This window comes from Panthera leo, chromosome B3 (assembly GCF_018350215.1).
Source record: "Panthera leo isolate Ple1 chromosome B3, P.leo_Ple1_pat1.1, whole genome shotgun sequence".
Lineage (NCBI taxonomy): Eukaryota > Metazoa > Chordata > Mammalia > Carnivora > Felidae > Panthera > Panthera leo.
Genome location: NC_056684.1, coordinates 71,504,245 through 71,572,106, shown reverse-complemented (window position 1 = coordinate 71,572,106; position 67,862 = coordinate 71,504,245). Strand labels below are relative to the sequence as shown.

Below are 67,862 nucleotides of genomic sequence, written 5' to 3'. Positions count from 1 at the left end.
ACCCAGGCGCCCCACTTTTTGTGGCCTTTGACTTACTACGAGCCTGTGTGCAGCATTTGGACCTCCCAGGGATGACAAAAACAACAGTGATAAAAATGATCATAGCTAATATTTATTGAGGGGTTTCTATGTTCCAGTCACTGTTCCAAATGCTCTATGTCTGTTTTCTTTTTCTCTTTCTTTCTCTTTTCCTTCCTTCCTTCCTTTTCCTTCCTTCTTTCTTTCTTTCTTTCTTTCTTTCCTTCTTTCTTTCTTTCTTCCTCTTTCTTTTTTCTTTCTTTCACGCGTGAAGGACCTTCCTACTGCCCTTGCCCCATAACTATCTTATCTTCCTCATCTAGTTCTTGAAAAGAAATACTGGTCAGAGACTAAGGCCCACTGAGAGCAAGTTAAGGAAAATCCCATTAAGGCCAGTGTACTCCTACCCTTGACTGAATGCAGATGTATACCAGGTATACAAAGACACAACATAAATGTATTCTTTCCCAATTTTCCTGAAATTATTTTGGGGGGAGAGGAAGTAATTTAAAGCACTATTTTTACATAAAATAAAACTGTATGATGGAGTATGTTGAAAAATTCAAATAAATTACTGATTTTTTTCAATTTAAAATGTTTTTGCTTTGAAATAACTTCAAATTTATATGTAAGTTTCAGAAAGAGTACACAGAACTCCCCTATACGCTCCAACCATATCCCCCAATTATTGACAATCCTGAACTATTGAGAATAGGTTACAGACATGATGCTCCATTACCCCTTCATACGAGAGTAAGTATTTCTCAGTTACAAATACCCTGGCCCACATAAACACAGCACAGCCATCAAAACCAGGAAATTAGCATTGATCTATTACCCACAATGAAATTTTAAGATAACATATAAGACATTTATGCATATGTCTATTCTATGAATATTAGTTAAGTGAAAAAAGGAGGCTTCAGAGAAGGCTCTTGTTGCTAGGCACGACTTCAGGTGTTTTAATTAATTCTCCTCTGTCATTTCTAGCACATTTCTAGCAAAGTCTGAGAAACATTGCTCTGGGGGCTCTAGTTGACCATGAAAACCCAGCCCTGGGTATACCAACTTTGAAGGTAAGGAATGGTGACCCTTACCAAAGATAAAATATTTGGGGATGTCTCAGACCCACCTGGAGGTCCACCAAGTGGCATCTCTGCAATGTTTTCACCCTGGCCCCGAATAGCAGATAGGAAGTGAAGACCTTTGTTCCTGCTGCATGCCCTTACTTATGTGTCCAATAGCCAGTGACATGACCCAAGGACGTGCTTGACTAGTTTATAATCAAGTTCTTGGGTACTGTTTTTCCCCATCTCATTGACACAATATGAACATTCAGCTGAAGGGGATGTGGTCTGCGGGTGAGAGGCAGAAATGTAAACGTGTCAGGATTATGGACACTGAACACTCTTTGGGATGAACGTGCTTTTGTCTCAAGTCCAGGAATCTGCCCATTTGCAGATTCATTTGCCAATCCATGGATAGTGAATTTGACCTTGGAAAATGTCTGAGATCCATTTGGGACAATTAATTAGAATGTCAGTTTGTAAATATCACTGGACTGGTTGAAGATACCTGAGTACTTACTTAAATTAGCCACGTGATCTTGGACAAGGTGTTTAAGTCCTCTGGGTGTTACTTTTCTCATTTGCAAAATGGAGAAGGGTGAACTAGATGATGTCTGAGGTCAGTGGATACAATCTCTTGTAACATTATAATTTTATGAATATCTGCTGAAAGAGTCTAAAGCTATGAAGACATGTAGATCTGTCTTGTGCTAAATGCCATGGCCTGAGCAGGAATTTGTACTAATTTACACCAGGTCAGTTTACGTTTTAAATGTGTAAGCTCAACTAAGTTTCTATGTGAAGACCATAGAAAGTGACAGCTATGATGCTTTCCCACTGGAAGTCCATTGGAAAGCAGTGGAGGACGATGACCCATGGGCACTGGTGGCAGTTTTGAGTAATGGAAGACAAAGTATGAAAGGGAGCTGAATCGGAGAGTGGGAAAAATGTAAGAGGTCTTCCATGATGGAGGTGAGGGCATACCAAACTCACCTGAGGACTGGTTTAAATGTCTCAGGAGGGAAACTTGGAAATGTCACTAGAGTGCTTTCTCCATCAATTGCTGTGATACTTGAATCCTTTGGAGAGGAGCTGACATGGTGAATACCCTCAAAAGTTAGTGGCCCTAAATCCTATGCCTTCTTTTTATATCTTTTGATTCACGGAAGGTAGAGTTGGGGGAAAGAAAAAAAAAACCCTTAAGTAAAGTAGTCTTAACAGAAATACTTGATAGCCACCTCCCCCCCCCCCCCCCCCGGCTTTTTTGGTCCCATTTGAAAGTATTGCTCCCTACCCCACCCCACTCCAAATTACTTTTCCTAGACGGATGAATGCATATTGTCCTTTTTGTCTGACCTTGAGCCTTGCTTTATCCACTCTTGGCTAGGAACTACAGTTGGCAAAGGAAGGGTGAGGAGGAGTTTGGCCTCTGTTGAAATCCTTTGTTCTTCTGTCACGGAAGTCACGCCTGCTCCATCCATCACAGATTTGGCCACCCAACATTTGACACCACAGTAATAAATATGATAACACCTCTTGAACTTTTCCTACATGCCAGCCACTGTACTAAGTACTTTAAACATATTGTCACATTTAATCTACCTGATACTCCCATGAAGTAGGTTACCTTTATATAGATAGGAAATTCCCATCTCCCTAAGTCAGGAGGATTTTCCATCAGAGTGTGTATTTCCTTTAGGGGTAGACATCTTTCCTTACTTCCCCTCTTGTGAACCAAGGGCTTCCTACAAGGCCCCGTTAGTGATGTGTTCTCATGCTCCTGTGGCTTCATGGATGCTCCTAGGCTTACTGGCTTTGGAGTCTTGCACAGGTAAGCATCCTGGCAAGAGCTGTATCTGCTCTTCTTTCTAACTTCCATGGTGGGATGGGGGTAGGAGGACACCTTTAAAAGACTGAGGATCTAAAGTCTTCAAAGTCCTTTTGGAAGCTGCAAGAGCATAAGAATGGGCCAAGGCTCTCTCAAAGGAACATCCCTGGATGTTATTGTCATTGGTGTATTTCTTGCCTTAGCACTAGAGTTATTCTCTTAGAGCCATAGATACTATGAAGAAAGCCATTGACACTATGAATCAGTGTGTGGAGAAGGGCCTCATCTCAAGGGCATTTCCTCTTCCTACATTCTGCCCTTGAGATCAGGACCCTTCTTTTCACATTGACTCAGCTGGCCCTCTTTGTAATGTCTATGGGTCATTTACTTCAGTGTATGGAGACTTTGGGAAACCAGGGTGATGTAGAAAAGTTTCCTACCTAATATACCTCAGTTTTTACTTGTAGGAAAGTGAGTGAGCTCTAGAACCAGTTCTGGGGTTACTTTCTTTTCTTTTTGAGAAAGAGAGAGAGCAAGTAGGGAGAGAGGGGAAGAGGGAGAGAGAGAATCTTCAGTAGGCTCCATGCTCAGCATGGAACCTGATGTAGGGCTTGATCCCATGACCCTGGGATCATGACCTGAGATGAAATCAAGAGTCATACACTCAACCAACTGAGCCACCCAGGTGCCCTTTGGGTTACTTTCTTTTCTGGATTCCATGTCTGCTCCATATTAGGTCTGGGTTGAAACAATTTTCTTTCTCTTTTTCTTTTTTATTTATTTTGAGAGAGAGAAAGAGAGAGAGCAAGCATGAGCAGGGGAGGGACAGAGAGAGAGAGGGAGAGAGAATCCTAAGCAGGCTCTGCTCTGACAGCACAGGGCTCAAACCCACAAACTGTGAGATCCTGACCTAAGCCAAAATCAAGAGCCAGATGCTTAACTGACTGAGCCATGCAGGAACCCTGAAACAATTTCCTTTAAAGCCACCTACACAAGGCTTGACAATGTTCCCCTACACAGTCTCCTACACACTCCCAGAAACAGCAATGTTATAACTAATCAGCCTCCTTTTCTCATCCTTCAGCCATCAGGTAGGACTGCATCAGGCTTCAGCTGGCCTTAGTAATTGGCCCAAACCTGTTATTCACTTTGGACCTCACCTTTGACCTTTGGAAAGTTGAATAGTCAAATGCTTATTTCAATATTATTCTTGGCATCTCTCAACTTGGCTGTGATCAAAGTCATGTGAAGGAATGGGTGACTGTCAAACCTAATCAGTTAAATCATCAGTGATGAGAACAAGCAAGTCATTTGGATTCATCGTTAATATCTGAATCACTTTCAAATATTAGTGGGCATTCTAGATGTAACTTACAGTGAAATTTTCCTTATGAATTTTTAAGTGTTGAAATTCTGTCAGTCAGTAGAAGTATAAATGCACACTTATTATTTTAAGAAAAATGCTGAATAATTAATGATTGTAAAAGATTATATTATATATAAAACAATGAAGAATTTTCACATAAAATAGGAAAATCAGTTGACAGTTAATATATGAGAAGAGATAGTGTATTAGCTGGACAACTTTAACAAGAACCTCATATACTTTTTGAGCCAAAGTATTTATAACAATTTAATAAATAGTATAAGTACTATTCAATTCAAAAAATAGTATAAAGCAGAGCAACAGAAATTCAACTAGATTATAATTCCATCTATGATTCCATTATATCATAATCTTTATAGAATTGATTGGTGTATTAGCATTTATCATGTTAAGTAAAATAATTGTTAAGAACTATACATTCAGAAGGATTTTTTATTGAGGTGTAATTTACATACAGTTAACTGTACAAATCTTAAGTGTACAACTCAATGGGTTTTCACAAAGTAAACATCCAGACCAAGAAAGAACATTTCCAGCTTACCTCTTACCCCTTGCCAGTTAGTATTCCCCAATATACCACTATTTTGAACTCCATCACCACAGATTACTTTTGAATTATGCTTGATTTTTAGTTACTTAGTACTATTTAGGTCATGAATCTTTTAAGAAAAAGTTTTATCTGGAAATTCTTTTCATTTTGAGAGGATGCACTAAAAGCATCATTATAGCCACTTCAAAATTTTGTGAGGAGGATGTCTTCAAAACCGTAATATCCATAAGAAAAAACATCAATACATATAATTTATATTTATATATGATATATATCAACTTATACAATTTATATTTATATGAATATATAAAGAGTTGTGAAAAAAAAGGGAAAAAGTCAATACCCCCAAGTATCTTGCTTTCTATGCACCTCATTGAAACCATCTATTTAAAGTGATAAATGGGGTGCCTGGGTGGCTCAGTTTGTTGAGCATCTGACTTCGGCTCAGGTCATGATCTCGGGGTTTGGTTCATGGTGAGTTCCAGTCCCTCATCTGGTTTGCCTCTGTCAGCACAGAACCTGCTTTGGATCCTCTGTCCCTCTCTCTCTGCTCCTCCCTCGCTTGTGCGTGTGCTCTCTCTCAAAAACAAATAACATTAAAAAAATAAAGTGATAAACGTAGAGTATAATGACCATAGGATATATAGATTTACACTTTGTAATTTGGAATCTGGCCACAATGTGTATTTAGTGCACCTCTACTTCCAAGACTCAGCAACGTAGTGCCCCACGTTCTGCTTGAATTGTTCAAAGTTCCACTCTTTCTTTTGACCGTCCCCTCCCTACCTTCCCTCCACCTCCTCTCCAAACACCAGCCCACCCAGCAGGACTCTGCAGACTTGTCCTCTAGCTACTCATGAACATCACTCTAGCAGAAGAAGGCCCTCAAGGAAAGTTGAGTGGGGCATTTGCCTTCTTCGGCATGTTTGCCACCATGGATTTGACTGGACAACTATTTGTAACTACTAGTGGTCATTATTAATTGCCTACCAGGGCTGAGGGCTGCTTAAGGCATCATAAATATCATTTCTAAATTTTCCTGCAATCCTATTGGGTAGGTGGTATCACTCCCATTTTGCTGTATGGAAGCACAGCTGCAGAGAGGTTCAGTAGTTTGCTCAAGGTCACTTGGCCAGGAACACTGAGCCAACCAAGATTTACACCCAATTTTATCCATCTCCAAAACTGACTCTGACTCTGGTAAGGAGTACAGGAGCATGGGTGGTGTCGGGCAGGGACAGGTAGGGAACAGACTCCCCAGCTGGGAAGGGAAAGTCTAACAAGGTAATTGGACAGTGAAGTAGGGTGGGCATGGGCATAGTCAGTTTAGGACTGAAATAGAGAATGTGCTGGTGATGGTTAGGGCTGCAGGCGATGTGGTGGTGGGGGGTGGGGGGCACTATCAGAACAGAGCCAGTGTAAAGCCACAGCTTCTCCAGTTCTGCTCACTAGAGAGGGAGAAGTGGTGTCTACACCTGGGGGGACAGGGAGATGGCATTTCCACATCTCAAGCCCTCCGGCCTGGGCAGACCGCCAGATTGGAGAGCCAGGGAAGCACCGAGGCAGGAGAGATCATTATCAGAGGAAGGAAGCTCTGGCAGCTCCCACCAGCCTGTTTGTGACCAGCAGGCTCTGGGCCACGGAAGTCCCTTGAGGTCAAGGGAAATGTGATCCTGGAGCAGGGGAATGAAGCTGGGACACTCCCCTGACCCTATGCCTTCAGGCCAAAGGGATCTAGCCACAGCCAGGCCCGGGGTGGGGGGGGGGGTGGGGGGGCTGGGTCGGAAGAACAGTGGGCTGGAGAAGGGGGAGCCCGGTTAGAGAGGCAGAGAGAGAATGGATTAAGATCCCTGCAGCACCTCATAAACAGCTCTTGGCTAGAGACGTAGTGACCTTTATTGCAGCCAGCACAGGACAACTGGCTCTTCGGAGAGCTCTCAGGGGATATGGGTGAACTCTTACCTAGTTCTCTAGTCCCTGTAGAGGTCTCTCCTTTTTTGCACAATGGTCAAGTACAAAGTACACCGTATTTAGAATAAGGAGTCCTAAGTGCAAGTCCAGGTTCTGCCACTAACCAGTTTGACAAGCTTTTTAATGAATTACACTTTCTCAAATCTCAATTTCCTCCCCTAAAGAAGGCACATAATCCCTCTCAAGTCTATCTCACAAGGAACTCATGTGGCTCCACTATGAAAGCCTAAAATGCTACATAAATATGAAGTGGTACTTTGTTTTCTTTCTTCCCAGCTGCCTCTCCACACACAGGCCATGTCACTACCACGTTATCTGGGGAAGATTCCTAGTTTAGGAACTGGAGCAGCTCTGTCCATAAATCCCATACCCTCCTTGTCCATTTATTTCCCCCTCTTGTCATGCTGCCATGAAAAGAGGGGACAGGGGAGAGATGTACAAGGCACAGGCCAGGGAACCCATACTCTTAGCTTGCTCAGCCCCTCTCTTGAGGGTAAGCTTCCGGGAAAACAGCAACAAAAAGATGAAAGACCATCTCTTCTGGAGCTTAGCCCTCCAACCTGTCTACCTCAGCTCACCTTCAGCCTCTCAGAAGAGCTAGGAAGGGCCCTAAGAGAGGAGAGGAAAAGAACCTTCTGGACATATGAAGAGTGGCACAGAGGGGTGCCTGGGTGGCTCGGTCAGTTGAGCATCTGACTTTGGCTCAAGTCATGATTTCAGGGTTTGTGAGTTTGAGCTCTGCATTGGGCTCGCCTCTGTCAATGCAGAGACCACTTTGGATCCTCTGTCCCCCTCTCTCTCTCTGCCCCTCCCCCTCAGTGTCTCTCTCTCTCAAAAATAAATAAACATTAAAAAAAAAAAAAGACTTGCACAGAGGCCTGGAGAGGGAATTAAGGTACAGCCCAACAGGGAGGAAGGCTGCATACCTAAAGGACCTAGTCCAAGTGCACAGGGACCAGCTTGAATTTCCCAGAGCCTCCTGCCTGGGGAGCGTCACAGGCTACAATGTAAGAAGCGACCAGTTGCTTCTTTTTGTACTTGCAGTTTGGATACTTCCCTGAGGTGAGCTTACATGTGCTCAGAGACACAGGCCTTTGGCTCTGGTGGCAGTTTTTACGGCCATTCTTGCAGGCTATGGCGGGGGTCTGACAGGTGGTGGCCACACTGGAGAAGGATTCATGCAGGAAGGTGTTGAAGTCTTTGCAGCGTTTCGTGTATTTGTTGATGTTCATTGCAGTGTCGCATCCCTGGGGTTTGGGCTGCACGTGCTGAGTTGCAAACCACTGAGCTGCGGTCATGTTGCTGGGCTTGGCACTGACTGGGACCTCAGCTAGCCACAGGCCCAGCAGCAGGAGCAGGAGCAGAGGGCTGAATCCTGCTCTGGCTGCTGCCATCTCTCTCAGGGGAACAGTCAGGATGGAGGGCTGGGTTTGCTGGGGACAGAGAACAAGAGGTGAGAAATTAGTCTTCCTGTATGTGCTCCTTCTATCACATCACCATTACCCTCCCCACTGCCTCCTTCTTCCCTCACCCAGGGGTCTCATCCCTTCCTCCCTGCTCTGGGTGCCCTTCTCACCCACTGTGACCCCATCCCCCTCACCTTGTATCCTGTCTTCCCTCATTCTGTCCTCCTACTCTTTGTTCTATCTCCTCTCCCTCAAGCCCCATCCTCTTTGTACCCTTATCCATTGGCTCTGTGTCTCATCTACTCCATGACACCCCCTGGCCCCCGTGTCCCCACTCTGTGCCTCCATCCTGGCATCACTCTCCTCTGTCCTGTGTGTGTGTCCTTATCCCTTCTTCCTTCCTCTATCTCATCCCTCACTCTCATCAGAGCCTGTCCCTTCTCTGTCCTCTCTCCTCACCGAGGTCCCTCCACAGGTCTCACCTCCTCACTGAGTTCTCGTGCTTCTGCAGCTGTAGCTTAGCCCCTGTTTAGGCTGCCCCTACCTGCCACTGGCCTCAGATCACTTGCCTTTTAACTCCTTAAGAGCTGGCCTGAGCTATGTTGCTTCTGTTTGAGGGCGGGCTGGGGAGCCATCCTGGATCAGGAAATGAATCAGGTTCATGCCTTTCCACCTACATGTCCCAAATAAGTGGATACCTATGGAGCTAATGTACCTGCCTAAACAGGTTTGGCAATGAGGAAGCTTCAAACCTCATGCTCAAAGAATAGATTTGGCCCCCAGCCACATGGTTTTAATGACTCTAATAAAGCACCTGACCCAGGTGTCAACCCCAAACGAATTTCAAGAGAGTTGCCATTTATCCCCCATATACACCTTTGGTTCATGATACTGGAAGAGCCAGTCCCTGCAGTGGTAAGGATGGCTTTTTCTCTGACCTGATGAGATGCAGAGAGAACAGCCTAGAATATTTGTATGATTTCTTGTCATCAGGACTTCCTGCTTATCTTTTGGAGGAGATGGAGGAGACAGGGAAGTGGATGATTCATCACAGTCACGATGCCCAGCACCACCCCAACTCAGCTATTCTGTGGTCGCTCACTCCTCTGGGCCCCTCAGTGCCAGGTGCTGAGCAGGGCCACCTGACTTTACCTGGAGAAGGCCCCCAACACCTTTCATCCCTCACTCTTTTCCTCCTTACTTTGTTAAAATTTTCAAAATTTAAACATCATCCAAATTTGAAAATGCCGTTGGGGGTGGCAGTTGCCTCATTCTGCCACAGGCCTTTATCTTGCAGGCCTTGTTCCTTGGGGTAGTTCTAGCTGTGTGGAAAGCCTGAGGTGGACGGGTCTGGGGGCTCTAGTGAGCTTGGCACAGGGCACTCAGGAGAACCGAGACGCTGAGGAATAGAATCATCACCATCTGTGGGTGGGAAGGCCTGGGAAACTGAGATGAACAAGAGTTTTGTTTTCAGGATTCACCTGTAAGTAGTAGTTGATCTCAGAATACTGAGTTCATGTTCATCCATGCAGTAAACACGTATGTATTGAGCGCTATGTGCTGAGGTGCATAGATCAGTGAATAAAAGAGACAAACATCCCTATCTGTGGTGGAGCTTACATTCCACTGGGAGAAAGATAGTAAAAAATAAACATATACTTTGCTTGAAGTGATAATTGCTAAGAAAAAAGGTAGAACAAGAGGGAAGTTGGTAGGCAGTGATTTTTTTTTCTTATTCAGCAAAGTGTATGCATTTCTTTTTAAATATTTAAATAATCCAAGTTAGTTAACATATAGTTTAATAATGATTTCAAGAATAGAATTTAGTGATTCATCACCTAAATAAACACCCAGTGTTCATCCCAACAAGTGTCCTCCTTAATGCGCCTTACCCATTTAGCCCATCCCCACTCCCACAACCCTTCCAGCAACCCTCAGTTTGTTCTCTGTATTTAAGAGTCTCTTATAGTTTGTCTCCCTCTCTGTTTTTTTTTTTTTTTTAATTTTATTTTTGAGAGAGACAGAGATGGCGTGAGTGGGATAGGGGCAGAGAGAGATGGAGAGAGAGAGTCCCAAGCATGCTCCATGCCACCAGCACAGAGCCTGATGTGGGGCTTGAACCCTCAAACCGTAAGATGATGACCTGGGCCAAACCCAAGAGTCGGTCACCTAACCGCCTGAGCCACCCAGTCACCCTTCCCTCTCTGTTTTTATCTTATTTTTGCTTCCCTTCCCCTTTGTTCATCTGTTTTGTTTCTTAAATTCCACATATGAGTGAAATTAGATGTTTGTCATTCTCTGACTAAACTGACTTATTTCACTTAGCATAATACACTCTAGTTCCATCCACGTTATTGCAAATGGCAAGATTTCATTATTTTTGATCGCCAACTAATATTACATTGTATATATACCACATCTTCTTTATCCATTCATCTGTCGATGCACATTTGGGCTCTTTCCATACTTTGGCTATTGTTGATGGTGCTGCTATAAACATTGGGGTGCATGTGTCCCTTTGGCTCAGCATTTTTGTATCTTTGGATAAATATCTAGTAGTGAAATTTCTGGGTCGTAGAGTAGTTCTATTTTTAATTTTTTGAGGAACCTCCATACTGTTGTCTAGAGTAGATGCACCAGTTTGCATTCCCACCAGCAGCGCAAAAGAGATCCTCTTTCTCCACATCCTCGCCAACATCCGTTGTTGCCTGAGCTGTTAATGTTAGCCATTCTGACAGATGTAAGGTGGTATCTCATTGTGGTTTTGATTTGTATTTCCCTGATGATGAGTGATGTTGAGCATTTTTTCATGTGTCTGTTAGCCATCTGGACGTCTCCTTTGAAAAAAATGTCTATTCATGTCTTTTGGTTAGGCAGTGATTTTTAAACAGGGACATTAAGGTAGGCGATGCTGGGACAAAGACCTGAAGATGAGAAAGTGAATTTGTGCTTATGTGGGGAACAGTGGTCCAAACAGAACAGCACTGCAAAGGCCCTAAAGCAGACAGATGCCTGGGTGTTGGAACAGCAAGGAGGCCAGCGTGGCTGGAGCAGGTGAAGGATGATCAGAGCAGGTGAAAGATGCGTCAGAGAGGGACAAGTGGCCAGATCATGGAAAGCCTCAGAGACCAGTAAAGGATTGTGACTTTTACTCTGCACACACTGGGGAGGCCCTGGGGTGGGGGTGTTCTAAGCAGAGGAAGTGAAAGGCCCTTGTTGTAGATTATAACTGTAGCGAAGCCATGTGAACGTTCTTGATTGTAAAGTTTGTGGTCTGGTCTAGAAGTCAGAATTTCAAGTCGAGAAGAGGAGGTTTTTGTTTTGAGGGCGGTGGAACATGATTTTAGTAGATGGAGTGACCTGCTGAGGGTCAGGATGATTTTTGGAAGAAAAGGTGGTGTTGGAGATGGGAAACACCACTAGATGGCGACAGAGAACCAGGAGCAAGTTCACACAGGTCTCTGGCTCCTGTGCTCTGCCCTCAGCGAGACCTTGGCTGTGGAACAGCATTCACTGCTTTGTTAAGGTGCCTGAATCTTTGCAGTTTGAACTTCTGGATAGAGAATTATGCCTCTGCTGCTGTAGAAATGCAAATGTTTGGAAATAAAATTCATGGCTTAAAGCAGACTGTGGACAGAATGTGGATCAGCACAAGCCTGTCCAGCCCTGGACTGGAGGCAGGCTGGGGGGGGGGGGCGGGTAGGTAGGGGGGGTGGGAAAGAGCTCATTTGAATTCCTAGCCAGGACTCCTCACTTCTCATTATTCTAGAGTGAGATGTTTCCAAACCACGACTTGCACTGCCCTGTGCTCTTGTGTTTTCCTGTCATTATAATTATCCTAGTTTGCTCTTCAAATCCATTATGCTGGGTTCTCCAGAAGGCCACCTTAGTGCTGCATGAAAGTAAAACACGGCCCTACTGTGTCTCAGGCCGAAAGGGAGAGACAGTAAAGGTTTAGGTTTGCACCCAAAAATTAAAGGGTTGAAACTACCATCTGTACAATTCAAGCTGAAACCCCTACTTTGCCTCAATTATTTGGAGAAGGCAGGTGATTTTGTTTATTTGCCCAAAGTATCCAGCTTCCAAGATCTGCTTCACTTTGCAGTCAATGGGATAATTTTGCCAGTTCTCCTACACCACATGTAAGGGGCAAGAGAAAAAGATGGAGGAAGGGGGACAAGATTAGGGAGAACAAAAAGGGTCAGGTATCAGGCCAAGGACTGATCAGAGAGTCTGGCAGAAGGGAAAAGAGAAAAATTAGAAAGGGGTGAGCAAGAAGACAAAATAGTGGGAGAAGATGGGAGGGAAGAAAGCCCCTCACACAAGCAACCTCACCCCAGGAATATGAGGTAGCTACCCTCTGCTTTCTCATTCTATCACCGCAGCCACTGCTCTTTGCCCAACCACTCCCAGGCTAATGCCATGCTGCTGCGTGTGTGTGTGTGTGTGTGTGTGTGTGTGTATGTGTGTGTGTGTTTGTGTGTGAGTGTGTGTGTGTGTGTGTGTGTGTTTAAAGTCACTGGGGCGGGTGCTGTGAAAATCCCAGCAGTGCCAGGTGGACCTCTGCCTGTCTTCCCCACAGGACAACAGCTGCCACTTCCTCTCGCCTGGCTGAGAGGGGGTGAGGGGAGCTGGCTGGGAGGAGGGCCGGGTCTGGATTGGTGCCCACCCTTCAGAGCCCGGCCTCTCCCCCTTCCGGAGTTCCACACAGCTTCTGGATACCGATGGAAAGCCTGTGAGAGTTTCCCTACAAGCAGGAGCAGATCCAAGTTCTGTTACCCTAATTTTATTGCTCCTATAGGATAAATAAAGGTAATGGGCTCATTTCTGTAGACAGGGAAAGTGAAACAAACAGCAAGTTAGGGTCAGATGTGGGACTTGCTTTGGGTCTTTGAATTCTCATGACCTTTCCTGGAACAGCTGTGGATCTGGAGGCGGCACAGTACTGACAGAGGTTGGGATCTTTATAGCTCCCAAACCAATGCTTTTAGACAAGCTGGGATGTAGGAGAGGGAGACCTGCTCCGGGGTTGAGAGTCCTCATTAGGTCACTCTATCTCGGGAGCCACTGGCAGTTCCCCCTTTATCTGCAGAATAAGATTCAAATTCTGCAGCCTGATATTCAAGGCCTGCCACAATTTGGCAAACCCATCTTTCGAACTTTGTCTCTGACTTCTCTTCCACCGAGAGCCTCAATTCTAGCCAAGCTGGTTTTGTCTATTTTCTTAAACATACCTTTCATAATCTTCTTTATCTCGGTTTAATTATTGACTGTTCCTTGAGATGCATCCCAAGGTCCCAGGATGACCCTCCTCTCACACAGAAAATTTGCTCTGATCTTCCCAATTCAGAGGGATCTTTCTCACCTCTAAATTCCTACAGTTAGGGGCACCTGGGTGGCTCAGTCAGTTGAGCTTCCAACTTGGGCTCAGGTCACAGGCTCACAGTTTCATGAGTTTGAGCCCCGCATCAGGCTCTGCAATGACAGTACGGGGACTGCTTCGGGTCCTCTGTCTCCATCTCTCTCTGCCCCCCACTCCCGCCCGCCCCACTCTCTCAAAAAATAAGTAAACATTTAAAAATAAATTCCTACAGTTACTGTCTTCGAGATGTGTACTTTTCTGCCTTAAATCATTGGTTATTTCTTCACATTTATCATTTTCCTCCAGTTTAGACTATCAGTCTCCAGAAGACAAGGACCATCTGTTATACTTCTTTTGTACTTCTCACAGGGTGTAGCTTAGTGCCTTGCATATAAGTGATCTTAACTGATTTGATCTCTGGGTTAGAAGGCATTCATTCGGCCCCTGGATGACCCCAGTCATGCGTGGGACCCCCAGCAACCTGCAGCATTGGTTGGCAGATGGAGGAACTGACAAGGCAGCTCCTGGACTTCAACCCTGGGGCTGAGGTGAAGTAATGACAAGAAGGTTGAGATGCATGAAGTGATCCCTTTGGGTTCAAGGACAACCCAGGAAGTGCCCATGACCTGGTCTGCTTGTTGGAGGAATTTGGGTGGACAGGGCAAACAGTGACATTACTGAGATTGTGGTGAGCTCACTTTGGGCAGAATCTTGGGGTTCCTCTCATCCCAGGGAATCACCGTTGCACCTGCCACTCTAGCCAGCTGTTCTAGAAATGCTTACCACTAAGGAGAGGAGGTAGGAGAGAATGTGTAGAAGACTACAGGCAGAGAGTCACCTTGACAGGAAAAATGACTCAAAGTTATTTCAACGGTGAACTCTCAGTGCCCCTTTTGCTGGCAGAAAAACCCAGCACCACTAAAAGCAAAATCTAACAAAAACATTTCCAAGGTCTGCCTATTTACTGACCCTTTTCAATATATGAGGTATAAGTAATTCTGCCATTGTTAGAAAATCGGATTCACTCATTGGACCAGGGTTTTCTTTTCTATTTTTTTAAGTTTATTTTTTGAAAGTAATCTTTACACCCAACGTGGGTCTTGAACTCATGACCCCAAGATCAAGAGTCACATGCTCTTCTGACTGAGCCAGCCAGGTGCCCCAGACAAGGGTTTCTCAACCTCAGCGCTATTTACATTTTGATCTTGATAATTCTTTGTTGTGGGAGCTGTCTTGTGCAACCACGGATGTTTAGAGGCATCCCCTGGCCTCTTACCCACTAGATGCCAGTAGCCCCTTCCGGTTGTGATGATCAAACATGTCCCCAGAAATGACAAAATTGCCTTCCCCTCGTTGAGAACTACTAAATTGGACATATGACTTTGAGCAAACTACTCTTTCTCTCTCAAACTTAGTTTCTTCATCTCTAGGGGAATTCTCGTGGATGTAAAGCCCGGAGTACTGAGGCAATGAATTCCACAAATCTCAGGCTGAGGGAGCAGATGAAACCATGACAAGGATGTCAGTGTGGAAACAGCAGGGCTATGGATCAGCACCTCGAGGACAGGATTTTAAAGACCGGGCCTCTAGAACTACAGTCTGGAACCTGAAGGCCCATCATACATTCACCCCCTTTCCGAGGCCTTTGTAACATATGCTTATATGTGTGTCTTTCCTGCTGCATTATAAATGTAATCTGGGCTGGAGCTGTTTTATTTACCTTTGTATTGCCCCAACGTTTGTCATAGTGCTTTTCAGAGGGTATTTAACAACTAAAAACTAAGTTCAAAAAATCTTAAGGTAATCCACACAGGGCCTGACTAATAATAGAAAGCTTCATGAAGATGAAGCTTAAGTCAGGTGTCAGAGGGGGCTCTACACTGGCAGAGTGGGGATGGGGGAGGTCACTTGGATCATTTGGGGAATATAAGGGGCTTTGCCAATATGGAGTTGGGGGAAAAGTGAGTCGGTGTAGAACCTAGGAGATAATATCCAGTTATAATTGTTTATACACTGTGTAATGGTTGAAAGTCATGTTCATGATGACCATCTCACTTTATTCTTGTAGTCTTATGAGGCAAGAAAGGTATTAGTCTCATTTTATAGATGAGGAGGCAGAAATTCCGTAGGTTATCTATATCAGGTACCGAAGTCTCTCCTCTACAATGTGCTGTTCCATTTCTGTAACTGTGTGTGCAGAGGTGAGTCGTGATAGGTGGGTAATGAATGAAGAAGAAGAAGACCAAGGGCCATGACAAGCCCTTTCCTCTTCTCAGGGAAGCTGCAGCCTTGAGAAAATAGGGAAGAGGAGGCACGCTTTGAGGTGGGGACCACAGCAGCAGACTTCCTCACAACAAAGATATGAGTCAGCCAGTCTCAGGAGCCACCCTGCATGGCTCCCACTTGGTGCTGGCTTGTAGACCCAGACTGAAGGATACAGGCGAGGCACCTGCCTGTGTAGGCTTTTCCTTCACTCGCTTGGCTGTGCACACTTCCCTGGTGAGGTCTTCCAAGCAGAGGCTTCTTAAACAGGAACTCTGGGTTGAGTCTTCACATGAGCTAGCTCAGTGGAGGTGATGGGGGCAAGAGTGGGAGGAGGAGAGGAACAGTATCAGGGGTAAAGGAGGTGGCATGCACAAGGACAAGGAGGTGGAGGGTGACACAAAGGGGGAAACAGATGGGGATGGGTATGCAGTAGGAGACATGGCAGGAGTCAGGTCATGGAGAGACTTCTGTCTGTCCTATGAGATGCAGAGCCTTACTGGAGATGGAGAGCATGTGGTATCCAGGAAAGGGGGGAGCCTGAGGAGGGGCAGAGATAGGGATGGAAGGGACAGGTTCTTAGTGTTAGATAAGACTGTCAGGACTGTGGGATTGATAGACTCATGCTCATATTAAGTACTCACCATGTGCCAAGCACTGAGCTACAAGCTCTTGATATACATCTTAATGAATTCTAATACTGCCGTGAGGTATATAAAGTATTACCCCTATTAATAGATGAAAAATTGAAGCTGATAGTGTTTTAGCAAACTTAGATTGGGGATACACAGCCTGTAAGCAGCAAAGCAAGGATTCAGCCAGGATTTCTGGTCTGTTTTACTCAAAAGCCTTACTCTTACCCACCTTGCAACCACAGGTGGGGTCAGGGAGAATGAGGGGTCTAGGATCACCTGTGACAGAGGAAACAGAGACAGACAATACAGGAGGAGAAGCAAGTTGTGGGGAGGATGGGTTCAGTTTTGGACTTCAATTCATGCTTCCAGGAAGAGCAAGGCTAGGGGGAACATGAACAAACAATGCCAGTACCCCGACACCTCCAGTACTCTGCACCACCCCCAAATTACTCATTGGCCTTGGAACACTCAGGGGTCTGTGTTCTGACTCCTCCATCCCATTCTTCCTACTAGGAGGCCCACAACCCAGACAACATCCTACAGGGAGGCAAGGCTGAGAGGCATGTGGAAGTCAAGGACAGTGGCTGGCAGGCTTTAGAGGGCTCTTTAGTTCTGATGAAGGGGCAGGTATTGACGAAAAGAAGAGTCCGGCCCTTTCCCAGCATGACAAACTACATTGAGAGTCTGATTCTCTGGACTCAGATGGCCCATACTTCCTCAAGTCCAACTCAACCTGTGTAACCCAACTTGACAAGCCTGAGGCTTCAGGGTCAGTGTGCTTCAGTTTCCAGGAGTGCTCTGACTCTGACAGGGCCTGAAGTTACAGGTGAGGGAGCTGGTGTGACAGTGTGATTGTGACTGGTGGGAAGGTGATGATGGGGACTGTGGGGAGTCCACAACGAGGTCTCTGATTCTCAACCCAGCACTCTAGAGGGAGGCCCTTGAGTGCATGTGTGGCCTCCTGGGCCACGGTGAGTGGGATGAGTGGCAGACCCTCTGTTCTCTGAGGGTTAGGAACAAGCAGCACCTTGTTCCTCAGAAACACAACAGTGTTTTCCTCCTTACCTTTCCGCAGAGAGGGATCTATGGACCAGAGAAAACATCAAAGAAAGCCCAAGAACGTAGGGCCTTTTGGCAGGGAGCTGGAACTAAGTGTTCCGATGACAGCAGAAAGGAGGGGACCAGACAGCAATGTCCCTATCCTCCCACCCACCCAACCCCCTCAGTCCAGGGGCTCTTCAAACTCAGGGGACGTGCCCTCCTCCCAGACTGGTCTTTATCTAGAAATTTCTGGCCTCTTCTCACCTTTGGGCTGTCTTTGGCTCCAGGCAAGAATTCCTGCTCCTGTCCCACTGGTCTTCCAGCTCCTGCCCTTTCTCCAGAGCAGTCAGAGAATTGTGCTTCAGCCTGTTCCTTCTGTCCCCTTTGCATTTTTTTTTTACCGGAAAGGTTGACCAGAGCCAGGGATGATTGGGAAGAGTCACTCACCCAAGGACCAGTTGGACCTCTTCTTCTGTAAGTGTTACAGCTCATGGACTGGCTGAGGCTGAGACCCCGAGGTGGACCAAGGGAGTGGGGGGAATGGCTAATATAAGGTGGACAACCAGCAAGTGTCTCCTCTCTCTGGGGCATGAGGACTTGGGCTAGGTGATATCTGAGATACAGTACAGCTCTTAGGGTATAGGGGAAGGCTGCGGGGACACTGGAGACTGTGGGAAAGGGCAGACAGCCACTCTAGGCCCACCTCTGCCTCCAACCACCTTAACTCTACCAGCAGGAGGAATGGCAGTAGCTGTGGCCTGGCTTGTGTTTCTCCAGCTTGCTTTCGGGACAGCTCTGGTTGTGGACATCGAGATGCAGATTGCCATCAAGGACTTCCACATGTTACACGTCGATTACCCCAGGGTGCACTACCCAAAGGGCTTCCAGGGCTACTGTAATGGTCTCATGGCCTATGTACGGGGCAGAAAGCAGAAGAGCTGGTATTGCCCGCAAATCCATTATATGGTGCATGCCCCCTGGAGAGAAGTCCAGAAGTTCTGCAAGTACAGTGAGAGTTTCTGTGAGAATTACAACGAATACTGTACATTCACAGAGGACTCCTTCCCCATCACGATCTGTTCTCTGGCCCCTAATCAGCCGCCCACCAGCTGCCACTACAACAGCACCCTAACCAACCAAAGGCTCTACCTGCTCTGTTCCGGAAAGCGTGATGCGGAACCGATAGATATCATTGGTGTCTACTAGGAAAGGGAGGCTTTCGATTTGAACCACCCCCTACTACCACCATACACCAGCCTGTTCCCATTCCCAAACCTCTGATTTCTGATACAAGGCTTCCTCCCTGACTTCAAAGGCAGGCAGGGCCCCCTCCCAAGAGACCAGGGAAGTAGGACCAATGTCCAGAGCTTCAGTCATCATGCAAATTCATACTGCCTTGTAGACCCTTTCCAACTTGTTTACCTCCTCTTTTCCCCCGTCATCTTCCTTCTCCCACAGACAGCCTTACCCACCCAAGAAGCTGACTGTGTCCAGTTGGCAGTGACGGTCCTTCCACTGGGCCAGATCCTGAATCCTGGATGGAGGCCCAGAGCCTCAGCTCACACCATGACAACAGGCACCCAGCTCCATGTCTCAACTCCCCATCCCCACTACCCTTCTCTCCTCAGCTGTCTCCATCTCCCTTATGATTCTCTCCACTCACTCACCTACATGGTAGGTACCTCTAGCTAGAGGTCCTCCTCAAGACCCTTAGAGTCTTTCTAGCCTCACTTCTCCAGAATGGCCCTCAGTCCCCAGTCTGTTCCTCTCTACGAAATCATTGCTCTTCTCTCCATGTAACCTGTTCTTTCTTCTCTCCTTCTACCACAGAGCCCAGGGTAGTTTCTCCCCTACACTCCCCTCCTTTAGTCTCCCTGTATTCCTCTCTCTGACTTCTTTTCCTTCCATTATTCTCACTGTGGCTCACTGGAGTTTCAAATGATCTTCTCTGACCTGTTACCCCCAAGATGACTGCATCCCTTTCCTTCCCAAAGCTCTTCCTGACAACCCGCCCCCCCTCCAGTTACAGGATCTGCCACTGACAAGACAGGTGTGAGGTGAGCCTCGCTGTGGTCACAGAAGGTTTTAAAACCACACCTTGAGTTATAGAAGATATAACCACTGGATGAAACTGGGTGAAGGGTATGTGGGACCCCTCTGTACTATTTTTGCAAACTTCCTGTGAATCTATAATCATTCCAAAATAAAAATATAAAAATATATCTGAAGCCATTCTGATTTCATTCCTTTTTCTTCGGCACACAAGCACTCCTGCTCTGGGAGTCCTGGAGGCACTCACCTCTGGCCATCTTCCTGGGCTACCCTTAGCAGTCAGTGGGATTTTCTGTTCCATGTCTCCAACACCACCTGGGCTGCAACAGGGGAGGGAGGTGGAGGGACAGGGAGGGGTCTAACAAGTGGTGTCTGGGTCATACTAGGTCCAATCGAGAATTGCTACTTCCCTTTGGGAGATAAGAAGGGTGGATACCAGAAATGTATGAGTGCAAGGAGCAAATGCTTTTGTCTCCACATCTGGTTTATCTCTTATCCCCAAATATATTCCTCAGCTCTGTTCTTAGACGCAGTTGTAGAGGGGAATGCTAACCTAGGGCTGGGAGGCATGAGGTTAACTAGAGAAAGGGTGCAGAACTCAAAACCCTGACTCGTGGGGTCTTCTCTTCTCTCTCTCTGCACCAGTGGGTCTATCTATCCCTCTCCCTGAAGGAAAGACAGAGCTCATTGGCTGATGCACACACAGGTGTTTATTATTCCCTATGCTCCTCCGTGGTGTGTAAGATGCTGGGTCGAGGACTAACTGACCCTAGTTGTTGAGGCTACTTCTCATTTGCTGCTCTTCTTATCATAGGTGCCAGCACCCTTATAGCCACTCACATAGCCTGACTTGTCGGTCATCTCTTCCCGTCCTGCGATGCCTTTGCCTTTGCCACTCTCGTCAAAGCGCTCCTTGTGGGTGCCAGTGTACTTGCTGGTGTCTGTCAGCCGGCTCACTCCACCCACTGTTGTTGCCTTCTGCAAGCCAGAGGATGATGGGTCTGATCCTTCTCTCTTCCCCTTTGCTGTCACACCCCTTCTCTAAAGATGGACTTTGGTTCTGCTAGGACCCAGTGCTCTATTCTACTGTTGGCATGGGGCTGCTTTCTTTAGGGCCCAGATGCAGCCATGGGTAGGAACGTGGCAAGAGCCATCCACTCACGAGGGTGGAGGAGTCTGGTGTCTGGGAATGAATGGGGTGTGTATGGAGTTTTCTGCTTCCAGAGGAGCTATTTTGACCAGACTGCAGCCAGAGGACTTCAACCCCAGACCCAATACGCAAGGTCCCTCCAAGTGGGAGGGCCCTATTTGAAACCTAGAATAGAAGGGGCTTTAAATAGAGAGGGGACAGGGGGCACCTGGGTGGCTCAGTCCATTAAGCGTCCTATTTTGGCTCAGGTCATGATCTCACAGTTTGTGAGTTAGAGCCCTGCATTGGACTCTGTGCTGAGAGCTCAGAGCCTGGAGCCTGCTTTGGATTCTGTATGTCCCTCTCTCTGTGCCCCTCCCCTATCATAGTCTCTCTCTCTCTCTCTCTCTCTCTCTCTCTTTCAAAATCAAATAAACATAAACAGAGAGGGGACAAATAGAGAACAGACGGTGGGTGGGAGGCAGGAGGGCAGATATTACATCTTATACAAGAGTGGGAGGAGGAGTGGGGATCAGATACCAAGTCCTTTGCACTCAGTGTTCCCCCAGAGCCCTCTGGACACTTGGAAACAAGGCTTAACTTTATTATTAAAATAGATGTGGACCCTTCTCTCAGCCACAGTCTCTTCATCCCTGAAATTACTAGATGATCTCTAAAGTCTGTTCCAATCCCAACAGTGCCCCAGAGACTTTCTGCCTTGTCTCCCTACAGTATTACTAACGACAGAGGTTAGGGACATTGGAAGGGGGAAGGGAGATAGGAGCAGCAGGGATTTAGAGAAGTAGAGTCAAGGGTTAGGGATGAAGAATGTCACTCACAGTAACACCAGTGGTAGCTGGATCCTTGCCTTCCATGAGTTTATAAATGTTTTCCAGAGCTTCATCTGGCTTCTTGTCTTTGAATCGTTTCTGGCCCAGCTCCTTCATTGCTTCCTGGAACTGCTGAAATGTGATGGTTCGGACATTCTTGGCTCTGGTCAGTCAGACAGAAATCCAGGAACTCTGGAACATGAATTCATAACCTTCCAAGGCCCAACCCTTCCCTGACTGAGATTTGGTCTCTTGACACTGAGGGTCCTGGGACAGGGAACAGCACAGGACCAGGTACCCAGCAGGTGCTCAGTAGACCCATTATTGTGTCCTCCCATATGAACCTTTCTAGGTCCCACTGCCTTGTGTGCCTGGCCCCCATCTCTGGCCCCTTACTTGACTTTGCTGAATACGATGTCCACATCAGTGGAGGTGACTATCTTGCCATCCATGATGCCACAGTCTTTGCATAGCTTGGAGAAGTTCTTATTGTTCATTTCAGTGCCACTGCTTGATGATTCTCCAAAGACAGCAAACCGCTGGAACGTTTTCTCTGCTTCTGATGCCATGATCAACTGGAGGTGGGGGAGGGCCGCAGGGAGGAAGACTTGGGGGTGAGGGAGGAGGAGAAGGGACGACTGAGGAGTAATGAGGATGGGTGTTAGTCAACAAAATAAGAATCAGCAACAGGAACAAAGTCCCTCCTCCCTGTTCTTCTCTTTCCTTTCCCCCCATCGCTCCCATCCCCCCCTACTGTTCCCAGCACCAGGGATACTAGTATGGATCCTACATACTGAATAATCACCACTACCACCTATGTCTTCACCACTTTTGTGCACCTGAGAGTAGCCGGATGGTGTCTGCCCCTTCTCAGCCTTTGTTTATAAGTGTGTGCAGATATGTGGGAGCCAGCTGGATGGGGAGACTATGTGGCAATGGGGAAACGGGAGGAGAGGGAAGCTTCTATGACCTCAGCAGTGTTTATGTGACATCAGCTTGAAGCTACAGCCTGTCTTGGGAGAGGGGTCCTTCATTTCCCCACTTTGCATTGAGCAAGTTGCCACCCTTCTGATCTTTCCAGCTGATCACACTTCCCTCATCATTCCCCCCAGCCTGACACAGTCCTCTGGGTCCTGGTCAGATTGGTTTATGGTCTGTCGCACAGTGCTGAGAGGAGCCCAGGGAAGGGGTTAATGGAAACAGGTTGGCATCAGTCCAGCAGTGCCCTCCTTTCTAGTCTCAAGTCCAAGTTAGTGACCAACATGGAGAATCCCAGTGGCTTTGACACACCAACCTCAGTAGGAACTTTAATGTTTTTTTTAATGTTTATTTTTTGAGAGGTGGGGAGGGGCGGAGAGAGAGGGAGACACAGAATCTGAAGCAGGCTCCAGAGTCTGAGCTGTCAGCACAGAGCCCGACACGGGACTTGAACTCACAAACTGTGAGATCATGACCTGAACTGAAGTCAGACTCTTAACTGACTGAGCCACCCAGGCGCCCCTACAAAACTATTTTTTATACATTAATCCTGCTCAAGAATGCTCTAAGGATCTTCAGTGACAAGACAAAAAAAAAAAACAACAAAACTGTCAAGGACTTTCACACTTGGCCCATGCTTTTATCAAACATCACCTACCTCTCATCAATATTATTCTTCATCTGGGGGCCATAATGACTTTAGAGGCTAGCTACCTCATGGTTGAAAGAGAATAGCCTTGGAGTGGGATGAATCTGGGTGGGGATTTGAGTCCTAGATTTGTCATTTACAGCACTGGTTGGTTGGCCTTGGGCAAATCACTGAAGCTTCTGTTTCAGAAATGTCTGAGCTGCGGTTCCTCACCTGTACTGTGTAACAATAAAACTTACCTTATAGTATTGTGGGATGATATATGGGAAGTACCTTGCACCTACTAGCTACTATTCAATTCTTCCGAGTAACTTGTGTATTTCTTCTCCCAAGCTTTCCCTCTTGCTCTTTTCTTCCTGGACAGAACGTTCCTTTCTCCCACTCAAATACCCTGTGGTTGTACTCCTCATGGGTGGTACACTCTAGGAAACAACAACAAAAACCCTTTTCCTCTGAATTATAGCAAAATAATGGTTCTTAGTCTGTGGGCTGCAGTCTCCTGGGGAGAGGATTTCTGATTTATTGCAAGGGACCCTGGGATTTATATGTACAGAAAATATTGTCAAGTGAATAAATAGCACACTTTGCACACGTAGATATCACTACATACATAGGTATTAGGAATATCAGAATTCCGTACAAACGGCGGAGCCTGACTGGCTTGGTCTGTGCAGCACGCATGTGACTCTTGATGTTGGGGTTGTAAGTTCTTTGTAGTTTGAGCCCCACATTCGGTGTAGAGGGTACTTAAAAATAAAATCTTAAAAAAACAACCTTATTTAAAAGTATTGTTGAGGGGCGCCTGGGTGGCTCAGTCGGTTGAGCGTCCGACTTCGGCTCAGGTCATGATCTCGTGGTCCGTGAGTTCGAGCCCCGCGTCAGGCTCTGGGCTGATGACTCAGAGCCTGGAGCCTGCTTCTGATTCTGTGTCTCCCTCTCTCTCTGCCCCTCCCCCATTCATGCTCTATCTCTGTCACAAAAATAAATAAATGTTAAAAAAAAATTTATTTAAAAAAATAAAAGTATTGTTGAATTCATGGTTTGTCTCCGTCAAGGGATACTAAAACCATCAAGCGGTAATGGAAATCTCTCATCTCCCAATTGAGAAGAATGGGAAACACTTGGCACAGGATTTTTTGTCTAAACAATTAATCTTCTATAGACATCATTTTTCTTAACTTTCTGTCTTTATTCCTTCTCCCACCTACTTCATCATATGCTTCTAGAACGGATATGACCACCCTTCACACTTCTTTGAATTGCATCTATACAGTGGCTGGCACACAGCAGGCTCGCAAAACTGTTGCTTAACTGAAGGTACAGTTTGAAGCTGCTTCTGGCCCAAGAGAAGGGAGTTAGAGATTACTCTGGTTGGGCGACTTATGGCTGGGCTGGGACCTACCCTGACAAAGGGAACCCTACCTTAGGGCAGAACCAGCCTCATTTCTGCCTGCAGGAGCTGAGACCCCTAGGCCCCGGAAGCAAACAGATCCCAGTGGAAATTTCCCACCTCCTGCCCGCCCCACGCCCCTGCGTAGGCCCCTTATCAGGTTCCCCCTGAGTCATCCTGACCCAGAGACGAATTTAGATGCTGGAACCTCCAGGTCCTTCCCTCCCCCACTCCAAGACAGACTACTTTGTACACATCAGAGAACACTGCAGGCGGAAGCTCTAGGCATTCTTTCTTCCCCAGCTCCTGGGGGGCTGGTAAGACCTCTCTCCTGCCCTACACAGCTCTGTCTATGATCCTAAGGCCAGCAAGCTTTTCCTTGTCCAGGAGAGTGTTAAACTGGCGTTCAGAGGGGAGAGGGGACTAGGCAAGCTGCCAGGGTGCCCAGCCTCTGGGCCAGTTTCTGAGGGAAACAGTTATGAAGAGGGTGGGGGGAGGGAAATGAGGAAAACTTCGATGTTCCAAATTGGGAGAAGGTTCCGGGGTCCTTTAGATACGAGGTTGTTGAGACCCGGGGTTTGATCCTGACCAGTTCTCCTACTCTGGGTCACCTCCTCCCTCTTGGCCCCTCCTTCTTTCCAATAGACCCTGCCAAGTGGGGATGAAAGGGGCATTGATGTTCCTTGGATGGGAGGGGGTTGTGGGTGGTGAGGGGGGTGGGGGGGGGTGGTTCCCAGGCAGGAGGGGGGAGGGCAATTTGGGGGTCTTGGGGGGGGCAGCTTGTGCTGGTGTTGCGGTTGGCAGCTCCAGTTCCATTGGCCATTGTTCCCAACTGGCCTGCCGCCCAGCCCCCGAAATGGTAACTCAGGAACCAGGCTGAAGGAAGATGGGGTGAGAACCCTGGTGGGGTGGGGGTGGGGGCGCTGGAAGGGTGCAGGTGGGGAGGAATTCAATCTGGTTTCCTTTTGTCTAAGACAACTTAGGAACCCCTCGGCCACCCAACTATCCCATTCCAGGTGGCCTTCCTCTAGGGGCACAGGGAGGGTGCATCTAGGGTGGGGCTCGGATGGGGCTAGTGAGCAGTCTAAGACCGCAAACCCACCCCAGGCCCCGAAAGCGACACGCAGCAGTCTCTGAGAAAACACCGCCTGGGCACTGAGATACAGCCGGGCCGAGCCTGTCTCACCCTCCTCCTCTGGGCCGGACTAGGAGGGGTTACCGCCGAAGCCACAGGGTCTCTTGGGTTCCAGCCCGGGACACAGCGTCCTCCCCAAGCCCCTACTCCACCCCCGCAGAGTTAACTCCGCCCCCACGCCTGTTTACCCTAGAGTCAGAGCCCCTGGGGGTCCCTGGCCCCTCCTCCGTCCCCCCTTGGGGCCTTGACCCGGGAGTCCCCGTTGGCCATCCTCGCCCCCCTCCTGCGATCTCCCTCTATTTATAGCGGCCCCCCGCATTCCCCGCCCCCCCTCCCTGCCTTGTTTTCCAACTTCTCAGCAGCCGAGAGCTGGCGTCGGGACGCAGCACAGAGAGGAGGTACCAGGACCCTGGGCACCCCGAAGTTGGAACTCCTGCGCCCTCGACGACCCCCACCCCCACCCGTCGGTGCTAGCACACCTGCCCCTCCCAGCGGGCGAGACCCTCGCCTCCTCCGCGGCGATCCCCGCCCACCTCCTCCTTCCTTAACCTAGCTCTGTTTACGGGCAAGCGGAGTCGAAATCGTGGGGTGTCAGCACCCTGGGTTCGTCTCCCCCCTACCCGTCCTCATACTGGGTCTGGGGGCGAAGGAAGGAACCACAGTGCGATAGGCAGATCCAGGTCACGGGTGGGGGCGGTGTGGAGGGCAGGAGTGAGGATCCCCTGCAGGACTAAGGGATCCCCGCACACCCCACAACCGCTCGGTTGCGGGGGGATGTCGTGGGGAGCGCGAGCAGAACGCGGAAGCACCCAGCAGTTTGCTTCCCTTAGGGTACCCCTCGGGTCCCCAGCCCAGCCCCTCCCTGAGCGGCAGACAGCCTGGGGCGGGATAAAGGGGGGGCGTGTTTACTGGGGGTCTGGGGCGGATCTGCAGGGAGCTGTCGGCCCGTGGGCGGGCTGGGGCGGGCCGGGGGCGGGTCTGTGGGGAGCCCGAGCCGGGCGGGCCGGAGAGTCAAAGGCAAGTGAAGGTGGAAGCGGCCGCGGCGGCAGCAGGTAGGGGGAGGGGCGGGCGAGGGGCCGCAGGGCCTGGATGGCGCCAGTCGGGCCGGTGGGCGGTTTGATCCCTATCCCTCGGAGCCAACCGCTCGGGGGAAGGGGCCCGCAAGGAGGGGGCGCTGCGCTGCGGCGCACAAAGGCGGAGGCTCCGCGAGCGGCAGGGCGTGTTTGGGGCGTGCGCGAGGTTGTGTCCAGGGTCCCGGGCGCTCCGCGCCGGCCGCGCTAGGGTGTCGATCCCCACGCGGACGAGCAGCGTAGGTGCGGACGGGTGCAGGTCCGGGTCAGTCCCATCCTTCCTACCCATCCCTTCCCAGCTGGCGCTCGGCCCTTGCGGGTCGTCGGGGCGGGAGGGGCGGGGGGGGGTGCTGGGAGGAGACTGTGGGGCCGCCCTCCCTTCCCTTCTCCGCTCGGGGCACCCACACCGAGACTGGGTGGAGGAGAGACTCGAAGGCACGAGGCTTTTTGAATTTCATTTTTAAACGTTTAAATGCGAAACAGTCATGCTCAGCTATCCTCATCTCACTTGAGAGCTGTCAAAAACCTTGAGGATCCCCTAGTTCCCCCTTGTAGTTTGCAAATAGGAAATTGAAGCCAAGAGAAGTAACTGAGTGGGCCAAGGTCACACCCTCAGCGACAGAGCCGGGACTAGAATCCAGAGGTTCCGACACAAGCCACGCTCTTTCCTCCACATCAGCACTTCCTTCTCTCCTCCCCCAGCCTGGGCTGATACCTGCTCTCCGTGTTGCCCCGCAGGCCCCTCCAGCCTGTATTGATTCTAGCTGAAGCCTAGAGAAGACATGTTCATTGGACTCAGGGGTACAGATTAGGGAGGGTTAGTGACCTGGGGAGGGTGGGTGACCCAGGTAGTCTAGATCTTGGCTGAGGCTTTCTGTCCCTAAAAGACCCAGCGTCTGTCTCCCGTGTCATTCACCTCATTGCCTTGTTTTCTCAGACCCCTGAGCCAGGAGGGGAGAGAACCCTGACCCCTGACCCCACTGCATCCAGCCAATAGGAGCCCAGTAAGTGACCCCACCCCCAGGCTGCACAGGTGTTCTGCTCCTCACCAGCCCCACTAATGTTGAATGTATGCTAATTTATTCACAATGGGGAGGGAGGGAGAGTCTTGGAAGGAAGGGAAACATTGGGTCAGTTGGATACAGGTGTCCCTTGTTCTTCTTTTCTTTCTTTCCCTCTCACCCTCTTGGTCTTGGTACTTGGGTCATTTTTAACCCCTTTCCCTTTGATCTGCTGACCTTGAGGTTTAGTTGAAGGTCACAGTTAATTATGAACTCTCACTACTCTGTTCCTTAGTATCATTGGCGTACCCAGTCACTGAGCCATGAGGTTCATCCCTATCTAACTCTGGGAGTGTGGGGTGGCCCCTAAATATAGCACGGGAAACCGGAGCTACACTCCTGCCCCACCCTGGTATTTCTATGCATGACAGGAGAGGGGGGTCTGGAGGTGTGGGTGTTGAGGGGTAGCCAGAGGGATGGCCAGTCTGAAGAGAAGTGGTATCCTGAGTCCTCTGTCATTAGCCTGCCTTTCCAGCGGCCTGGACATGGAGCTGGGGGCGAGAAAGGCTTGATGTGTGCTCCCTCTCCTAGGGCCCTCTGCACCCTACACTGTCCTGGGCTGAGAGAGGGAGCCAGGTGTATGAGATGTGCAGGGGTGGAGGCAACCTCCCCAGTTTTGGTGTTTCTTCATCCTACCAGGCCACCATGGCAGAGCTGCAGGAGGTGCAGATCACAGAGGAGAAGCCGCTGTTGCCAGGGCAGACGCCCGAGGTGGCCAAGGTCAATAGAGACCCTCCGACTCCCAGACCCGAAGTCCAGGCCTGCGGGCATCCCCCTCGCCTCCTGCCTTCCCAAATCCATGATCTCTTTCTAACCCACACCCCTGTTTTCTCCACCTGTACCCATGTCTCTCCCCCATACACCACAATGGGAGTCAGGCCTTTGTCCTGTCACTGCACTAACCTTCATCCTCTCCATGTCTCTTTTTGTCATCTCTTTCTGTCTTTCGTCTCGGTTGGTCTCTTTGCCTTTCTTTATCTGTGCCTGTCTCTCCATCTATGACTCTACATGGCTGTGTGTGTCTGCGTGTGTCTGTCTGTGTGTGTCTCTCCAGGAGGCTGAGTTAGCTGCCGGAATCCTCCTGGACCAGGGACAGGTAACAGCTTGGGAGTAGTCCCAGGGTGGGAGGAGGGGTTCTCCTGTCTCCCAGTAGGGAGAGGACTGCTACCTGGCTCTTTCTCCCCTCTCTGCTCCCTTTCCTTCCATTCCAGTCCTTTCCCTTTCCCATCTCTCCCTTTCCTTCCTTTTTCCTCCTCCTCAGAGTTCCTTGGTGCTCTCCCAACTTTTAGGATTCTTTTCCACCCTCTGAATCATCTTCCACTGTTTTATTTACCTGAACCAAAGTCTTGCTGATCCTATTTCTAAATCTTTGTTCCTGTCTCCTCGCTTTGCCCCTCCCATACCTCAACTCCCCGACTTTTGACTTTGACTTTTGTGGGCGTCCTTCTCTTGCCTCTTTTTCCTCTCAGCCTGACTCCTCCTGATGGTGACCTGTTTTTCTGCAGACTCACTCTGTGGAGACACCTTATGGCTCTGTCACTTTTACTGTCTATGGCACCCCCAAACCCAAACGCCCAGCGATACTCACCTACCATGATGTGGGACTCAATTGTAAGGACCTCACCTTCCCCTCCCACTCCTTTCTGGGAAGAGGCTGGTGGGAAGGGTAAAACCCTAAGGGATGGGGAAGGGTCAGCACCCATGTGGCATGTCAAGGGGAGGTTCTGTCCTCTATGGCATAAAAGAAAGAGGGCGGGTTCTGACTTCGGGTTGCTTTTCCCTGGCTGATTCTACCATCGGGGTGATGGGGATTCTCTTTAGATAAATCTTGCTTCCAGCCACTGTTTCAATTCGGAGATATGCAGGAAATCATTCAGAACTTCGTGCGAGTTCATGTGGATGCCCCTGGAATGGAAGAGGGGGCTCCTGTGTTCCCTTTGGGGTGAGAATTAGCTACCTCCCTCCTCACTGGGCTGTGAGGCACAGGGGGTGTGGGGAAGAGTGGACTCGGGAGGAGGAAACAGTGGAGATTCCGGGAAAGGATACATAGGACACCCTGAGGTGCGGGGCAGCGGGGACAGGTTGGTATTTTCCTTAACATTCTTCTTTTCCCCAGATATCAGTACCCATCTCTGGACCAGCTGGCGGATATGATCCCTTGCATCCTGCAGTACTTAAAGTGAGAAGCCTGGGTACCCCTCCAAACCGTAGTTCTCTGTCTGGCATAATGGGGCCCTTAGAACTCCTGTGTCCACCAGGGTTCCTAGACGGGTTGTGGTCTCTATCCTAGATATATCCTTCCTCCTCCATGCCTCCACCTGACTGTTGAGAGGAAGGGGTAGGTTTGGAAATGGACTTGAATCAGCTGAGTAGCCCTAATGGATAGAGGCAGGAAAGGGAGGGATTATGTGTGGCCCTGCCTTAGGCTGAGGAGGGGCTTCTCTGATTCAGAAGGTCGGAGGAAGTGGACGGGTGACATAATCTCAAGGAGCCAGATGGACTTGTCTTTCCCTCCTACTTCCCCTCCTCCACACACACACACCTGTGATCTGGAGCCCTCACACCCTGAGTATGAGGGAGAGAGGGAGAAGGAAGGGAAAGACAGGTGAGCCTCTGTGGTATGTATGCTGAGTGCGGAGGACTCCCGGCTTGGCTTTTCCTGGGCACCCGGGGCCATGGGCAGCTCCGGTTTGCCTTGTTGGCTCTGTTTCCCCCATTGTCCCTGTTGTTCACTGAAGTTGTTTTTTTTTTTTTTTTAACATCTTGCTTCAAGTTCCCTTCTTCCCGGTTTCTCACGAGGAACCAGGAACTAAAACAGAACAAGTTGAACTAGCTCTTGAGAATTGAGAATGGACACAGAGCTATGTAGGAAAACAAGCGTCTGGTTGTTTGGGGGATGGGTGTTTCTTTTCAAGACCCTGGCTTCCCAAGAGAGCTGAAGATAGACTTCAGGGACCTACACTGATTACCAGTGTCAATTGTTAGCTCCCTGGCGCCTTCCCTTTTAGCACCCCTCAAGGGAAGATGGTGTTCTGTCCTTTGTGCATGTGGCCTTGGGAGAGAGGGTGAGGAGTTTGAAAAGCCAAAGTTTTGGACACCAGGGCCCATTAGACATGCATTTCTCTTTCACAGTTTTTCCACAATAATTGGAGTTGGTGTTGGAGCTGGGGCCTACATCCTGTCACGCTATGCTGTAAGAAATAAAAACAAAAACAAAAACACAAAAGCAACCCAGACAAGGTTTAAGGCCCATGGCAGACTGATTAGGAGAGTGTGGTTTAATAGTGTGTGTTTGTGGGGAGGGGGTGGGGGGCAGGCCCCATGGGACCCTAAGACTGGCCGGAGCTCAGTGGGAAGGGATAAGGCCCTGCCCAGCCTCTGATTCCCTATCCGCCTGCTACTCCTCAGCTTACTCACCCGGATACAGTCGAAGGTCTTGTCCTCATCAACATTGATCCCAATGCCAAGGGCTGGATGGATTGGGCAGCCCACAAGGTTTGGAGGAGCCTGTGTGTTGATGTCTGGGGGGGGCGGGGCTTGTGTAGGTCCAGTTAGGCTCTACTAGCATAACTGCTTGGCCTGTGAATGTCAAGAAAGGGGAGTGGAGCAGGGAAGATGTGTGTGTCACTTTGTAGCCTGGGTTTCTTCTCGTGGTATCCTGAGCTTGCTCACCTGCCCTTTTTCCTCATAGCTAACAGGCCTCACCTCTTCCATTCCGGAGATGATCCTTGGACATCTCTTCAGCCAAGTAAGTGGTTGTGGAAGCTGGAGGAAGTAGAGGGGACCTTAGGGTCTTGAATGCTTGGGGTGACTCCCTTAACTGGGATGGGATCTGGGGAGGGAGGAAAGCTTGGCTCTTCTCATCCAGTAACTGTTGACTTCTTTTCTCAATCCTGATTTTTTTTCCTCTTCATTCCTTCAGGAGGAGTTGTCTGGAAATTCTGAGTTGATACAAAAGTACAGAAATATCATTACACATGCACCCAATCTGGAGAACATTGAACTGTACTGGAATAGCTACAACAAGTGAGTGGGTGGTGTGTGTGCGCACACGTGAAGCAAATGTAGAAGCAGCAGCTGGGGGTCGTGGGGAGGTGCAGAGAAGGAGAGCGAAGTCTGGGATGTACACAGTGCGAGGAGGGCAGGATTTGGTGTGCAGCTGGGGCAGCTGCGGGCCAGACCCCGTGGAATGAATTATATGGAGCCGTCCCCCTTTCTCCTGTTTACCTCCCTTGGATTTTTGGATTCCCAGAAGTGAGATAGATGGTCTCTTGTCCATGTGCCCTTCCTCCCCCTTCACTGACCTCTGGCCAGAGACCTGGGGCACAAATGACCATAGGGATTGTGTTTGAGGCCTGCCTGCCACCTTGCCCTTTGGTTCCCACTTTTTTTTTTTAACTTTATTTATTTTGAGAGAGAGAGAAAGAGAGCGAGAGCAAGAGAGAATCCCAAGCAGGCTCTGCGCTGTCAGTGCAGAGCCTAACGTGGGGCTTGAACTCATCAACTGTGACCTGGGCCAAAGTCAAGAGTCAGATGCTTAACCAACTGAGCAACCCAGATGCCCTTGTTTCTCACTTTTAATTATTAATATTTGACTGTAATTTCTGGGAGGAAGAGAGCTTCCTCAGGGAGGAGATGGCTTCCATCCGGATAGACAGCATTGTCTGCCTAACATTCCTGCTCCTCTTTGAACCCCTCTCTAGCCGCCGAGACCTGAACCTTGAGCGTGGAGGTGCTGTCACCCTCAAGTAAGACGTTAAGAGATAAAGCTTTGCCTCTCTCTCTGGATCTTCCCTAGGTGCTTATATTCTTTAGAAGGAGAGTCTTTTAACAGGGAGTTTTCTCATTACCTCCCACCCTGTCCTATGAAGCAAATCTCACTGTCTAGGTCCATCCCCCTTTGAATTGTCTTGGTAGGGTCAGAAGACCGTCTCCTCTTTGGAGTCAAACATTGTCTAACTGCTCTTCTGGGAAAAGGCGGGTGACAGAGCACCAGGGCCTTACCCTCTTCTCCCGACACTATGCCTCTAGGTGCCCTGTGATGCTGGTGGTAGGAGACCAAGCACCCCATGAAGATGCAGTGGTCAGTAGGGAATTTTGGGGTGGGTGAGGGAGGGTTGGAGATCCAGGGTGGTTGTTAGAGGGGTATCTTGCCAAGAGGCCAGCTCTGGAACAGGGAGAGTGACTGTGGGGCATAAGAGGTTGATTCCTGGTAAGAAGGAAATGGGTACGAGGCTAATGGGAAAGAAACTGGGATCTGGGTCCTTGGGTCCCTTCGAAGGGAGGGGCCACAGGGAGTATGACCTCATTCATTCAGCCTCCTGCTTACTCCAGGTGGAATGTAACTCAAAGCTGGACCCCACCCAGACCTCTTTTCTCAAGGTCAGTAACCCTACTCCATACCCCGCCTGACTCCTGGCCCCCTGTGCAGAGCCATAGATCCTCTCTAGATTCAGCTTCTAGGCCTTCCAGGTCCTGCATGGGAGCAAGTGGGGCAGATAAAGAAAGCAAACCCTGAGGGCCTGGAGTGGGGAGGCTAAGGAAAAGAGAACCTTTTCTATCTCTTGGCATGGCTCTGTTTATTTATGTCTTCTGGATGGTTGTCTCTGTCTCCTGCACAGATGGCTGACTCTGGAGGCCAGCCTCAGCTGACTCAGGTGAGTACCCCTGCCGTCCATGGGATGGGATATTAGTGGCTCTGAACCATACACTTTGTTGCTCATCCATTTGCCACTCATTCCACACCTAACCTGCCATGGCTTGGGGTTCCAGCTTGGCTTCTTTTTCTTTTTTAATGTTTATTTATTTATTTTGGGAGAGAGAGAGAGCTAGAGAGCAAGAGAGCAAGATCGTGAGCAGCAGAGGGGCAGAGAGAGAGGGAGAGAGAGAGAATCCCAAGCACTAACAGTGTGGAGCCTGGCGTGGGGCTCGATCTAACGACCCTGGGATTATGACCTGAGCTGAAATCAAGTCAGATGCTCAGTTGAGTCACCCAGGCAACCCTCCATCTCAGCTTCTAACCTCACCTCACTGTCCCCCTCTCCTCTTCTTACTTCCACAGCCAGGCAAGCTGACCGAGGCCTTCAAGTACTTCCTGCAAGGCATGGGCTACAGTGAGTATGGGAGTCAGAAGCTATCATGAGAACAGTGATTGCTGCACAGGAGCGGGGAAGGGATGGGCACTGGGGGGGTGGGGGGGGGGGTGGGAGGGGGTGGGGGGAGGGAACCATTTCAGGCTAGTTCTGGAAGTTACCACCGTCTGCCAAATCACTGACCTCCCGCTCCAGCCCCATTTGTGACTCTCGGCTCACCCAAGCACCCCACTCTTGAGTTGCCAGCCTCTCTGTCTCACCTCCTTTATGCCTACCTGCTCATCCTTCTGTCTCCACAGTGGCCTCATCCTGCATGACTCGCCTGTCACGATCGCGCACAGCCTCCCTGACCAGCGCAGCATCCATTGACGGCAACCGGTCCCGCTCTCGCACCCTGTCCCAGAGCAGCGAGTCTGGAACTCTCCCTTCAGGGCCTCCAGGGCATACCATGGAGGTCTCCTGTTGAGTGACCTTTGTCGCCCTGGTGTAGGACCCAGCCCTCACCTCCCCCAGCACTAACCTGGGAGGTGCATAGGGCACTGGGCCAGAGTAAGGGAAGATGGGCAGATCATGTGGGGAGATGACCTTGATCTTTGATTGCTACCCTAACCTTGACCTCTAACCTGTGATTCCCCTCAGCTCCTGGGAGAGATGTCCCAATATCTCTTAGGGACCCAGACCCCTAAAGTATCCCTCTCCCTCATTGTGGTGTTAAGGTGATGAGGGCACATACCCCTCTCCCTAATCTAGGTGTCTGTTGATAAGGGACAGGAGGTTGTTGTAGTTGCCCATGTGCCTCCACCAGACTCTCCCTACTTATCCCATTGCAAGGGTGGGGGACTTGGGGCCAGGACTCCATTCACCAAATCTGATAGGGCTTCTCATGAACCCTTCAGATCTCTGACGGGTATGGACCTAACTGAATGTGTGTCAGGGGAGGCTTGCTGGTGGGTTAATGGTCCTCAGGATGGTATAGAAACACCCAGTGTGTGAAATGGAAGTTGGAATGGGAGGTGGTGGGCAATGAGCAAGTATGAGGGAAGGATCGGAGCTGGGGCAATAGGAAGGGGCCTGGGGCCATTGGCTGCACTAACTTTGGTAGCTGTCTAGACAGTGTGTGTCTAGAGTGGGAGGGGGAGGGAGCTAAGCTGGGGCAGGGCTGCTTGGGGCTTGTCATAGGGGTGGGAACGGCTATCTTGGGGCTCTGACCACACTGTGTTATGTGTGGAGGGTGCCCTCCTGTGTCCCACAATTTCTGCTGTAACAATAAACTGTAGAGGAACTGAGTGCCATTCTTCCTTGTCTGAGTATGCCCGCATCATGCCCCTGTTCATGACTTCCCCCTGCCCAACCACATTCTCTTCTCAGATATGGCATGGACACTTCACAGAACGTGACTACATGGTCACTGGCCCCTATTCCAATAGGATGGTATTGTCCTTGATATTGATAGTATTTTCAAGTTTTGGGAGAGAGGAGCTACGTAGGTTTTATGGGACTTATTATTAGTTAGTTGATGTCACCAACATCATGATCTGAAGCAGGAAGTACAGAATACTGGCTGAAGTGTCCAAGGACATCTTGTGACCACCTTCCTGCAGGATCCTCCCTAGGGGTCACCTAAATTCTATTTTATTTTATTTTACTTTTAACTTTTAAAACTTCATTTTGAAAGAGAGAGAGAACTTGTGCAGGGAAGGGGCAGAGAGACAGGGAGAGAGAGAATCCCAAGCAGGCTCCACACTGTCAGTGTAGAGCCTGATACAGGGCTCAAACTCACAAACCATGAGGCCATGACCTGAGCCAAAATCAAGAATTGGACGCTTGGCCAACTGAGTCACCCAGGTGCCCCTAGATTCCACTTTAGATGGTTCAATAGAATCAGTAGACCAGGCCTCACGCAGTTACTACAGGGGTTGGGTTGGTCATAGTTGACCCCAATCTGAAGACTCCTTCAGGAGAGCGAGAGCACAAAGGATTTCCTCTCAGGAATCCTCCTCCCCCATGAATCCAAGAATTCAGGGAGTTTTAGACTGGTTCTCTGAGAAGTTTTTCAACAAGTATGAACAATACTCAGCAAAAGGACTTCAGATATTGTGGCTGTTGCAGGCTGATTCTTGGGCTCTTGGGGCACAAAAAGTAAAAAATGGGAAGGTACTTTACAGTGTTATTGTTAAGAGTGCTGTGGATGGACTATTACAAGGTCACTTGCTGGAGTACTTTCTAGAGTACTCCACACACAATTATGTGCTTTCCTCAATGCAACTGAGCTGAGGACTAATGCAGCTTGCTGTCTGGTGCTGACACACTGACATGGAAGGGAGGCATGGAATATGTTACTGACTCTTGAGCATTTCGTCACTCTCTCAGGACTGAGACTGCTATAAATGCATGAGACCAGGACTGGAGGGGGCTGGGGTCTCAGGTGACTCGCAGGGTTATAGAGCTAGCTGTTGATGGCAAGTGTGTTGGGTGACCTCATGCCGGGCAGGTAGCAAAGAGTGCTTTAATGCCACCCTAAAGAAATAGCACAATTGGAATCACTGGACTGACTAGCTCCTAGGTAAACAAAACATGACAGAAAGGCAAAGAACTCCAACCAGCATCAGCCTTGCCTGGCAAAGGCTATTGTGCATTATGGGAAGGAAGGCAGGTCTTCTCACACAGAGAACACCATTAGCAAGGTAATCTTCAGAAGAGGGAGGATACCATGTGTACACGTGTGAATGTGTGTGTATGTATCTGTCACGCAGGTGGTGTGTGACATGGTGGTGACTGTGTGTCCCTCTCCTATAGATGTGTCAGCATGAGAAACCCAAGAGTTAGGAAGAGGGAGAGATGCTCTCTGCTGGGAGCAAGGGAGAGGGGGTTTGCTGTCCTTGTCTGACCTCTTCACTTTGTTGGTCCTAGACATTCCAGGCTAGCCCATGGGGATGCAGTGCCCTCCTGTGGTTGGCATGGTTCTTCCCCCCCCCCCCCCCCCCCCCCCCCCCCCCCCCCCCCGTCACGGTTTCCCTCCCAAATCTCCCAGTGTTCTTTGTGATTCTATGCAGTAGCTACATAGGGAAGCCATGGTCTGTGGCTCCTGCCTGTTCTGAAGGTCAGAGCTCAGGAGAGGTGAGGTGACTTCACAGAAGGCTGAATCACAAATTCCCTACTTTTTGTCTCTGCTTCAGGCTTAGGACTCCTGTTTCTCTCTTCCTCTCATTCTCAAGGGATGTGTTTCCCTGACTTCAGGGATGGAAATCCAAGATAACTAAGAGAGGGTTTACTGGGAAAGAGAATAAAACTAGAAGACTACAGTGATGAGAATCTTGTGGGTCAGCTTGGAAAGTCTGGAACTCATGAAGAGATTTGAAAGAGTGAGTCTCTGAAAGTACACACAAAACTGACCCTGCAGTAGGAGGGAGAGATGTGAAACTTCAGAGAGCACTCCTTTACAGAGTTAGGGCAATGCCAGAGTGGGAGACGCCACCTTTCTAGAGATTTTGGTACTAAATGGAAAGTGAGAATCAGTTGTCACTGGAGGCCAGGGGTGTGGTCAAGGTAAATGGTGCCCAGAGCAATTACGTTGTTTGCACCGTCTCTCCTTGCCAACATCAGAATTTCCCCCAAACTGGGTAAATAGTAAAGGTAGGATGCATTCTATATTTGACATTCAATACATCTAAAGATAGTAATTCTGAACAAAATTCAAATAAAAAGGAAGTAGTCAGCAACTGGCCTCTTTAAGCATCCCTGCAGACTGGGGCCTGGGGGTGTACCACCTGTCTACACACCCCTTTTGCTTCACCTTTGCAAGTGGCCACGGGCTCCTCCCTCAGGTGCGGGGGCGGGGAACATGAGGGTGCCTGACCAGCTGGCGCACATACACTCACACATAACCAACCCATTCTGATTCTGGCAACCATTCTTTGTACTCTAAAGCCGGGAGAAAGGGACCATTTCCTATGGGCACTGTCTCCTGTGAGGGAGGCAAGACACTGGCAAAGGGGTGAAGTGGAACGGACTGTCTCACAGGAGTTAGCCTGGAGCTCTCTGGTTTTGTTCCTGGGGCATCTTGTTCACAGGTGCCCGTCTTTGGCTGACCTCCCATCTTGCCCCAGGATATTCACTAACCTCCATTCTCTTTGATGCTGTGCCCCATCTCCTCTCCTTTTCTTCACCACTGTCAGCTTACAACTGTAAAAACCCAAGCCTTGGCCTGTATGCAAATGAAAGGTGGGGGAGCTCCCAAGGGTTACTTCAGGGAACCATTTATTGTTGCAAAAGTGGAAAGTTGGTTCTAGGTGGGAGGGCAGTTGGAGGTCTCATTCTTCCGGCTTTTTTTGTTTTTTCCTGTTTAAATATATAAAAAATACATGTGTGGGGATGGAAAATAAGGGATGGGGAAAGGGCACAGGGGTTCAGGAGACTTGAAAACACTTCCACATAAATTCTTTGGTGACTATTGCAACTATCTTCTTCTCTATCCTTTTTCCCAACCTGTATCTTTCCTGTATTTTTTAAAAACTCTCATGATTCTAAGGTTTTTCGGTTACAACCTGTCTGTCAAGGCTGAATGAAGTGTGTCAAGGTTTACTCCTGAATCTGGCTTCCAGTTGCCAGGACTCAGCTACCTTGCTCTCCCTCCTTCCCCATGGCTCTCTTACCTGTTCTCACTCCACCCTTCCTCACTGCAAGCTCATTTAAAGTCACCTTCATCTGCTCCTTTATAGCCCTCTCTGACTCCTTGCTGGGGATTCATAGGTTTTGGAAATGATCCGATTGTTCCTTTTTCTGATCCTGATGTTCTCTCTAGGGAACCATCCTAGAGCTTTATTCCAGCTCTTGATACGATATGGTTCCAGCTAAAGATGGTTCCTGTCCTGGTTAGTAGGTCTTGGGAAAGGAAAGGCGATGGTCGTGGGAAGGAAAGAGAGTGCTGATGGCTGAAAGCACAGGTGGCTGAAAGGGAATGTAAGGGCTCCTGGGCTGGGAGGAGGCAAAACGTGCATGACTCACCCTTGCTTGAGATCTCCCAACCTCTGCTCATTTCCCTCAGATGCTGATAGCATCAGTGACCCAGAAACATATGAGGAGCCCAGGGTCCCATGTCCTCAAGTCTCCTTTCTGTAGTCCTGCAAATCCTTTCCACCTGAAGTAGCTACCGTCCATAAAATTGTGTCCCTCCCAATTCAGCCTTGAAAAGGCCTGGCAAGACCACTCAGGTTGAAAGTAGCAGACAGTCGATGGCATGTTGGATATGAGCCTCCAGACTTATGTGCCTCACAAGACTGATATGCCTGCAATGCACCAACAGGCAATTTTGTCCTTTGGCTTCTTCGCTTTGGGCATGAGCAAAAAGAGACCCTGGCAGTAGATCACAGAGTAGAAGTGGAGTGAGGGTGGGAGGGTGCTCCTCTAGTGTCCTCCTGGTCGGATCCCTGCAAGCTGGTTGTATCCCTCCTCTGAGGCCACAGCTCTTACTGGACGCCCCTTTCTCATTTCTGCTAACTGCTCCCTTCTCTTCAGCCGGGGTAGCAACATTGTTTTTGCTCACCCTCCAGCAGACATTTGCGCCACCAAGCACAGCAGTGTTCTTTCTCAGCCCCAGGGGATTGCACCATCCACTCCTTACTCTGTCCAAACCCTGCCCACACCTTCCTATATACTCCCTTTATTAAACTTGCCTCAATTACCCATGTGCTCTCTGCTTTCTTCTGAGACCCTAACACATAGGATGGGAGGTAAAGGGAAGGAAAGAGAAGGAAGAAGAGAATCTATATAGTTGAGTTTTTCTTAAAATCAGAGAAACATGGGTTGGAAGCCCACCTAGCTATGTGATCAGGTATTTAACTGTTCTGCATGTGTCTCCCTCAACTTACAGCGGGGATAATACCTACTTGGCAGGGTCAGGAAGGTGAGATCATACTTGTGAATGCAGTAGCACAGTGCCTGGCACATAGCAGGTGCTCTGTGTGGAGACTCTATTATTATTACTACATCTGAGGCTCTGTTCTGAGTACATATTACATTACCTAATACTGATGGGAAAACAGAATAGGATGGTATTTCAGGGAAATGGTTTCCTGTATCAGACATTTTTATTTAGTTGTACCTGAACCTTGCCTTCTCACTCATCCCTGGGTGTGTAAGCTGGGCTTCTGAGGAGGTTTGTGTATCATAGTTTGTGGGGAGGGGAATGGGATGGACAGGAGACAACTCTGGCAAGAAGGAAACTCAGGAGACCTTGTCAATGTGAAGGTGACTTGGCTTCTGCAACTGTCAACATCAGAAGGGGCAAAGTGGGGAGAGTGAGTTCACAGGGTACACCTTCTCTCTTCCTTTTTTTAAATGTTTATTTATTAACTTTGAGAGAGAGAGAGAGACAGAGACAGAGACAGAGAGAGAATGAATGGGAGAGGGGCATAGTGAGAATCCCAAGCAGGCTCTGCCCTATCAGCCCAGAATCTGATGTGGGGCTCGATTCCACAAACCAGGAGATGAAATCAAGAGTCAGACACTCAACCAACTGAGCCACACAGGCACCCCTCTTCCTCCTTCTCCACTAAGTCTGCAATACTCTTCCAATTCATGGGTGAAGGGGCTGGGTAACAGGCAGATAATCAGCTCCGTATTTGTCCTTGGTAGTTTTTAAGAGATGTAACACAGTGTAGGGGCTACTTGAACTGAAAGACAGACGGCCTAGTTGGGAGGGGCTGGAGGCAGAGGGGCAGGTAGAGCAGGCAGAAGGAAAGCCACTAAGTTGTGGCAAAGCCAAGTAATCACCCTAGGCATTTATCTGGCGCCTCTCTCTCCCTCTCTAAACACTGCTTCTTAATCCCGCAGCTCAAGGCAGCTAGCTGGATGGAGACAGGGGCTCAAAGGAGAGCAATAGCATCCTCGAGGCCACACAGGGCTCAGTGTGAAAAATAAAAGCCAGATGAAAGGAGGCTCTATTTAGCCTGATCTCAAGAGTCTGTTGGACACACTGTAGTTGACTGATAATAGGTACTGGGAGTGACGTGGGTGTGGTTTCTGTTTTTACACCTCTTCTCTCTAAATGCTGGGAACTCTGGCTCAGTTTCTCAACACCTGTGGGGAAGACAGGAGCAGGTTGTTGGAATTTCAGCAATGCTGCCATGTTTGGAGGGCATGGTCTGCAATTGACAGAATGGCTAGGGGCCCGGATTCCAGAAGAAAATACCCCATCCAGTGTTCATTCACCCTTTCCACTCCTCATTCCACCACTTCCTGTACTGGGCAGCTCCTAGGCAACCTACAGAAATGATGTATAGCATGGCTGAAGGGGAAGGGTAAAATGGACATTTTATTGTTCACAGTAGCATAAATGGGACGGGAGTCAAATCTAGAGTGATTGTGTTTATATCAATTCTCCAATTTATAGGCACTCAACTTAAACATCTTTCTCTCAGTCCTGGATGAGAAATGGGATCTCATGTAGGGAAAAGCTGGGGTCCAGTTCATGTGGACGATGCCTAGTGAATGTCACTTAGTCTCAGTAGAGAAATATCTGAGGGCCAAAGCTGTCTGGGAAGTGTCTCCCAGGGGCAGGAAGGCCATTGTAGATAGGTCCATCAGAAGAATCAGGAATCTCTCAGGCCCACAAAGCAATAATGGCCATGAAGGCAAAACCGGCGGCTACACAGCCCCACTTGGCCAGAGGGGCCTCGGGGCCAGCTAGCTCCCGGGGCAGAATTTCTAGGAAGGTGACATACAGAAAGGTGCCGGCTGCCACACCTTCTAACACAGCCTGGGTTAAGCCACGCCCCCCTTTAGAGTCCCCCTGAGTCACAGCCAGTCCCAGGACCAGGCCCAGGGGGGACATGAGAGCCAGTGACAGGATGGACAGCGTGGCCCATCGCGAGCCAGTGCCTATCTGCACCAGCCGCAGTCCTACACCAAACACTATGAGCCCCTTGTGAGCCAGGACTGCAAGACAGAGCTGCACGGTAGCTGCTACTGTTGGCTGCAGCCCCACAGCCAGACCTTCAAACACTGAGTGGAAGGAGAGGGAGAGCAAGAGGACAAGGGCTCGGAGGGGACCCTTTGAGGGGGAGGGGAGAGGTCCATGGCTGTGGAGTCCAAGGACGTGAGCCCCGTCCCACTCCTCCTGCACTGTGACCCCTTCAGGAGCCCCAGGATAGCACTGCAATGCCAGCGACTCCAAAAGGAAGACAAAGAAGAAGCCCAGGGAGATGATGAGCTCTCCATAGGGATACTCCATCTAGGAACAGAAAGAGGGCTGTGAGGTGGGAAGGGAAGACAAGAAAGTACACTGGGTGGCCATGGGAGTGGGAAACCAAGGAGAACGGGAAATGTGGGGCTGTGCCCAATTAGTAAAATCTGGCTGCCTGTTTGCCCGGCCGGCTCTCACTCTGGCCAGTGGCCTTATTACCATCTGCTTCAAATGCTTCCAGATTGATGTGGCCTATGGTGCAGAAAGAAGGGCAGGGGAATGAAGCCAAGAGCAGGTATGGACAGTGACAACCACCACCCTTGAGGGACTAGGGGACACAAAAGTGATAGGGTTAGAAAAATGGGAAAAGAATGTGAGGCATGTGAAAGGGTCCAGAGAAAGAATGAAAGAGTAAAGCAGAGTTTTTTTAGGGCGTCCACAAACCCAAAAGGATTGGGTGGGCTCCTCTTTGGTCTGTGATGTCTGAGCTGAGGAGCAGAGGGGATTTCTGTTTCTCCTCACATACTTCCCTCAAAAGGGTCTGGGTGGGAAAGGAGTTTCGGCTCCCCTCCCGCTCCGGGGAGGGACTGGCGGGAGATACTTACCTGTGCTGAATCGGCATCATCAGAAACACTTCCCTCCCTTCTTGTCCTGTTCTAGGGAGAAAAAAGCAGCAATCAATGGAGAATGGAGCTCAGCTTCCTGTCCTGCCCCTTCAGCTCCACTGCTTTCCTTAAAGTCCAACCTGTTTTCACCATGCCACAGGAGAGCTGTCTTCTTCCCTGTCCCTCCCTGCTGGTCCTCAACTCTGTCACCTTTCTCCCTTCCTCCCTTGGTTCTGCTCATCATTCTGGCCTCCCGGCTCTGCAGCTCAGCATTTCTGCTGCTTACCTGCATCATAAACTTCTGGATCTCTGATTCAATTCCCTCCAGGGCATCAGCAGTCATGTGCATGAACCCCGCTCCCAGGAAAACACCTGCAGAAGTGCAGCCCAGGAGGCTGAGGACCCGGCGGTGACGACCTAAAAATGGGGAAAGTTACAATCTAGTTGGCAGTGAGATAGAAAAGGTGACAAGAGAGAGACAGTGGCACGCAATACCCCAAGCTTGGGGATGATGAGAGAATCAGAGCAAGGCATCAGGACGGGGTGACGGGGTTGTTGTCAGGATTAGGTTATGGGGACATGTGCTGCAGGGCCATACCTGTGGCTGCATCCAGCTGGAACCATTTGAAGCAGATGGGAATAAGGCCGCAGATCAGAGTGAGAACCAGCAGGGCAAACAGGCAGCCAATTTTTACTCCCAGTAGTGGTTCCATCCTTGGGGTGCAGGGTGAGCAGAGGCCTCGGGATGGCAAATGGAGTTACAATCTTCAGAGGAGTGCTGTCTTAGGTGGTCAGAGCTGGAGTAGCTCCTCTCCTGAGTTTCAGGAGGCTGTTGGGATCCTCCTCTTGTCCGGTGTTGCCTCTGCTTGCGCAGCCTTGCATAGCTGACTGGGGCCTTGCCCCAGATTCCCGCCCTCCCCCTACAAGGAGGCCCCTCCCCTGGCTCATGCCTTCCAGAACTTGGAAACCAGAAACTCCAGACTCCCTGCCAGGCACAGCCTGTGCTGTAGGTCCTCTTCTCTTCGCTGCCATGACTAATCCAAATGCTGTGGACAGTCTTAGTTCATGCCTGGGGCTGGTCTAATCCAAAATGGGAGTTTGGGGAGGGCCTTCCCAGCTGTTTTGTACTGGGGACACCTGGTCCTGCCTTATTCAAGACACTTCATCTAAGACTTCCATACCCTCTCCACCCCACCCCACTCCCTGTCTCATGGGTTATGCTGATATCTGAACCCTCCCCTTTCAGAGGGGATTTGGGGCCACTTTCAGGTAAGGAGGTGGGGCTGAGAGGTGGTGCTGCCGCCCACCATTCTGTGGAAACTAGATGAGTGGACTCCCCTTTCCTGTAACCCCAGAAAAATAGCTCTGGACATGATAATGTCTAGTGGGGAAGTTGAGATTTCTAGTATTACAACACTGATGCTGTTCCAGCTTTTGACTGTGCCTATTTTCGGATGTATGCAGATCTTCCTCAATGTACGACGGGGCTACATACTTAAGCCTCCTAAGCTGACAATGCATTTAGTACACCTCAGCTACCAGTCATAGCCTAGCCTACCTAACTGTGCTCAGAACATTTCTATTAGCCCACAGATGGGCAAAATCATCTAACCAAAGTCTATTTTATGACAAAGTGTTGAAATTCCTTATAATTTACCAAATACTGTACTGAGAGCAAAAACCAGAATGGTTCTAAGGGTACCGTTTACAGTCGCTATCGCGTGACTGCCTGGGAGCAGGCAGTTGCCTGCCAGCAACACGAGATGATCATACCACTATCGCTAACCTGAGAGAAGATCCAAATTCAAAATCCAAAGTACAGCTTCTACTGGATGTGCATTGCTTTCATATCATCTTAAAGTTGAAAACTTGAAAATCAAGCCATGGTAAGTAAGTCAGGGATTGTGTGTATCGGGGTAGAGGGGTGAGAATTTTAAGACAAGGAAAGTTGCTCTAGCTCTGAAACAGGAAGGTCTCAGGGAACGCTGAGAAATGAACAAAGCAAACTGAAGGGTCCTGCCTGGATCTGCGGTGGGGGAAGATGGAAAATTCAGTCTTGACGAGGACTGACACTTGAGGAAAATATATCCAGCAAACTGGGGAGCTGATGGACCCTGAGAGAGACACAAGGAAAGGAGGGAGAAAAACACAGAGGTGAGGCAGCTGCTGGCCCCCTGTTCAGGTGGCCACCTAACAACCGTGACATCTGCTGAGCCAGTGCTCAGAGAGCTGAGGGCAGCTCTCCCCATCTCTCTGCCTCGGGTGACTTCCCTGGGCAGCCCTGGTCTCTGGCAGGAGGGAACAGTACTCTTACGGGAGAAGGTGAGCTTGAGATCTGTATGGGAAACAGGCACTGAACATCTGAGGATTCTCTTCGTCCCAGGATAGGCCATGACAACTGACCTCTGTACCTTTTAAGAATCACAAGATCCATTTCTACTTTTTGCAAACTTTTTATTATTAACACCTCAAACGGATACATAGGGCTGTGACCACTCCCATCCTGGATACCAGGTACCTTCACCCTTGGCAGGCCTGTGTAAGCAAATACTTGTTATGCATCCTCGTCAACTTCCAGGGGGATCTTTAGCAGGGGACGGAGGAAGCTCCGACTCTGAAGGTGTGATCACAGGTAAAAGATCTCCCCAAGAGCTGACACGAGCACAGCGATACAAATCCCTATGGAAAAGGGAAGTCAGTGTGGGCTGCAGGGTCTTGCCTCCTCCCCCTAATTCTGGTCACAACCTTTATACCTGCCATGCCGGTGGGCTGTGATCACAGCATGCTGCATATGCCCATCTGGACAGCACAGGTGACAATGCACATGGCGTGGCCGTTTGAGGACAGGCTGAGTGATACGGGGCCAACGATTAGCCTCTTCTGGAGACCCCCGGGCAAGAATTACCATGGAGAACTTTTCCTCTTTTAGATTCTTCTTATTCTAAGATAAGGACATAGAGACTATTTGGAGGAAAAAGAGATGGGAAAAAAACAGCCCCCCCCCCCCCATCCCTGCAGCCTTTTCATAAGCCATGCACATTCAGGCTTGAAAATCTCCAGGCTCTTCTCTGACTTCTCCAACTCTTTCCACCTCTGAGTCTTTTTTATGCTGTTCCCCCAGGCTATTTCACCCTGTTGCAACATTCTCAGGATACATACCCAACTGAAGGGGATGGAGTGGTAAGCCTGAGAAAAGCTACAGGCCAGGGGCTTAGAGGCTGTCAACTGGGGACAAGGAAGTTCATGTGGACACTGTGAACACACACAAAAGACATGAGGTAAGACAAACGAACCACAGAGATCATACAACTGAAAAACTCAGAATGATAGAGTCAAGAAGGGCTAGGGATATGGGAGCACAGGAGCAGGAGGCAGGGAGGGCCAGGGGAACAACTAAGAAAGAAACTGGATAGGGACACAAAATAGCACAGGGTGGCTTAGCTTCACCCTCTCACTTTTCCTGGCCATAGCTGAGTTCAGATCTTTGCATGGTGGGAAAGGCAGAAATAATACTCACTGGAGCAAAGACAAAGCCAGGTCGAGGGTCTGAAGGTGACTTCTCTTTGCCCTAAAACCAAAAAAATTAAGCTGGTGAGGGCGTGCCTGGTGGCTCAGTGGGTTAAGTGTCTGACTCTTGATCTCAGCTTAGGTCTTGATCTCAGGGTTGTGAGTTCAAGCCCCGTGTTGGGCTCCATGCTGGGAGTGGAGCCTACCTAAAAAAAATATTAAGTCTGAGGGGTCTATTCTCATAACTCAATCTCTGCACTCAGTAAATTGAGGACTCCTTTAACGTTCAATTCTGGTAATTATTAACTATGTTCCTTGAGTTAAGCTGGCTGCTTCTCTAATACTCCAAACAAAGAACTTTCTCTTTGTAGCAGGAGAAAGGCAGGAACTTGGCACATAGTGTGGTGCTCTCCCTTGTCAGCAACCTCCACTCTCAAAAAGAACCCACTCCAGGACGATTAAATTTATGATTATACACTGGATCATACTGTCCCCAAAAGATAAGGTTCTTGGCTTAGTGATGCCCTAGATCAGGGGTTGGCACACTTTTTCTTTTTTAAAAGCCCAGAGAACAGGTAAAATCTGTTTTTGTCCCAACTATTTTAATTCTGCTATTTATAGTGTGAAAGCAGCCACAGACAACACACACACCAATAAGCATGGTTCCTATAAAAACAGGTGGCAGGCTGGATTTGATCCACAGGTCCTAATTTGCTAATCCCTATAACATGTCGTAATGACTTCATATGCCTAATATCCTGAGAGTCACCCCTACCATTGTACAACAGAGTCTCTTCAGTTTTTAAGGGAGTAGCAATAACTGGTGACAGATTGGGGGTGGTTATGAAAGAAGGAGAATCTTACCTTAAGGACCAGGTCCCTGGCATCCATGAGAAGGGAGTGCCCAGCTTTTGTTCCATTCTCTACCAATACCTGTTCACAAAAAAGGAAAATAAGCACAAGCCCTGAATTACATGAAAACATAAATGTTAGCAGCTCTGTAAGAACATTCACAGATGGGAGAAGGGGGCCCTAAAAGAAAGGGCCTGCCCCATATAAGATGGGGATGAGACCCTAAAAGAGGGATGAAGGGATCTATGCATGAGAAAATTGGTTAAGAATGAACACAAGTTCCAGCGGAGAGAAGGAAATACGTGAAACCAATGAAGCTGCTTTAAACTTAAAGGGAGGGGTGCCTGGGTGGCTCAGTCAGTTAACATCTGACTCTTGATTTCAGTTCAGGTCATGATCTCACAGTTTGGGAGTTCGAGTCCCCTGTTGGGCTCTGCACTGACAATGTACAGCCTGCTTGGGATTCTCTCTCTCCCTCTCTGTCTGCCCCACCCCTGCTCTCTCTCTCTTTCTCTCAAAATAAATAAACTTAAAAAAAAAAAACAAAAAAAAAAAACAAAAAAAAAAACAACTTGAAGGGAAAAAGCAATTTCAACTCACCAGAAAATGACTTGTCTTGCGCCATAAGGTGTGGATTACCTCAGTGCGGTCAGCCTTGCTGGGCAGTTCACTTAGGGAAAAGGCTGATACCACCACATCGAATTGTACCTGAGAACCAAGATAAGAAACATGAATAGACCTGACATTCCCCCTGGCTCCCCTTCCAAGACTGTAACAAAGTTCTACCCTCTGATATTTCTTCTGTTCTCTTTTATCTTCTATCACTCGGTGCTGGGTAGCAGAGCTGAAGCTACAGTTTTCTGTCTGCCAAATTCCACATTTAACATACTCTAAACGTTGTCACTTGCCTTGGGTGATACAGGTAGAAACTGTCTGAAAAAGACACCTGGAACATAAGGCTCCCCAGATTCTGAGCCACCTATGGAGTAAAACAGAGACGTGGCAACTAGGAGTGTATAGGTATACACTGAAGGGATCTCTCGATAAGAAACATGGTCCTAAGAATAAAGAAAAGCACTAGGTGAGGGTGAGATGCAATAGGGTAAGAAAATATTGGGTCACCTGCCCTGTTAATCTTACCCAAACCATCCACAATCCAGCAAAGGCCTCCACCAGCCTCTGCTTGACCATAACACTGGAAAGAAATCAGACTCATTTTTAACTTTGAGCCCTCCTCTACTCCCCAGTAAAACACTCTTTCTAGTTCTCTGCCTAACTCCTTCAACTTTGAAAAAGTCCTTCCTTATACTTTCTTCTCACCTTTCAGTAGCTTCTCCGCCAAATCCAACATAGCAGCTGAGCTGTCCACACACATATATTCTCGTAGGCTCTGGCCCCAAGTACTGTGAGCAGCCCTAAGATGGCAAAATATAAATGGCCAATTTTCATGATAAAGAGTCATCCCTACAGGACACCCCTCTGCCACCAACCCCACCCCTGGGAAACAGAGTATTATTTTACAACAGTTGGAAAAACTACCAATGTTATTTTCTTATTTCATTTATAACTCTTTAAAAAGGGGGCAGACACATAAAAACTATTTGTAGGCCAAAAAAAAAAAAAAAAAAAAAAATCTTGGTGATATGCCCTAGACTAATTCCTTTCCTTTTTTATCTTTCTAAATATGGGTCTTTTTTCACTTGAAGTTTCTTTAAGTTCTGGCCCTAATCCATATACCTTCTTATGCCATACTGAATCTCAGGGAAGAAACATTCTAGTTCCCAACTTTCCTATTCTCCCTCTGGTTTCCCAGTCTCTTGGAATGTTGTACACATGGCTCTCTAGAGCCAGAATTGACAGAGACAGAAAGATACTTACCAAGTGACAGAACCAGTACCTGAACCAAAGTCCAGTAAGGTTTGGGGCTGGAACTCTGGAACTCGAGCCTGGATCTGAAGAAATATACAACACCCCACAGTAGCGTAAGTGGACACTTATTTAGGGCCTTGGTAAATATGAATTAGGGGATCTCAGCAGTGATGAGATGTGAATGTTTTTTGAGATTCAATGTAAATACTTTATAGAATGGAACCTCCTAAAACAATGATTTTAAACCTTTCTTGGGTCACAAAATCCTTTCAGAGGATAAAGAGAGCCTCTTTAAAAAAAAAAAAAAAAATCACACGCCAAGTCCCAAGAACCCTACCCCGGAAGACTATTTTATGAATAAAGGAACTGATGGTAAAAGGATTCAGGTTGGAAGCTGATGGGCTTTCACCTCACGGAATGCCCTGGAGACTGCTGCGAAGCCACCATCCAGTCTTGCTGCCATATACACCAGGCTCAGTTTCTCATTGTAGCTGTCAAAAAAACAAAAACAAACACAAACCAGAGAGTCATACTGACAGCGAAATAACCTCCATGGCCTCGCTAACCTTTAGATTTTTAGGAAATGAAATCTTTGAAAAGAGCTCTTCCAGTTCAGCACTTTCAGTCCTCAAAGGGAAGAGTCTTGAGCTATGAACCAGGTAGCCTTTTCTAACATGAATTGTATAATTGTACTTCCCCAGTCTCCTTCTAAAGATTTTTTTTCTTCTGTAGCTCTTCTAATCCTCCTTACCTCAGTTCTTGCCAATGGTATGTAGTTTTGCGTAGGGCACGCAGCACCGTTTCACGAAGTTTCTCCTCTGACTGAGATAAATCTGGGGTGAGAACGAGAACTGGGAGTGAGGACCTAGGAAGAACATGGCTCAGATCCAATAGCTGAATATACTGCCTGTCCATTCCTCTGCAACTCCCGTCGGAGGCAAAACCTCAAAGCTTAAGAGAGAAGCCAAACCTAGAGAAAACTTTCAGGTAAGAATAACAGCAACCACCATCATCACCACCAGAATGTACCCGATAGTATTTTGCCTCTAACAGCAGTTTATGCAATTCAACCAGCCCTATCCCACAAGTTTTGTTCTCTTTTAAAGAGAAGTGTTTGGCGCCTGGCTCAGACGGAGGAACATGTGAATCTAGATCTCAGGGTTGTGAGTTCGAGCCCATGTTGGGTGTAGAGGTCACTAAAAAAAATTAATACACTTAAAAATAAACAAAATAAAGGTAAGCGTCAGGAAGAGTGATAGGATAAGGACAATATTTTGTAGATTTTCTTCACTTCTCCAAAACTTAAGATTGTAACATCTCCAATGTTTTTGTAGGTTACAAAGGGGCCTGAAAATCTTAAGTCTCATGATTGTGTTTAGCTCAGTACTGATTTACCTACTGAGCACCTACTGAACCAGGTACTGTGGGGAAGTGCAGGGATACCTAATGAATACATGGCAGGTCGGTAATATTAAGGGACTCACAATCATGAAAATAACCCGAGGAATAATATTCATTCTCTTATCCCCGAAGAAGGCTTTTGTACTGGACAGGGAGCCATACGGGGATTTTATTTCACTTAAATAAAAACTTAGTCCGAATCCAGTGGATTTAGAGGAAAAAACCCAAAGATCTAGATTTTGACAAAATACCGAAGCACCTCACTGACCTTTACCAAAGCCCCAAGACCAACCTCTGAAACAGTCTATCTTCTAGTGAGGCATCATTGTAACAACTGCTCTGGCCAGAAAGTGAAACAAGAAACCACAGTATCAATTTGAGACAGTAAAATTATTTCTTGCTCTTCATTTCCCACCAATATTTCAATTTGGTCTACTCTTTATTCTCAAGCCCTACCTGGGTTTTCCAAGAATTTTTCCTCAAGGTACACAGCCCGTCTTTGCAACTCCTCCGGCCCTACAGGTAAATGCCGGCTCCAGAGATAATTCGTCAGTGCCCGCACCTGCTTCTCCACATTGGGCATCGCGCTCTCTATGGGCCAAAGATGAAAGGCGACATCACTTGCATGCACACCCGCTTTCCGCTACTTCTCGGGCCTCCCCTTCCCACCGACACTCACGGAGCAGGAGGAGCTGCGCGGCGGCAGCCAGTGCTTGCGGCAGCTCTACGCATGGCAGCTGCAGGATGCCGGGGTGCCGGCGATGGGGCCTCTTCCCCAGAAAATCGGAGCTGTTATCCACCTGAGATACGCCGGGCACAAGGGCGGCGAGCGCCTGCAGGCCGGGAAAAACGTGCTGATTGCGGGGCAGAAAGGAAGCTTATGGCGTTTGCTAAGGGAGGAGCTCCCAAGAGCGCTATTCCTCCGAGCGGAGCTATTTTCGAGATCCAGGGTCTCTCCGAGGGCAGGGAAAGTAGGCACTCACGCGGGACTGGGGAACTTCTCTACGGCCGAGACGCCATCTGCTTGAAGACTGCAGAAGTCTCACTGCCCTCGCGGTCGCCATGGCACCGGAGGCGAGCCGGAAACGGAAATGCTGTTGCCTGTGACCCGCACATCCTCCGCGCAGCTTCGGCACGGCGCAGTGTCAGCCAATGAGGAGAGCGAGTGCTTCCAGTAGCCAATAAAAATCGATATGTAAATCACCTCGGAGAGTTGGTGTACGCTGATGGGACCAGGACCTTGGTGCCTGGGTAACGAGCTGGAGGCGAGGTGATCTGGAGGTAGCTTTGAGACTGGTCTCTGCGTCCCGAAGTCGAGGGGCAGGGGTGGGCCATTTCCTAGGGCCTCCAGAAAAGCGCGCTAGACAGGGAACGGTATTTCTGGATGTATTAACTACCTGCGTTCCTTGTTTTTCTCTCTGGAGAACTCTGAAGTTTTGGGATTTTTTTTCCCCTCTGTGTGAGAACGGGAGAATGCAGTAAGGGAAAGATAAGAAAAATCAACTTTAGGCAACCGAAGATAACAAATTAATGGTTAATAGATTTAATGTTTTTTACATATTAGTTTCTCTCCATATTAAGCATTCTTCTTAGATAAATACTAAATTCTAACACTTAAACATTGGGTACCCGACACTGTGGCAAGCACATTGACTCTATTACTGCATTTCGTCCCTGCTAAGAGATAGATTCTGTTAACCCCATTTTGCAGTTGAAGAAAGTGAGTATTTAGATGGTTAACTATCACGCACAAGATCACAAAGCTTGTTAGATGACAGCTAGATATAAAACTGGGCAGCCTAAGTCCCAGCCTCACCTTTAAACATATGCTCTATCGCATATTGTTGGCACTTGGAATGCAAGTTAGCAAGTTACTTAAGAACAATATGCTAAATGTCCTGAAGTGCTAACTTAACATGTAGCATTAAAACGGACTCACTGTGTTGTGTGCCCTCTTGATTGCGTTAGCAAACATTAGTCACCTATGGAATATTTTAACGTTTTGATCTCTGGTGACTGGATGGGTGAAATTCTTGCCTTTGCTGCAACTGCAAGAGTCCAAATATGGTAATTATGGGGTAAAATATGGGAACTAAATCAGTCAGAACTGTCTGGTTTGCATTTAGGTTAAGCTTTGATTCTTTTTTTTTAAATTTTTTTTTTAACGTTTATTTTACTTTTGAGACAGAGACAGAGCATGAACGGGGGAGGGTCAGAGAGAGAGGGAGACACAGAATGGGAAGCAGGCTCCAGGCCATCAGCCCAGAGCCTGACGCAGGGCTCAAACTCACGGACCGTGAGATCGTGACCTGGGCTGAAGTCGGACGCTTAACCGACTGAGCCACCCAGGCGTCCCTTAAGCTTTGATTCTAATAAGGGAGAGTTTGGCTTTATAATCTGAATGCTCTGGAAGGAGACTTGAGAGTTGCTTAAGACATGTGTAAATCCAGCAGTCACTGCTCTCCTTCCTTTTGGGTTCACCTTCTTCCCTCCTCCGTCACTTTGAGTCACAGGGACACACTTTGCCTCATCTCTTGTGACAATTTGCTTTTACTTTATTTTCTTTTTAAAAACTTTTGAGGTTTATTTTTGAGACAGAGTGCACAAGAGAGTGAGCACAAGCGGGCAAGGGGCAGTGAGAAAGAGGGAGATGCAGAGTCTGCAGCAGGTTCCTGGCTCTGAGCTGTCAGCACAGAGCCTGACTTAGGGCTCGAACTCACAAACCACGAGATCATGACCTGAGCTGAAGTTGGATGCTCCACCAACTGAGCCACCCAGGTGGCCCAGTTTGCTTTCACTTTAAATTGTTGGCTCAAGTATTAGCAAAATAAAAATATCCTCATCACTATAGGTTAGATTTAACATAAATTGGCTTTATTATTTTTGTCATAGGAAGGTAACAGAACATAGGGATAAAATGCTTGCCATCTGGAATCTGGCAGTCTGAATTTGAATTATAGAAAAGTGAGATAGTAATGGCTGCTACCTCACAGGGTTATTGGGGTGAGCGTTTAATGACATAATGTCTGGTCCAAGTAAACTCCCAGTATGCTGATGATATTATTATCATATGTGTTACTGTATGTATTTTGGGAACTTGAAGGGACATAATCACATTTTAATTTTTATTATAATTTCATGTTGTATTTCAAAAACAGACTTGAAAGGGGGGATATTTGGGACAAAGTATGACTGAGCTCTAGAGACTTTGAAATAAGGAACAGAACTTGGTGGTACTTCTGAATGTCCCTCCTGTTTTTCCTATTAACTGCCAACATACAGGTCGTTTCCTTTATTTTGACACTGACGTAATTGGGATTGTTCTCTTCCTTCAGTAATACATCTCCAAAGCTGACTTAGACATAAATTTATCTGTCTTTGTTCTTAATCCAAAGTATTGTTCATGAAAACAAAACAAAATGAAAACCTCCACACCACCCTTCTTATGGATTAAGGATGTCCTTAAGACATCTAAAACAGTGAACACAATTCTTTATTCATTGAAAATGCTTAATCAATATTTGTCGATGATGTTGATAATGTGACCACTCTTTGTTTTCATCCTTGGAAACACTTAACAGGGTAGACTGGGTTGAGGATCTGAGTCTAATCATTTGACTGGGTCACAATCCCTCCCAAAGCATAGATGAGCCTGTTTCATAACTAATCTATTAATTCTGCTATATTAATTCTGGTTGCATACCTTGGATGGAGTAGTATTTCCAGTTAGAAAATACTACTCCAGAGTTAGAAACTCTGAATTACCTTTAAAAAGACAGACATACATGTGGAGAAATTAGGCAACATTAAAAAGAAATACCCCCCACCTCCCACTCCCAAAGTAAGTAAAGGGAAAAAAGTTCTCCGAGGAAGGTTTGGATAATTCAGTTAGAGAGGCATGATGTTCAGCTGGTTTTCTTCACAAGTTTATGAAAGAGGGAAATGGCTAACAATTAGGTTGAGAGAAACAATGAAGGTATGAAGCAACTGAAACAAATTTCTTGGTAAATTAAAGAAATTCTGCCATCAAAGATCCCAAATAGTATGATTTTTTTATCTCTTTCATTTCTTTGTATAAAGTTTTCCCTCTAAAAATATTCTTTACTATTCTTTATTATGTTTATTTTCTTTATTATTATGTTTATTTGCATTTGTGTCTTCTAGATTAGTCTTTATCTTTTAAATGATTTTTACTTTTATTATGTAACTTTTCCTGAATTTGTCACCTTTTTTTCCTGAAAATTTTTTCTAATTTTGATGCATGTTGTTTTTTCATGTCTTGGATTTTTTTAAAAAAAATCATAGGTTGCAGTTTTATTTTTTATTTTTTTAAAGTTTATTTATTTATTTTGAGGGGGGGCATGAGTGGGGGAGGGGCATAGAGAGAGGAGAGAGAGAGAGAATCACAAGCAGTCTCTCTGCTGTCAGCTCCGAGCCCAACACGGAGCTTGAACCCACGAACTGTGAGATCAAGATTCGGATGCTTTAACCAACTGAACCACCCAGATGCCCCTTTAAGATTTTAAGTAATCTGTACATCCAACGTGGAGATTGAACTCACAACCCCGAGGTCACACGCTCTACTAACTGAACCAGCTAGGTGCTCCTCGTAACCGCTCTTCTTATCTGCTGGTCCCTGGACCCAACAAATCCAGTGTCCTGGCAGCAGCTGTAGTTTGTAGTTCAGTGGCACCTTTGATGTATCACTTGGCAAAAGAGCATCCACTTTGGGGACCTGAACCTTTGGCCCCACCGAGCCCAGAGTTACAGAGGAAAGTACAAAATTTCTCAATGGGTCAATGGGAGCGGTGATAGGTGGAGCCATTCCTGCTTCTACTCTTTGGTTGCTGGAACCATGTATTCTTCCTGTTAGAGACACAGTATCATTTAGAGGTCTCTGGTTTAACAAATACACTGTATCCTGAAGAATGGTACCCATCCTTTCAGAATGTTGCCTCTGAGTTGTTGCTTTAGCTATGCCTTTAGAAAACCAGTCTCCCTGCTCTTTCTTCCCTTCCTCCTTCTCTCTCTCTGTCTCTCTCCTTCTTTCCTTCTCCCTTCACTCCCCCTCCACCTCTCTCCCTTGGAGCTATAGTGGCCCCTGTCTTTTCTTTTTTTCTGAAGTAAACACCAATCCACTCTTCCCATTAGTCCTCTACTTTCTTCCAAAGTTAAGTGATATTATTGAAGTATCTTCAGCAGAAATTAGGGGAGCTGTTCTGAACTGTGATTAAATAGCATGTCATACTTAATTCTTCTTGGTTATAGTCCTGTATGACTTTGATTTGACTTATTGAGCTGGTAGAGCCATCTGCTGATGACCTGCACTACTTTTCCATCTTTTTAATTTTTTTTGGTAAATGTTTATTTATTTTTGAGAGAGAGAGAGAACACAAGCAAGGGAGGGGCAGAGACAGGACACAAAATCTGAAGCAGGCTCCAGGCTTTGAGCTGTCAGCAGTTCGATCCCTCGAACTGCGAGATCATGACCCGAGCTGAAGTCGGACACTTAACCGACTGAGCCACGAGACGCCCCTACTTTTCCATCTTTGATATTTGCCTTTTATCTTTCCAAGATTTTTAAAAATTTTATTTTTTAGAGAGAGCTGGTTGGTAGAGAGGGAGGGAGGGAGAGAGAGAGAGAGAGAGAGAGAGAATCTTAAACAGGCTCCAGGATCAGCTCGGAGCCTGACCCAGGGCTTGATCCCACAGCCCTGGGGTCATGACCTGAGCCAAAATCAAGAGTCGGCCACTCAACTGACTGAGCCACCCAGGTGCTCCATATCTTTCCCAGATTTAATGATTTGTCCTCACTTGATCCACTGATGCAAGGCACACAGAGATCCCAGGCCATAGTCTTGGTGCCCAGTGTGCAATGTCCCTGGTTATGATGGGCTCTTACTGAGGATAATTAACTGCTACAATAGAAAGATTTTTCTCTTCTTAGTTAAAATATACACCTTGGAGCTCATTTGAGAACTATCCAATCCTTATTTTTGAGGGAGAGAGAGAGAGAGAGAGAGAGCAAGCGACAGCATATGTGGGGAAGGGGCAGGGAGAGAGGGAGACAGAGGAACCACCCAGATGCCCCTCTATCTATTTCTTTTCTTTTAAAAAAAAAAAATTTTTTTAAGGTTTATTTCTGAGATGGAGAGAGACAGAGCATGAACAGGGGAGGGGCAGAGAGCGGGAAACACAGAATCTGATGCAGGCTCCAGGCTCCGAGCTGTCAGCACAGAGCCCAATGCAAAGCTCTAACTCACAAACCATGAGATCATGACCTGAGCCGGAGTCGGTTGCTCAACTGACTGAGCCACCCAGGCGCCCCCCCACCCATCTGTTTCTAAAACCAGCCCCACCTTCTGCCAAAGAATGTCTCTTCTATTTTTGATTATTGATTCTGTGTCTTGTGTTCTAAGTTCATTTTTGGAATCTTGGTGTATTGTAGGTTGATTTCTCTGGGAATCAAGTGAGATGCATTGTCCTTTTTTCCCCCCTTGTAATTAAGGGGAAAAAATGTCATTATCAACCAAATCACCAAACTCATTCTAATGTTAGGTGTTTAGGTACCTGACATTTGACTGAGCTTTGTAAGCTATACTTGGTACAATGTAGAAATAAGGAATTATAAAGACATTAATATATTCCCAAAGAGGGATTTTGTGCCCTTTTAGGTTAGTAGGTCCTGTTAATAATTTTGGGGACTGAGCTACATATTCAACAGGTGGACATTGTGTATTTCTACCAGCTGGACTTCTTTGTGACTGAAATGCAATTAAACATGACCCTGGTCTCAGGGTGATGGTTGTCCAAGAGAGGAGGATGAGGCCAGGAAAATTCTCTTAGAGTGACAAAGACTCATTAGATTGACAATGCTGAGTAACAATAGGTTGCTCTTATCACTCTTAGAGCTTTCAAAGATTCAGCAGGTCAAAAACTACAAAAAGAAAGGATGCATGTTTTATTTTGAGTAATAACTTAAGGTTACACGTAAAATCTTTGGTTCATGATTTCAAAATGTAGGCAGTACTGACAGAAAATATTCAGGATATATATCCACACACTTGATTAATACAACATTGACATTTATTTCTGTCAAGTAGCTAAGCAGCGAGCAAGTGAATGTGTAGGGTAGGACAGTAGGGAGACACACGAACTTATGTAGGAACAATCAGTGTCTCAGTGCCAGGCTGCTGATGATGCCAGAAACTGATGTTAATCAATGACCTCCACCTGCAAGATATTCTTCCTCATTTTTGCACAAGGAGGCTGGAGTAGCCTTAAAAACTGGGCTTCATGGTCTGCAAAAATCCTATGCAACTTTCCCCATTAAGTGCAGAAGGGACACCTGGCAGGTTCAGAGAAGCATGTGACTCTTGATCTCAGGGTTGTGAGTTCTAGCCCCCATTGGGTGTAGAGATTACTCAAAAATAAATAAGTAAAATAAAAAATAAAATAAATTCTCTTAAAAACAAGTTTAAGGCATCTGGGCGGCTCAGTCGATTAAGAACCCAACTCTTGATCTCAGCTCAGCTCAGTTCCTGATCTCATGGTCATAAGATTGAGCCCCACATCAGCTCCATGCTGGGCCTGGAGCCTGCTTGGGATTTTTCTCTCTCCCTCTTCTTCTGCTCCTCTCCCTCCTTTCAATAAATAAATAAATAAATAAATAAATAAATAAATATAAAAAACAAGTTTAAAAAGATTACATAAACATGTTTATGAGATTTCTTTCTGTCTTTTCTTTTTAAAGATTGTATTATTTTTTAGGTAATCCCTACACCCAACGTGGGGCTTGAGCTCACAACCTGGAGATCAAGAGTAGCATGCTCCACCAACTGAGCCAGCCAGGCAACCCTATCTATGAGATTTCTTAAGAACAATATAATTTTGTAATTTGACAAGGTAAGGTGAAAACCTTCTGTCAAAACAAGCTCACTTCAGTGGAGATGGGGCATCTATTAAAAATACTTAAACAAATCACATGATTTATGTGGGAAGTGAGATGATTCACTTTCAAATACCAAATAAAAGCTGTGCTGTCTAGTTAACAGTAGGTTTACTGAAACTATGTATGAAACTATGTATTGAAACTATGTATGAACACTGCCCCCCTCACCCCGCCCAGCCCGACAATGGAGTCCCAAACCCTTAGACACTTCACTTCCTGGTTCTTCTCTTATCCATTTTGAGGGCTTATTTTTTTGCGGGCTTTGCAGTAAGCATGTGCCAAAGAACTGAAGTCTCTGCATCACCCCAAGGATTCGTTCCAATCAGACTACTTTTTGGCTTCACATGGGCATAGGCAACTTCTGGGTGAAGGCTGTAACCTCTGTAGTACTCAGCCAATAAGGGCCCAGGGGAGGGACTTGCATGATAGGAGTTAAGTTGTCTGCTGTAACCACCCGGAGTGTGCCTGTCCATCAGACACCTGCTCTTACAAGAATGTTGATTAAAGCCTCCCTTCACTGTGCTCCTAGTCTCCTTGTCCCTCCTTTGACTGGGGCAGTGAGCTTATTTCTCACAATTTACAATACGTGTCCAATATTAGTTGACTGACATCCTTCTGATTTGTCTCTATGTATCTTAGAGCTATAAGCAATCTCTTCTTGTTACTCACCTTCCATTGTTGAAGAAAAAAAATCCAACTGAGTAAATTAGAAGATCTCATTGAGATAGGGGAAACTGAAAGGACCCCATGAAAAAAAGCTGTTTTATTTTTCTCCTTCTCTTGTTTCTATTCTTGCTAGGACCTGCACCTCTACCTTATGCATGCTTTAGTGTATGTCTTCCTGATAAGGGACAAGGAGTTAATGATTTCTTTGGAGTCTTCCAGCAGAGTAGATAACATCTAAGGAGTGACCAGGCAAGAATGAGCAGGTGAGGCCACATGTGTGTATTCTAGACCATTGGCACTGGACATCTGGGTGCCTAAACCCCCTGCCTCCAGGGAATAAGTGACATGATGGATACCTGGCCCCTGTCCTTGTTCTGACCAGTTCCTGGATGCCTGAGAGGGCATGTGCACCAGAGCACAATTGTCAGTAAAAACCTCATACTCCAAACAAAGACAAAACTTTCTCTCCTTTCCTTTCTGAGTGTCCCAGATGCTCTGTCTGTATCTGTCTGCACTCTATGTCTTCAATAAACTCTGCTTTTACTTCCTGCCTGCTCACTCATGTTTGATTTCTTTCTATCCTGTGTGAAGCTGGGGATCCTCTTGGCTGGTCCTGTGGAACCCCTCTGGGTCCTCAAACTTGGCCAGGATGCATCATAATTGGCTGTATTAATCAATGCATGAATCAGAAAGCATGCTCTCTAGCAAATAGAGGGGAGCTCCTAGGAATTGTACAAAATAGAAGGTTTTTCTAAGAAGGTTGGGACAAGAAGTTATTAGCAAAAGAGAAGAAAGGATTGTTTCAGGCCAGGAAGTCTTTTGTGGGGAGAGGGGCAGAAACACAGGGTTTTCATCCTACAGATTACTGCAGTAGTGATCAGGAGATTTCAGATTGACTGTTTAAAAGTCCTGTTACTGAGATAGAGTGAAACTAATTGAGTCTTTCTTGGCTGTTGTGGAGGGCAAATGACTCTATTTTGGGCCTTTTTTTTTTTTTAACACCATCAGTTTAGGGCTGCAACCTGGGGTGGCCAGATTCCTTTGAGGGAACTGAGTTTCCATCACTGGCTCCTTGTCATTAACCTAAAGGAAACCTGAGTGATGGAAAGTGCATGGCTTAAGGCAGAGCTTCCCCATAGGAGGAAAAGAACGCAGAGAACTCCCTTCTGCCTCAACCTGTAACAACATCTCTATGCCACGGGATGCCACTTACTGAGTCAAGCTGTGCTGTCATCTCTGCATTTGGGCAGAAAGTGAAAAATAATGACAATTTTTATAACATTCTGGAAACAGGAAAATTCTGGAACAGTCATCCATTTTGTTTTATGCTCACTTTGGGAAAAATTGTAGAAGAATGAAACTAGAAGTGGGTGAAGTCAAGCCAGTACATCCTAAGTCTTTTGGTTTTTTTGTTTTGTCTTCTTTTGTTTGTTTGTTTTTGTCTGTAAGATACCTACAGCCATAGGTAGGTATGGCCCAGGTATCCTTCCATTGATTAGAAGAGCATGCATTTTTGTTTTGCCAGAAGTGAGGTATGTTGTTAATGTTGTTAAAAAAGAAAGAAATCCAAAATGGAGTCATTTGTCCCTGACAACAGCAAAGAAAGATCGAATTAGTTTCAATCTGTTCCACGAATGCAGTCTTTTAACAGTCAATCTGAAATGTCCTGATCAGCACCAGTGTGGTAACCTGTATGATAAAAACCCTGCATTCCCCTCCCTGCTTCCTCAAAAAATATCCTGGCCTGAAACAATCTTTTCTTTTCTTCTGCTAATAACTTCTTGTCCCACCTCCTTCCTAGGAAAATTTTCCATTTTGTAGAATTCCTAGGAGCTCCCCTCCACTTACTAGATAGGATGCTTTCTCATGCATTGATTAATAAAGCCAACCAGATATTCAGATTTACTTGGTTGAATTTTGTCTTATAACACCACTCTAAAATGAAACAAAGAACAAGAACTTCAAGGAGAACAGGTCCCCACCCTGGTAATCGCATGCATTTGAAACAGCCTGTGGGGAGCTGCCACCACTGAGGCAAAATTTCATACTCAGCTCTCAGGCTGTTGTCCTGAGTAGGGAAAATAAACAAAGTGCTCAGCAATAAGAGAAAGAATAAATAAGTGATGACACCAATTGAGGATGGAAAACAATGCTGCCACTAATAAAATACACCCCAGGAGAAAGCTTATGGAAATGGGGAAACATTCCCTTTATATTGTTAAGGGGAAACAAAAAAAGCACAACATAAAATACTATGTATCTTATGACATATTTTAGTTTTAAATATAACCAGAAAAAATACTGATTGGAAATTTATAAAGATGAAGAGTGTTTATCTTTGGTTTATGAGATTACAGATAGACTGTTACTTTCTTTCTTTCTTTTCTTTTCTTTTTTTTTTTTTTTTTTTTTTTGATTTGTAGTTTTTTTTCTGGTTTTATAACATTTCTGTATTGAATATGTGTTACTTCCCTAGTAAGGAAAAAAAATGAAGGTGTTATTTAAAATATTGGCTCCTTAAATCAGACATTCTGAGGTTCTTTACAGACTCACCAAAATCCTCTTCTTGCTATGGTGGGGACTGCACACTCACTCAGACTTTTGGACTCCTCCTCCAGGTGGGTGATACTTATACAGGAAGAATGTTTGGAATTCTAGAGTTGCTCAGAGAATTTTTGACTGCTTTTTATGAGGCCAATCCACTTCTTTCTCCTCAAGAACACTTCAAAAAAAATGGTTTCACCCTCTGGCTAACTGCAATTTTCTCTTTGTTGTCTTTCAGAAGGCTGATTGGTAACACACATCATCCAGGGAACATATGTTTTGATACAAGGGAACCTATATTTTGATACAAGAATATTTTTCTCTAAGATGAATCATGATTGACTTCTTCTTTGATCTCCTACCCTTCTTTCTTACGAAGGCAAAGTTTGGTGTCAAGAAGAACATATGAACTTAGTATGAGGAAAGGTAGGATATCACAAAAGCCCTGACTAAAAAATTGAATGTTTGACATACAGCATTGTGTAAATTTAAGATGTACAATGTGCTAACTTGATATATTTATATATTGTGATACGATTGCCTTTATAGCTATATTTAGCACCTTTAACACATTATATAATTGTCCTTTCCCTTTAGTATTTGGGATAATTACATTTTAGTCTCTTAGCAATTTTGATAATTGTAGTACAACATTATTATCGTATTCACTATACTGTGCATTAGATCTCTATGACTTATTTACTACTCATTTCAAGTTTGTACCCTTAAGCAACATCAGTCTTATTCCCTCACCCCCTGTCCCCTGGTAACCACCATTTTACTCTCTGGTTTTTACAAGTTTGAATTTTTTAGATTCCACTTATAAGTGATATCATACAATACTTGTCTTTTTCTGTCTGACTTATCTCCCTTAGCATAATGTGCTCAAGTTCCATACATTTTGTCACAAACGTCAGAATATTCTCCTTTCTCATGGCTGAATAACCCATTGTGTGGATTATTTTTTTTTTTAAGTTTACTTATTTATTTTGAGACAGAGAGAGTGCAAGTAGGGGTGGGGCAGAGAGAGAGAGAGAGAGAGAGAGAGAATAAGAGAGAGAGAATCCCAAGAAGGCTCCACACTGTCAGTGTAGAGCCCAATGTGGGGCTCAAATCCATGAACCATGAAATCATGACCTGAGCCAAAGTTAGATGGTTAACTGACTGAGCCACCCAGGTGCCCGGATTATTATTATTTTTTAATCCATTTACCCATATATGGGCATTTAATCTGCTTCCATATCTGTTTTTTCCTTTAAACATTTTTTTTTTTAATTTTAGAGAGAGAGAGTATGTGTGCAAGAGGAGGAGAGGGGCGGAGGGAGGGCGGGGAGAGAGAGAGAGAGAGAGAGAGAGAGAGAGAGAGAGAAAGAGAGAGAGAGAGAAAGAGAGAGAGAGAGGGAGAGAGAGAGAGAGAGAGAGAGAATATCTTAAGCAGGCTACTCTCTCAGTGTGGAGCCTGACTCAGGGCTTGATTGTACAACCATGATATCATGACCTGAGCCAAAATCAAGAGTTGGATGCCCAACCCACCGAGCCACCCAGGTACCCCAAGGCTGCTTCCATATCTTAAAGCCCTGATATTTTTAAGCTGAGGGAAAGGCAAAGAACTCCAACCTGCATCGGCCTTGCCTGACAAGAGGTGCTCTTGTGCATTATGGAAAGGAAGGCAGGCCTTCTCTGCTCATTTGCTACACAGAGAACACTGTTAGCAAGGTAATCTTCAGAAGAGGGAGGGTACCATGTGTACACGTGTGAGTGCGTGTGTATGTATCTGTCACGCAGGCGGTGTGCGACATGGTGGTGACTGTGTGTCCCTCTCCTATAGATGTGTCAGCATGAGAAACCCAAGAGTTAGGAAGAGGGAGAGATGCTTTCTGCTGGGAGCAAGGGAGAGGGGGTTCGCTGTCCTTGTCTGACTTCTTCACTTTGTTGGTCCTAGACATTCCAGGCTAGCCCACGGGGATGCAGTGCCCTCCTGTGGTTGGCATGGTTCTTCTTAACTTTCCCCAGGTCTCACTTCCCTTCCTAAGTTACTCCTGAATCTGGCTTCCGGTTGCCAGGGTCCAGCTACCTCAGCTCTCCCTCTGTCCTCAGCTCTGTCCCTCTGCCCTTTCTTACTCCATCCTTCCTCACTGCAAGCTCATTTAAAGTCACTTTCATCTGCTCCTTTATAGCCCTCTCTGACTCCTTGCTGGGGATTCATAGGTTTTGGAAATGATCTGATTGTTCCTTTTTCTGATCCTGATGTTCTCTCTAGGGAGCCATCCTCGAGCTTTATTCCAGCTCTTGATACGATATGGTTCCAGCTAAAGATGGTTCCTGTCCTGGTTAGTAGGTCTTGGGAAAGGAAAGGCGATGGTCGTGGGAAGGAAAGAGAGTGCTGATGGCTGAAAGCACAGGTGGCTGAAAGGGAATGTAAGGGCTCCTGGGCTGGGAGGAGGCAAAACGTGCATGACTCACCCTTGCTTGAGATCTCCCAACCTCTGCTCATTTCCCTCAGATGCTGATAGCATCAGTGACCCAGAAACATATGAGGAGCCCAGGGTCCCATGTCCTCAAGTCTCCTTTCTGTAGTCCTGCAAATCCTTTCCACCTGAAGTAGCTACCATACATACAATTGTGTCCATACAACCCTCTTGTTGAAAGCAGCATACAAGTCGATGATGTGTTGGATGTCTTCTGTTTGAAGGAAGGAAGGCAGATAGATTGGCCTAAAGGCACAGCTGAAATTTATTTTTTTTGCCTCCATTTCAGCAATATCAGTGGTTTTTACAGTCTAGAGTTTTACACAATTTATGTTCCTCTGACAGTAATGGATATCCAATTAGCTAATCTTTCTTGGATTGTTGTAAGCTATTACTTTTTATTTATATTATTTTATTTTTAATTTTTAATTTTTTTTTTAAGTAGGCTTTACACCCAGTGTGGAGTGCAGTGTGGGGCTTGAAGTCACAGCCCTGAGATCAAGACGTGAGCTGAGATTAAGAGTTGAATGCTAAATGACTGAGCCATCCAGGTACCCTGTAAGTTATTCGTTTTTAAAAATTAATTTCTGTTTGAAGATATTTTGCAAGGTGATCGTGATTAGTGTTGTCAATACCATTCTTAAAGCAATACTTTAAGAAATGAGTTGTGAGTTTTACAATGTTGTAACATTGAAATGGGGTTGCATATGTTAAATTAAGATGATCACACTGTTATGGATTACTTTCATTTTATTATATGAAGTTCTGCAACTTCTATTGTGATTTTTCCCACTTCTTACAGCAATATCTGGATAGATAGAGCCTTGTAAAGAATTAGTAAGAAGAGTCACACTACATATGTACAAACTTAAAAGAGTAAAGAAATTGTTGAATATTGCAAAACGTTCCTCAGTTGCCATGTACAACCGTTGGGGGAAATTGTGCTAATTTGTGAGTACCTTCAGAACTGTGCCTTGGAACATGAAGCAAAAGAAGGAAAGAGATGCTTGGCACCAAGATACATCACAATATAAAAATGTGCTTCATTCATGCCACCTGAAGGGAAGAATTTGACAAGTCAGTGTTTTCTTTTACTGACATGCTTCTGCTGCTCAGATTCTTCCAGAACTTGGAAGCAGTGTTTGTCTCCTATTCTGGCAGAGGCACAATCTGTAAGCAGTGTCATTACTCAGACATAGCCCTGTTTTAAGGATCTTGGACAAGAGAAGTGTAGAGGTTAAGGGTTATTGGTCACATTGGGCCTCAAGCCACAGAAGCACCTCTGTGTTCTGTAATAAATTTATTATTTTATATAAAATAATAGTGTTAGTTACCTGTGAGCCTTTCTTAAATGTGAGGCCCAGGGAAGGGTCTTGGCCCAAGGGTAGTTCTGGCTGTATCTTCAGCACTGAGGCAAAGTCAAGTACAAAGTAATAGGTGATTCCTAATAATTCCTGATCAAATAATTTTTCAGTGAATGGGATGAGCGCCTGAAAGAGATGTGTTCCTGGCCTTCTGGATGCCCTATAGTTAATGAATTTTAAGAGTTTCTTTAGAGTACAGATAAGGGAGAGAAGGCCTTCGGGGCAGGAGGAGTTTAGAATTGCTGGCCATAAAGAGATTAGTTTAGAAATGTTCTCCAAACAAAATACAGATAAACTCTTGAGCTGGCTTTGTATGGACAAGTGAGGCAGCAGTTTCTCTTTGAGTCATGAGGGCCCTAAGTTCAGATGGAAAGAACCTGCTTCTTCCAAGATCAAGGGATAAATGGCCCTGGCCTAAAATGGGGACTGGGAGTACAGGACTTTGAAATAAACTGGAGCAGGCTCCAAAGTCTGAAGAGTGGGTGAGATTGGGCCAAACCATTTGTCTGGCATGAGATAGTAGCTATAAATCTTCCCTAACACTATCTAGTATGTACTGTGGAAAGTCATTGTTACCCTGGTAAAATAATATTTGTTCATTATGTAAATGTCAATGAGAGGAAACAGAGGGAGGTCCATATGAGGGAGGTATAAGGATAGACTAAAATCTCAGGCTACACTTTTTGAAGAAAAAGACTTTGTATTTCAAATTTGTATCACAACAACTTAACCACTGATCACACAGCTGGCTAAAAAGTTCTCAGTGTGGACTTGTCCTTGAGCTATGCTCTGTCAATACCACCTGTAGCCCACTTCTGCTTTCCCTCTCCATTTAGAGGTTTAAGGGGAGAAGTTCTAGAGAACAGACTTGGCAGGTTTTTGTTTGTTTTGTTTTTGCTTTTTTGTTTTTATTTTTTTAATGCTTATTTATTTTTGAGGGAGAGAGAGAGAGAGAGAGAGAATCCGAAGCAGGCTCCAAGCTCTGAGCTGTCAGCACAGAACCTGATGTGGGGCTTGAACTCGTGAACGTGAGGACATGACCTGAGCCCAAGTCAGAAGTCCAATGAACTGAGCCACCCAGGCACCCCCAGACTTGGCAAGTTTTAAAGGATAGGAAGGAAGGACCATTTTCATATACTTGCATTTTCCCAGAAGTTTTAGCAATCTGCTGAAAACTGTGAGACTATATTTCTTTTTTTTTTTAAAGTTTATTTATTAATTTTTGAGAGATCACAAGCAGGGGAGGGGCAGAGACAGAGGGGGACAGGGGATCCGAAGTGGGATTCGTGCTGACAGCAGAGAGCCTGATGTGGGGCTCTAACCCATGAACTGTGAGATCATGACCTGAACTAAAGTTGGGCGCCTAACTGACTGAGCCACCCAGGAGATTATTTCTTACCTGAAGCTCATCCCGAGAAAAGAGTCCATAATGCAGAGAATCCTAACTGCCCTAGGCCTTGTAGCAAACTTAGTTTGTAAGCTGCCTTCTGGGGCACACTGATACGGATCTACATAGTTTAGGAAAAGTCCTCCATTTAAGGTTGGGCCTGTGGCTTCTTGCGTAGGGAGAGAAAGAAATTGAGCTATAGTCTTGGCAAACTTTGAGAAAAGGATTACTGGGATATAAAGAGACAATTCACAATAGAGGATTATGATTAGTAAAGTGAACGTTGGAGAAGATATCTAACCTCACTAGTAAAGAAAGACATGTCAAAATATTAGGACACAGTGGGGTGCCTGGGTGGCTCAATTGGTTGAGCATCTGGCTTCGGCTCAGGTTGTGATCTCACAGTTTGAATTCGAGCCCCTGCTTCAGGTTTGCTGCTGTCAGCACAGAGGCCACTTCAGATCCTCTGTCCCCTACCACACCTCCCTGCTTTCTCTGTCCCTCCCCTACTTGTGCTCTTTCAAAAATAGATAAACATTAAAAAAACACATTAAGACACAGTTTCTCCTAATAAAATAGGTTGCAGTGAAATCTATACTCTGTGCATAGCAGATGGTATTGTAAATAGGTGCAAATGTTTTGGAGGGCAGTTTGCAATATGTTTGAAGCCAAAAAGATGTCCTGTGATCCACTGATCCCAAACTGGTTATACTGTAAACATTTATAGAGTCCCTTCCATATGACAGATAACATTCCGGGCAGAGACATCAGAGACTGATGTTGTAGACTGTTCCCTTCAGGAACGGACATTCTGCAGGGGGAAAGCACACCTATAAAAACCTTCCTTTCAGCTGACTTTGAGGGGGCTCCTTTCTCACTGGGAACAAGATGGGTCAAGTAGAAGAGGGTGTGACCAAGTGTGTTTCTGAGATGGTGCAGAAAAGGCAGTGTAGGTAGGGGTGCCTGGGTGTCTCAGTGGGTTAAGTGTTGGACTCTTTGTTTCGGCTCCGGTCATGATCTCATAGTTCATGAGTTTGAGCCCTGCATTGGGCTCTGTGCTGGCAGTGCAGAGCCTGCTTGGGATTCTCTCTCTCTCTCTCTCTCTCTCTCTCTCTCTCTTTCTGCCCCTCACCTACTTGTGCTTTCTCTGTCT

At 46.9% G+C, this 67,862-nt stretch overlaps 6 protein-coding genes and 1 long non-coding RNA gene across 18 annotated transcripts; 3 read left to right on the top strand and 4 right to left on the bottom strand.

The window, feature by feature from the left end:
• Positions 1-7,756: 7,756 nt before the first annotated feature.
• On the bottom strand, positions 7,757-8,733 carry LOC122221265 (ribonuclease 7-like). Its single transcript, XM_042940584.1, has one exon. The coding sequence runs from the start codon at positions 8,213-8,215 to the stop codon at positions 7,757-7,759; it is 459 nt and encodes a 152-aa protein (XP_042796518.1). The 5' UTR covers positions 8,216-8,733.
• Positions 8,734-18,268: 9,535 nt separating this feature from the next.
• Positions 18,269-18,866, top strand: RNASE13 (ribonuclease A family member 13 (inactive)). The gene has a single exon (XM_042942620.1). The coding sequence runs from the start codon at positions 18,269-18,271 to the stop codon at positions 18,731-18,733; it is 465 nt and encodes a 154-aa protein (XP_042798554.1). The 3' UTR covers positions 18,734-18,866.
• A 1,405-nt stretch (positions 18,867-20,271) lies between these two features.
• Positions 20,272-22,491, bottom strand: TPPP2 (tubulin polymerization promoting protein family member 2). 3 transcript variants are annotated; one of them, XM_042942618.1, is made up of 4 exons: positions 22,378-22,488; positions 21,935-22,176; positions 21,548-21,701; positions 20,272-20,557 (listed from the first exon to the last, which is right to left on the bottom strand). In XM_042942618.1, the coding sequence occupies exons 2-4, from the start codon at positions 22,105-22,107 to the stop codon at positions 20,369-20,371; spliced, it is 516 nt and encodes a 171-aa protein (XP_042798552.1). In that variant the 5' UTR covers positions 22,108-22,176; positions 22,378-22,488; the 3' UTR covers positions 20,272-20,368. The 3 variants fall into 3 exon arrangements, with proteins under 3 accessions (XP_042798552.1, XP_042798550.1, XP_042798551.1); XM_042942616.1 differs by lacking the exon at positions 20,272-20,557 and adding an exon at positions 20,581-20,894 and having other exon boundaries at positions 22,378-22,491; XM_042942617.1 differs by lacking the exons at positions 20,272-20,557; positions 22,378-22,488 and adding exons at positions 20,581-20,894; positions 22,333-22,357.
• A 3,532-nt stretch (positions 22,492-26,023) lies between these two features.
• On the top strand, positions 26,024-35,199 carry NDRG2 (NDRG family member 2). Of its 5 annotated transcripts, none has more exons than XM_042942612.1 (17): positions 26,024-26,088; positions 27,698-27,764; positions 28,461-28,541; positions 28,876-28,917; positions 29,327-29,432; positions 29,643-29,763; positions 29,938-30,000; positions 30,954-31,014; positions 31,230-31,316; positions 31,513-31,569; positions 31,744-31,847; positions 32,525-32,569; positions 32,853-32,904; positions 33,156-33,203; positions 33,443-33,478; positions 33,883-33,934; positions 34,213-35,199. In XM_042942612.1, the coding sequence occupies exons 3-17, from the start codon at positions 28,467-28,469 to the stop codon at positions 34,377-34,379; spliced, it is 1,116 nt and encodes a 371-aa protein (XP_042798546.1). In that variant the 5' UTR covers positions 26,024-26,088; positions 27,698-27,764; positions 28,461-28,466; the 3' UTR covers positions 34,380-35,199. The 5 variants fall into 5 exon arrangements, with proteins under 5 accessions (XP_042798546.1, XP_042798545.1, XP_042798548.1 ...); XM_042942611.1 differs by lacking the exon at positions 26,024-26,088 and adding an exon at positions 26,657-26,742; XM_042942614.1 differs by lacking the exons at positions 26,024-26,088; positions 28,876-28,917 and adding an exon at positions 26,657-26,742.
• A 2,825-nt stretch (positions 35,200-38,024) lies between these two features.
• Positions 38,025-43,627, bottom strand: SLC39A2 (solute carrier family 39 member 2). 6 transcript variants are annotated; one of them, XM_042940579.1, is made up of 4 exons: positions 43,299-43,627; positions 42,987-43,117; positions 42,701-42,751; positions 38,025-38,251 (listed from the first exon to the last, which is right to left on the bottom strand). In XM_042940579.1, the coding sequence occupies exons 1-4, from the start codon at positions 43,411-43,413 to the stop codon at positions 38,171-38,173; spliced, it is 378 nt and encodes a 125-aa protein (XP_042796513.1). In that variant the 5' UTR covers positions 43,414-43,627; the 3' UTR covers positions 38,025-38,170. The 6 variants fall into 6 exon arrangements, with proteins under 6 accessions (XP_042796513.1, XP_042796515.1, XP_042796514.1 ...); XM_042940581.1 differs by having other exon boundaries at positions 38,204-38,251; positions 42,701-42,746; XM_042940580.1 differs by lacking the exon at positions 38,025-38,251 and adding an exon at positions 40,450-40,990.
• Positions 43,628-45,133: 1,506 nt separating this feature from the next.
• METTL17 (methyltransferase like 17) lies at positions 45,134-51,431 on the bottom strand. Its single transcript, XM_042942610.1, has 14 exons — positions 51,313-51,431; positions 51,009-51,162; positions 50,786-50,920; positions 49,680-49,761; positions 49,338-49,419; positions 48,938-49,011; positions 48,380-48,474; positions 47,968-48,038; positions 47,660-47,767; positions 47,072-47,140; positions 46,218-46,268; positions 45,860-45,952; positions 45,454-45,641; positions 45,134-45,379 (listed from the first exon to the last, which is right to left on the bottom strand). The coding sequence occupies exons 1-14, from the start codon at positions 51,391-51,393 to the stop codon at positions 45,268-45,270; spliced, it is 1,395 nt and encodes a 464-aa protein (XP_042798544.1). The 5' UTR covers positions 51,394-51,431; the 3' UTR covers positions 45,134-45,267.
• Positions 51,432-58,150: 6,719 nt separating this feature from the next.
• On the top strand, positions 58,151-64,436 carry LOC122221263. Its single transcript, XR_006203135.1, has 4 exons — positions 58,151-58,234; positions 59,080-59,209; positions 61,729-61,916; positions 64,404-64,436. It is a non-coding gene; the product is annotated as an uncharacterized LOC122221263 (long non-coding RNA).
• Positions 64,437-67,862: the final 3,426 nt, after the last annotated feature.

Bases quoted from the DNA above. Each gene is read 5' to 3' on its own strand.
- SLC39A2 (XM_042940578.1), bottom strand. From the start codon at position 43,413: ATGGAACCACTACTGGGAGTAAAAATTGGCTGCCTGTTTGCCCTGCTG. The intron at 43,118-43,298 runs GTATGGCCCTGC...CCCCATTTTTAG, and splicing joins CCAGCTGGATGCAGCCACAG to GTCGTCACCGCCGGGTCCTC. The intron at 42,144-42,700 runs GTAAGTATCTCC...TTCTGTTCCTAG, and splicing joins ATGATGCCGATTCAGCACAG to ATGGAGTATCCCTATGGAGA.
- NDRG2 (XM_042942612.1), top strand. From the start codon at position 28,467: ATGGCAGAGCTGCAGGAGGTGCAGATCACAGAGGAGAAGCCGCTGTTG. The intron at 28,542-28,875 runs GTCAATAGAGAC...GTGTCTCTCCAG, and splicing joins AGACGCCCGAGGTGGCCAAG to GAGGCTGAGTTAGCTGCCGG. The intron at 30,001-30,953 runs GTGAGAAGCCTG...TCTCTTTCACAG, and splicing joins TGCATCCTGCAGTACTTAAA to TTTTTCCACAATAATTGGAG.
- TPPP2 (XM_042942616.1), bottom strand. From the start codon at position 22,107: ATGGCATCAGAAGCAGAGAAAACGTTCCAGCGGTTTGCTGTCTTTGGA. The intron at 21,702-21,934 runs GTAAGGGGCCAG...CTGACTGACCAG, and splicing joins ATCGTATTCAGCAAAGTCAA to AGCCAAGAATGTCCGAACCA. The intron at 20,895-21,547 runs GTGAGTGACATT...CTTCTATTCTAG, and splicing joins CAGCTACCACTGGTGTTACT to GTTTCAAATAGGGCCCTCCC.
- METTL17 (XM_042942610.1), bottom strand. From the start codon at position 51,393: ATGGCGACCGCGAGGGCAGTGAGACTTCTGCAGTCTTCAAGCAGATGG. The intron at 50,921-51,008 runs GTGAGTGTCGGT...TTTGGCCCATAG, and splicing joins CGCGCAGCTCCTCCTGCTCC to AGAGCGCGATGCCCAATGTG. The intron at 48,475-48,937 runs GTAAGTATCTTT...TTGCCATCTTAG, and splicing joins GGTACTGGTTCTGTCACTTG to GGCTGCTCACAGTACTTGGG.
- LOC122221265 (XM_042940584.1), bottom strand. From the start codon at position 8,215: ATGGCAGCAGCCAGAGCAGGATTCAGCCCTCTGCTCCTGCTCCTGCTG.
- RNASE13 (XM_042942620.1), top strand. From the start codon at position 18,269: ATGGCAGTAGCTGTGGCCTGGCTTGTGTTTCTCCAGCTTGCTTTCGGG.